Below are 72,089 nucleotides of genomic sequence, written 5' to 3' on the forward strand. Positions count from 1 at the left end.
ACGGCCACTCATTGGCTGCTCTGACAGAACAGAGGAAAGTAGGTCCCCGGAATTTTACGGGCCGTACTATTTATGCCTAAACGGGGTGACAAAAGAAATGAGCGACTGTATTATGTTCTTCCCTTTTCACTCAGACCGATAGCGCCAGTGCAGAGTGGCATAATTGTTTGTTGTTTAACTTTTAAAATATAGTTCAAGTGTGGAAACGTTGAGAAACGTAAGCGCTTAATAAGTCGTACACATTCCTAACCCCTCGCCGGATCAGGCGGTTGGTTTGGCTCAAAATGGCTGTAGAGAAACAGTTTTGAGGATCGACGCTTTTGCCAGGTTTTTAAGAAAAATGAGCCAACCTGTAGTTTGAGGGCACATCCGCCACATAACTGGGGATCCAGGTGAGACAAGTTTAAAGGTTATTCAACATTTGCACCCGACCCGTAGCTTACAGGGGGAAAAAACGAGGCTGAAAACGGCTCGCTTTGCAGTGTTGTCAGGGTGCCTTGTACTTGCAGCGGGAACAATCCCTGGCTTTGGTGTGGATTTATAGTATGGATAGCGGCTTCAAACTGAAATAACAGTCTCCAGAAAGTGTTGAATTTGGTGTTAAAGTACTCATGCATCACACGGTGGGTAGAGGAAATGTAACTACGATGTCACACAGACTGTGTGTAGCTAATGCAGAGCAGGCCTGCGGCTAACCCTGCAGCTGTGCTGTGCACAAATACGTCATCAGGATAGGATTCCCTGCAGTGAGATGTGTACACTGACACAAAGCAGACCTGAGACATGTGGAAGCAGATACTAGGCTGATTCATATTGTTTTGAATGCAACCCAACTTCTGTCCTCAGCCCAGTTTCTGGGCTTTTAACATGTGAGTGGAGTGAGTGGAGGATGGAGCTGGAGCCCCAGTGTGTATAAATTTGATGGATATCAGCCTTGATTGCTGTAGACGTTATAACTAAGGCTGTGCAGATGGGTCCGGGGTTTAGCCAGGATATGCAGTATAATGCCAGCTGACATTTAGGGGCTGGCAGAGATTTTGTCATTTATACAAATATGTGTGTCAAATATCTAAAATAAAGAACACTGCAAGTCATGTTGCCAAGAATTTCTAGGACGTTTTGCAGCACTGCAATGAGACCCAGCCCCAAAACACTTTTTAATTGTAAGAAGTTGTGATTTTATTATAGCATATGTGATTTTCAAAGTAGATAATAATAGACGTACTGTATATTATCCACCTTAGGCCCTTTGCAGATTAAGAGCTGCGGTGTTTATTCAAGAGCTTCCCAAAAGATGATCAGAACGAAAGAACATCTTCAACATGTGCACAATTTGTTTCAGAGTTTTTAATTTTTTAAGTTTTTAATCATGTGAAACTGTGTGCAGTGCTTGACACAGAACTGCCTGTGATTTGTAGTGGAGATTGGAATGTGCACATGTGATGTGATTATACATTCACCCTCTGTGAACACTTATTTTACATATTATCTTCTGAAAAATAACTGATTGTTATCATGGGCGCTCACTGAGTCTGTCATCCTGAAGTTCAACTCTGCGATCTTGGGCAGTGGCACAGGAGATGGTGGTATGGTATTCCTGCTTTGGAATAAAAGCAGATGAAATCAGCAATACTGAGTATTTCTGAAATAGTATTTAGGGGAATCCATTCTCCCCACTCTCTATGCATTGTTTTATGTGCCAGTGGCTGCTGTCCAACCCCCAAAAATGTTTCTACCTCTGTGCTTAACAGCTGACAAGCTGTTCTTTTCATCAAATGCTGCTCATTTTCCCCCCTCCAAACATACCTCTGGTGATAGTCCCAGAAGAGCTCAGTTTACCTGCATGTGTCCAGAGCGCTTGTTTCCAAGTGCAGTCTGGCTTATCCAGATGTTGATTTTTGTGATGAGATGGCAGGTAAGGTTTCCCTCTGATCACTCTTCCAATGTCGGCCCGGTTTGCGCATCCATGCGTCACAGTGGAACCGTCACTCCTGAGTCAGCAAAACCTTCTCGCTGCTCGTTTGTAGAGCCACAGAGGGCTTCTTTCTGTTTTTTTTTCTTTCAGGCATGCTGTTTGATGTGGAAGTCAAGGTTCTGACTTAATTGCCATTGCTTAGTGACATTTTCACACAGTGGAAATCCAAGGCTGGAGGAGGGTTGGCGTCTTTAATAGACCTCCTGTGATTTGCAGGCTTCAGTTTTAGAGCAGCTGTCTGTTTATGGGAGCTGTGGAAGAGTCAGAGAATTTGTAGTATGACAACAACGAGACATGTCCTAGAAACGGAATGAAATCTTTGTTACACCGTTATGTGGTCTTTAGATTTTTGGTTCCAGTTCTAATCTCAGTAAACAGGCTGACGGGCTGCTGTTGATGCCCTTTTCAGTTCTTTCACAGAAGATGGAAAGTGGATATTAAATGCTTTTAAAGATGTTTTAATGACGGATTTTGGATAGGATCGAGGGAGAAAATTCCCCGCCAGTCAGAGCCATCTATTTGGAGCTGGAAATCTGTCTTGCTGTGGTATACATGTTCCAGCCAGTATTCTTGGGCTTTCTTTCTAGACACAGCTATATATTATGGTCACCATCTACAGCAGCCCAGTATTTATTTATTTATACATAATAAAGATGCTGTAACAGTCTATCTTTACTGTGGGAAAGTCTGAAACTTCATTTCAGTGCCTTGCTCAAGAGTTGGCAGTGTTTTAGAGAAGAGCTCTTTTTCTCCTTTTGCTGGTCTGCTTGATTTGATGCCAGTGAGAACTAATTCAGAAGTGCAGAATATCTCTTGTGGTGGCACATTAACAGAAAAAAATGTTTTCACTGGAAAACCCTTTATTCACAGAAATTGCTGTTTCAGCGATATTTGTGCTGATGATGGAAAACAGGTCACGCCACTCAAATCAGAAGATGACTTTCTGCGTTTGGTGGAGGTCTTACACTCATAACAAAACTCCTCCAACACATGCTTCACAAACAGTAACCGCCACCACTCAGTTTCCTACCACCAGCCTCTCCAGTGTGATTGAGCTTGTTGTCATCACTGGAAATCCTGCATTCTGTCTCTGTTCTGATTGGCTGGCTCACAGAAAAAACAATGAAACCAAAAAAAGAAAAGAAAAGCTGAAGAACTGACAGGAAAATCTCTCTCTCTACAAACAGTGTCCTAGCCTGGGGGTCATATCCAGGCATGCAGCTTTAGAGTGTGTGAATGAAAGCATGGAGTAGCCAGGAGGGAGTCATCATGATCATCACCTCTTTTAGCCTGACAAAATAGTACACATTACATAGTATGGAAGTCTGCCATATTTATATATTTGCTCACAATAACAGCATTATTTTAGAAAAAAATAAAAATGGGTATGATCGGTATTACTAGTCCCCCTGAAAAACTGACCAATGCTGTGCATGTGCTTTAACTTTGTAATGCTCAAAGTTTGTAAAATCAAGTTAAAACTGAGAGTGAGCTTCCAGTTTATACACAGCATACAAACTTCAGAAAAGGTTGGAGCTGTCACGGGCAAAAACCAAATAATTATTGTTATTGTTGCTGTGGAAAAATTAAATTTCAAGCAGAATAATCTAAGCATCCAAAATATAACTAGGATTCTTGGAAAAGCTGTGTTAAATTCCTTGCTCTGTTTAACAGCACTTAATAATTTTGTCCTGTCTAGGTGTGTGTGTATAATATAAGACGCGCGCTACCAAGTTATTAATTAATACTTTATAGCAGGTAGTCGTCTGCAGATATTCAAACTATCCAGTAGCTTTTGGCAAATAGATGAACAGAGGAATTTTCTCTCTCATCCCTAAACTGCTGCCTTGCTGAACTTGATGTACTCGATGCCATCAGCTCTCCATCAGATGCAGGTTCTGGTTAGTGTGATCATCCACTTCACAGCTGATCATATTAAAGAGATCTGACGGATCACAGGAATTTATCCACCCGGGTGGCAGCTGAGCTAACTGGCAGTGAAAACATGCAGTGGGCAGGGGCTAGCCAGCTAGCAGCAACAAAAGTTAGGAGGACAGTCCACTGGTAAACTGATAGTATATGCAGTGTTCTCTTGGATTGATGGGGAAAGAAATATGCTAACATTTTAAATTAATCATTCCCTTAATTAAAAGGGATAAATGTGTCCCCAGAATGTCTGACTATATCATAAGAATAAATATTCCATAAACCCTGTCAATCAAACATTTACAGTGCTAATGTGTTTCCTTTGGCCCTGGGTAATAACGTCTTTTATGGAAGGAAAAACTCTGAAAAAGGAAAAATTAAAATAAAAAAAAATATATAAGCACTGCTGGACTTTCAGCTAATTTAAAGTAATAATGAATAAGCTGCACTTGTCATTTTATTTACTCTCTTCTTTAGAATAAAATAAAATGCCCACGGAGACGAGCGCAGCATATTAATTGTGAACTTAAATGAAGCATTAAAGGCAGCAGAGCAGCTGGTTGCCTTTCACTCTTAGTGACCTGAATATTTGTGAAGTCCTTGCTGTGTGCGTCCCTGGCCGTTATTTCTATGGGAAAATCGAAAGATTTCTCTAGAACTGCTTTCTACTGGAGAAGAAATTCCTGACAATTAGTCAGTCGACTAATTGAACATAATGGATACATTACTGAAAGTAGTTTTTATAGCAAAGCTGCCACAGACAGCATAGAGACAGTATATTACATGTTATAGCAAATGTAGTTTTTGGTTTCTTGTGAGCTGAACAGAACATTTGGTGATCTCCTCCACTCTCACTCAGTATTGTAATGAATTTATTTCAATGATTTCTGATGTTGTAAACACAAAGCTATTATCTGATCACCAAAATGGTCAGGATCCTTGATCAAAGCTGCAGGCGCTGTTAACCCAAGCAGTGAGGTGTGATGGCAGCACACTGCCAATATTTGCATAAGAAAATGAGTATTTGCATGCTGTACAAACGATTAAGTGTGAGGAAAAGTGAAAAGAAAGAGGAAAGGTTTCAGTAAAATAAATAAATAAATTTAGAGCAGTACAATATATTTGGTAGGTGTGTTGTGGTTGTAGGGTTTAACTTGTAATTTTTATACATTTGTATACATATATAGAAATAGTCTTGATTCTTGGTCTTACTGGTACAGGGAAAAAAATTAAAATGATAGTACAGTTTAAAATGACTCAAATAAAAGTAAACATAACAACAAAACAACAACAATGATGATAATCCTAAAAAAGGTGGAAAAAGTGGAGTTTGTGTGTGTCACATTTAAAACATGATTTGATTATTGAAGGATATGATTAAGAAATTAAACTTAAATATCGATATAATATTGCTACAGATAATATGAAACCTGATGCAGCAGATTGGAGAAATCTTCTCCTTTTACCCTTCAGCTGTGTAACACCCCGCTGATGGGGCGTGGCGAGTGGCTCGGACACCCACTGTGTGAACACGATAACTCAAGAATGAGTCGACGTAGGATTTCAAACCGAGACCACAGATGGATCTACTAAAATCTTGGACGAGTTTGAATAGAACGTGACATGAAGGTCAAGATCTAGTTACCTAGGATTTTCAAATTGATACCATACACTACCAAAAGTTTTAGAACACCCCATTTTTTCTAGTTTTTTTATTGAAAATGATGCCTTTTATTATGCCTGAGACTTGCTTACTACGACCACTATTAAGCTGTTGTCCTGTAAGCCGCCTGTCAGACGAGCTGTTAACTCTCAGAAGCTTATCCTCTGATTCAGTTGTGGCTTTGGGTCTGCCAGACCTCTTCCTGTCAGAGTTTGCCCCAGTTTCTGAGTGCCTTTAGATGGTGAAGGAAAATGTACTCACTGACACCTTTGCAATTTCTCTGTAGGAAAGGCCTATATTTTTAAGTGTTATGATGCTCTGTCTCTCTCCCATTGTTAATCCCCATTTTTGTAGCCACACAATACTTTCTGCACTACAATATTGTTCAGCTGATGCTCATGAGGGTATGGAACCACAGTGTGTTCCAACACTGCTTTTATGCAGACAGAGGGGGTTATAAGTAATCCAGGAAAGTTGGAGCACCTGTAGGAATTAGTAGCACCAGCTTTCAAGGCTTGATCAACCTTTATTGCCGCAGAACAGCTTTAAATTGTTAACCCATATTGTGTTCCCTGAAAAAGGCCTTTTTGTATCATTCTAAAATCTATGTTATTTTTCAGTTTCGGGTAACCTTAGCGTTTTTGAACCTCTGGCAGTTCACCACTTACCTTTGTACCATTTCAAGCTATTCACTAAACTTGAACGACTTGAATTGCAATGAATAACTAGAAAAACTGGGGTGTTCTAAAACTTTTGACCGGTAGTGTATGTATTAAAAATTCCAATTACGTATGACCTCATATTCAAGGTCAGAGGTCAAGTTTTCTGAAAATCTCTGTAAATGCAGTAACTCAAAAAGGAAGTCACCAGGATTTAGAAATGTATATGATGGCTGCACCTCGTAGCTAGACTAATTTAATTAGGACATTCCCCTAAAGCTTGCTCTGTTGTGTATCTTTCCTGTGGGTAACTGTTGTGGGACTTCCTGAAATATCAGTAAGATGCCACACAGCTTAAACCCCGGGTAGAAGAACCATGGGGCTACGGCATGGGCACCCAGGATCCCCTCGAACAGTAGAATCTGAGCTAATAGACATCAGACCTGCATGGCTAGATAAGTGGCAAAATGTTTTGATTTTACCTAATTCGAGTGAAGTGGCCCTTTTGCGTTGCGCAGAATGGCGCTCTCTGCCTTTAAATGGCTGCTTTATGTTTGCCTTGCAAGGACTGTGTCATGTGACATGAGCGCAGGTCGCTCCAGCTGAGCACAGCAGTGTAAACTGAGTGTGCACTTCATTTAGGCTAGCTGCCAGATTATGTGACATAGCCACTTATAAAGCTAATGACGTACTCATAAATCAGCTTTGATTGTGGCTTCGGTAAATCTGGGAAATGACTTGCATTTACTTTTATTGTTCATTTCACAGAGCAGCTCTCTGCTCACTTGGAAAATTGGTTAGCCTACACATTTTTCTTTTAAAGATTTTTCTTTTTTTTTCACCGACTCAGAGCCACACTCTGGCCTACAGATGACTCAGCATGAGGAACACCCTCTCTGTCTTCCTACACGCACACAGGCACACACACACACACACACACACACACACACACACACACACACACACACACACACACACACACAGCATAGTTTGGCTGCAGCGACCTCCTTTATCACACAACTCACCGTGGGAAACGTCTCACACTTTTAAGGTTCAACGTTTAAAAAAAAAAAAAAAAAAATTGTGCTACATGATAACATCTCCCACCCCCCTGCTCCCAGAATATGAGCGAGGGGCTGGCATGCAAAGGCCAGCATCCAGCGTGTAAACATGTTTGAGCGCCAGCGACCGGAGCATTTAGTTCTAGCCGGCGCGCAGCTTAGCTGTGGTTTCACATGTGGCTAGATGAGGATGGTGGAAGCAGGCAGAGGAAACTTAGATGCTTGTCTAACATTTCCGCTCAATCATAACCAAGATCAGGTTACCATAACGCACAAACACACACACATGCACACACCAGATTTCTGCACTCAGGCATCATTCTGTTTCCAAGCTTTGAAGTAACAGCCTAAGTAGTAGAATAACAAAAAAAGACGAAGAAGAAGCTGAGAGCATTCCCAAAACTTGTTGACATTTTACACGAGGGATATGTTAATACAGCCTAACATTCCGCCCGTCATTCTGCATGGATTAGCTCGCAGGTCGGACTGTGTAGCTGCTAATAATTGTGTTTTTCTGAGCTGAAACTTGCTGGAAGGCTTGGCCTACTTTCTCAGTTATGGTGCGTCTACATTATGGGCCCAATATAGACCCTGCAAAACTGAATTAACATGCAGCTCTTTTCCTAAAAAGATAGAACTCTCCTGTGTGAGTTTTGAAAAGAAAACCTTAAAGTTTCTCATCCCATTTAGCCCCCTTTTTTTTCCCCATTTCTTTTAGTTCTATCTGAATTCTGTGCAGATGATATGCACTGCGTCTGTTAAGTGCTGCCCAAAGAAGTCAAGAGTGGCGGATTGAAGAACAAGGAAAGTGCATCTCTAGCCTGAATAATGAATAGGTGACCATATTGTGGATGGGGGGGAAAAAAAAGGAGGATGTGGTTCAGTAATAGTCTGGTGAGCATTTCTTTCTCGGCTAAATTGTTGGTCTTGCTAGACTCTTGTTTCCAAGAAAAGTTAATGAAAATTACATGTGAAGTCTAATGACTGACTGTTACAGGATTTGTAGGCTGCAGGCAGCTAAGGTATATTATTATATTAGGCTGCCCCTCTGAGTATTAGCATAGTTCCTGGCTGTGTTCCACTTCTAGCAAACCATTTTGGTCAAAAATGCCACCGAGTGCTTTGATGAGAGTAGACTTCAGTATCGACCCTGTACGGTAACGGTTACAGGGTGGTACTTTTTAGATTTGTCAGTGTGATGCGTCACAAGTCAAATCAGGTGCTTTATGATAACGAGTTTCGGTTACAGCTCTTACAGATCTAGTGAGAAAGTGTATATACCTTTTTCTGCAATACCTCTACACTGGGGTGCCCTTGATCAAAGCCCTTAACCCCAAGCTTAACCTCCAACTGAAAACAACTCTTAAAAATGTGTAGCAGGATGTTCTCTCTGTTTGTATATAAAGGTTTTAGGAAAAGGAAGCTGCGTTCTGCCACGATCATGAAGAAGTGGTTTAGTGGCCTAGCCCTGCTATGAGTTGGTGCAGTCATGGGGTTTTCTCATCATTCTCTATTTTTGTGTTGGAGTTTTTAAAATGTGTATAGCAGGGTATTTTTAAAGGTCTAATTTTGCTGTAATGTTTTGCAAATACTGATGGTTGCTAAAGCAGAACAAGAGTATTTTTGAAGTTTAAAGTTATTTAAAAAAAAGTCTCAGTTTCATTAAGTCTTAAGAGGAAATAAATGACATTTAAACTGGTTACTTTGGGCATAAATCCATAAGCATGAATCAAGTAGGTTTCATTTGTTCTGGTTCTTGTTGGCCCCTACAAAAACAAGGCATGGTGCTCCTACTACCCCCCCCCCCCTCCCCAAATCCTCCACTCTGTGTGAACCCTGCTCTGTTTTTCTACACATCTCGCAATAAAGCAGGACCCAAGTCATGACACTTAAAATTATCACTAATGTTGTGTAAGAAGCATTTTTTAGGGACTAGCAGGCAGTTTAATCTTACAGTTTAATAGTTATGAGGAAACTTGTAGAGGCCAGTTATGTCCTGTTAGTTGGTGAAGTTACTGTAAAATGATGCCCGTAACTGACATTTATTTTATGCTAGCCTCTGTAAGTGTTAAAGTGATTCTGTGCTTTCTGCTCCGTAGAGCAGGTTAATTCCCGGTTAAATGTTTTGGCCTATATGAAGAGGGATATATTTATTTATGTCTGCCAGTCTAAGTATCTCACTTAGCTCCAGACATCAGGGAAAATGGAAGTCATTTTGGGCCTACGCGTGTTTATTCTGTTTGAGACGGGTTTGAGAATTTGAAACCCAAACCCACGCCTTGTTGTCCCTCCGAGGCCCCTCCCACCCCGGCGGCGCGCATAGCACTCACATGAAAGTTAGCAGAGAGGCGTTCGCTTTCATCCCCTGTCATTTGGCCATTTCCCAGATGTACCATCTCACCTTCCCTCCCCTCCACTCTCCTTTTGCTGCTCATTTCTCTGCCCGCCCTACCCACTGTCTCCTCAGCCTCTCATCTCTCGGCATATCTTTCCTCCAGACACATTTGTGTGTCTCCCTGCCTCCATCCCACAGCTATGATTTAGGCGTCAGGGCTGCTCCCACTCCTTCCCAGCCCTGGATCAAGTTACCCCGCCATTACTCAGACGTTCCCCCTGCGATGGTGCTCCATGTCAGGGGTGTAGTGGAGCCTGCCTGCCTCTCCAGACCTGCAGACTAGCTCAGTTCAACCACAGACGCCCCTGGTCAGTGGAGTCTCTCCAGCTATGGCACAGACTCCCTGGAAAATGATGCGGCGTGGTGGGCAGAGGGGTTAGTGTAGTTTTACTTTGGTTTCTGTGTGGGACGCTGTCGTAACTCCAGCACTCGGGCTGCTTTCGCCTGGCCCAGAGAGCAAACGGGCTGCGTTGGAGATCTTTTGTTGTTGTCGTTACCCGTTCACCCGCAAACACTAGACTGTGTACCGGCAGTGGGCTGTGAGCCACACAACAAGCCCAGCCCTTCCATGCGTCACAAGTCGACTGGTGATTTGTGGGCCTCATCGTTTTATGGTTATGTAATGTCGGTTCCCTTGACGAGTAAAATGTCTTGTTAAAGCCCACACCGCCCTGTGCCCATAAAAGTGACTGATGCAGGCAGTATGAGGGCCTTGCTATCCCGTTAGGTTTGGTCTCCCATCCTAGACAGCGTGTCACGGGGCCTGGATGAGAGCTGTCCAGCTTGTGTAGCCAAAACATGACGCTGCAGAAATTTCACAGGCTTGGCTTTATCACTTGATTAATGCACACTGAGTAAAACTGCTAAATCCACCGAGGAATTGTGGGATCCTATAGGTCTAATTTATGGCAGTCACTGGGGGAAGGCGTATACCTGTTTCTCTGCCCACGCCCCCTTTCATTGGGTGTAAAGTTTTATAGAGGCTATAGCATCCTACTCCCATTAAGCCTGTTGTTCACTTCAGTGGAGCCATAACTCCCTTTCTGCTATCGCCAAGCTTTTCAGCTCCTCTGTAATTTATTTAACTCTGACATATGGCTGTCCTGCACGAGGCAAGGTAGCATATCACAGCACAGGAAGGCCCGCTCAGGCTAGGCTAATCCTTTCTAATTGAAAGGGAGGCAGCGTTGTGGGCCAGTGGCTTGTACGTCGCTCATCTTTCTGCTTGTTTTACAGTAATGAGACATCTGGGGCTTGAGCGCAGAGCTGTTTGTAGTGGGAGAAGTGGTTCCCGAGCCCGAGGGCCTGCAGGGCTTTCGCAGACAGAACAACATAGCTGACTGCTTGTTTGCTCCTATCTGTATGTGGGCATTTTTATTTTGCCCTAGCCGCCTTGGCATGGTGTCATCAGCCATGCTAATGTTAGATTTGATTTATTTCTTTGGAAAGAATAATACATTTGGGAAATTTAGGACAAGGATGAGGCTATTTAAGGGAAAGGGAGGACGTTTCATTGCCCTGAAGAAAGTCTTCTAATATTAGGCTCGCATTCTCTACATCTCCTGTGTTGGTCTGTAGCCTGTTATTCTGAATATAAAGCTGCCAAGAGGCTGTCATTTAAGGTATAATTTGACTATAGGGGTTTTTTTTAGTATTAGTACAAACTGAAGTTCTGTTTTACTTCAACTGTATTTACTTATTATTTATATTGTGTGTTGGCTTTAGTTTGTGTATTGAAGAATAAAATGGGTTTCTGTTTGTTAGATGCTGAAGAGCAGCAGGCCTAAAACAAAAACCTTGCAGGCGGGGCACTAGGGATGGGTACCGGTGTCCGGTGCCATGATGGGACCGGTTCTGACATAAACGGTAGTAACCAGACCGAAAAGCAGCACACATTTCGGTGCTTTATTTCGGTGCTTTTTTTTTTCCTGAGCCAATTCTTGCCAATCATTTTACGTTTCCGAGGATAGTAGGCGGGGCCAGGTACGTACGTTCTTTTAGAGCAGAGCTACAGATTAAAAATGCCCAAGGCGAAGCGATCAAAAGTCTGGCTGTACCGCAGCAAAGATGCAAACTCAGCAGCCTGCAACAAGTGCTTTAAGCTGATACTGTGATACTGTCAAAGGAGGTAACACCTCAAATCTGATGAAACACCTGGCGACGCATAGCGGGTTTTTTTTAAAGCCGAGGAATGCGCCGTGTTTGATAGCTTGCTGCGAGACCTCACACCGTGCACATCTACTGCGGGTGTGGTGCCTGTTATCGGACCCGAAGTTAGCAACATCCCCCAAAAACCCGAAGAGGAGAGTCCTGGCCCCTAGCCCTGTCAGCGTAGCAGAAATGATGACGGATGATGATGGCAGCAGCAGCCGTTCTCCTCTGCGTGAGTAGCTTCATGTTGTTCGTGTGTAATTAACGTTGAGTACGCTAACCACATTATTACATTAATGCATGTAAGGTGAACTAGCAAACACTGTCGTAGTTACATGCGGCTGTCTTCTTGTTTGATGGCAGATACTCCCTTCACCCTGGCCAAAAAGGCTAAAATGACCAAAGAAAAAGTGGAAAACAGTTAAACATGAGAGGTTTTTGGACAAAGTTTGTGTTTTTTCCATTGTTTAAGCACTGCTTCCAGCCAAGAGTGATACCATATATGCCTTATAGCTGCAGAAAAGGCTAACATTGTTATCTTTTTATAAAAAAACAGCTGAACATGAGAGGTTTTTGGACCAATTTTGTGTTCTCCATTCTTTAAGCACCGGTTTGAGCACCGTTTAAGCACCAGCACCGTTTCAAAAGTACTGGTTTGGCACCGGTATTGGATAAAACCTAAACGATACCCATCCCTACGGGGCACTGTGGGTGTCATAGTGTCACTCAGTCACTTATTGCTCCAGGTTGGCCCTCAGTACAGCCTCACTGTTGATGAGGAGAGTAAGAGAAACCTTTTTCTTCTTTTCAACCACACTGATGTTCCTCGTGAGCTTATAGTTTAGTCCAGATTGATCAACGTTTGACATGTTCTCGGGTTCTGCAGTTTTGACTGCAACTCAACTGATTTTCTCCATGTAGGCTGAATGCACTTAGCAGTTTATACTAGGGCTGCACGATTTTGCATAAAATGAGAATCACGATTTTTTTGCTTAGAATTGAGATCACGATTCTCTCACGATTTTCTTTTCCAGTATAAATATTTATTGCACTTATTAACTGCACATCAACTTCGTAACAGTTGAGACTGAACATAAAAACAATAAATGTCTCACATTTTGTCGTTGCCGCAAAATGTTGTACTGCTTGTAATTCCGTCTCCACCGTTGCTCGACACTGCGTGTATAGAGCAGGTAGTGCAACATTTGAAAAATAGTTGCGGGACGGCACTGTGTAGCGTTTGTCTAGGGTGTTGATCATTTTCCTAAATCCCTCCACAGTGTTGATGGGAGCCATATCTTTAGCCAGGTGATAAGTGATAGCCTCCGTAATTTCTTTGTGCCTGCGGGAGTTCGATGGGTATGGGGAAGCGCTGTATAAGGTTCCTGTTATTGATGTGGTTGACCAGGATGGATTTTCTCCTGTCACTTTCTTGGCCTTTACAGCTTCGTCATCTCTCATGTGCTCTCCGTTGTTTTTTCCCTGCCACCTGGCTTCGGTATTACGTGGTATAAGGCTCCGCCCTTGTCATTTGTTGAGCAGGAAGAGTGAGCGCTTGTTTTCATGCAGATTATGTCCCAGATCAAAATGTGGTACAATCGTCATCTTTTTTTTTTTTTTAAATCGTTGTCATTTGGAAATGAGATCGCACATAAGTATGAATTGAGATCGCGATTTTCTAACGATTAATTGTGCAGCCCTAGTTTATACCATATGTAAGTATATCATTTTATGCCACCCAGCATTTATTATGATTATTTTTCCATTGATTTGAGTAGAGTAGTAGAAGTTTGTCCATAAGCTACAGCTAATATAAGAGCAGGTTGATCCAAACATCAAAAAAAGAGAACTATATGGGTGCTTTTTCTGTTCCCGTATGTAATTTCTTGCTCTACCACCAATCTAATTCAGTGTTTGCATATGGTTTTATTTTTAATTTTCCTTCCATTGTTTGTTGTGAGCTATAACTACTTCTGTCTAGATGTTTTTTAATATTTCCAAGGGAGTCTTGTAACCTTGTAAACTTGAGCTTGTTCCTTCCCTTTTGGTCCATCGATCCTGTTCTCTTCACTTCTTAAACATTGTCTTTAGGGAAAGGAAGAACTTTACCACAGTGACTTCATGTCCATCCTATTCTTCTGGATGTGATGTCTCAGGAACACCAGGAGGAGATCCATTTGGCCTCGAGGATGAACTGATTAGATTTCTCAAGATTTCATTTGGTAATCGTAGCACATCTGGTAGTGATCCAACTGGTTAAAATGATAACGTAATGATAACGACATATTGTTTTGCACACATGCACTTTCTTTCCTAAGACCGTACGTGTGTGTTTTTATTTTTATCATTCTTTTCTCACAACTCGTCTGTGATCAGTTTCCTGGTGGGCAACCCTCCCTGAATCTGAAAGTTCAGTTGTTCTTCTGTTTTTTAAATCTATCGGCTGCTGCAGATGGATGTGGTCCCTAACTCCACTGTCATGGAGTGCAGCTGGCAGCTGTAGTCGTTGGGCTCTGGAGGTCAGCTGTGAGTTGGAGGGCTACGCTCCTCTGTGCTGAGGCAGCAGAGCAGTAACTCTGTGACATTGGAGTTGGAGTTAATTTGCAGCTTACTACTGAGACAAGAGGAGAAACTTGTAAACTAATATTTACAAGTTAGATCTGCTCAATCTAACTCAGTGGCAAACACTGTAATGTTTTCTTTGATGCCATAAGGAGGAAAAAAGGGGCAATTGTGATCACATTTTCCTATTTGGTTCAATAATGAAATGGCAGCTTGAAGCTGTTGTGCCCAACTCTTAAATTCTTTGAAGTCCCCATAATGAGCCTTAACAGACATGGATTTACACTGCAGCATGACTGGTTGGCAGTCATTCTTGCTTTTTTCCCCCCTCCCTCGTTCTACTACCACCTTGTTTATTTGCCCCAAGCTACAAGCAGTCACACTGTCCTTGCATTGCCATTTTCACACAGAAACGGTGACCTGGCAGTGCATTAAGGCAGATCTGCAGCTACACTTCGAATCCTGTTGGACACGCTGAACCCTGCGCGGCTCACCAGAGACCTCTAAATTACTGCTTTTCACGACCAGAAAAGCACCTTGCATGTTTGAGGAGAGCTTTTTTCCCTTCTTTTTTCTTTTTCTTTGTTTGCAGTTATGTTTTTCTGTCTCAGTGGCAACTACACAAACGCACGCACCGAAAACACTTACATCTGATATCTTTCCTTGTGCAATCGGACGCTTTTTTCTGTTAAAAGCAGAAGTTGGATCTCTCTCACTTCGGTGTGGAACACCAGCGTTACTTCATGTTTTATCCTGCTCAGGAAAATATAAGCTCACACTCTAAAAGCCATGAGGCTGACTAACCTCCGCACAGATATTTAAGACGCTTAAGGTTAATACTAAACTGCTGTAAACCAGTTTTTGGTTGGATTCAGAGCAGAGATAGCAGCGGTTCAGCATGTACCTGTCAGTACTAAATGATTGCTTATTTCCTGCCAGAGAAGAGTGGGGGGGGGGGTTGGGATGGAGTAATAGCAAGCAGCTGCCTCAGCTGGACCTTACCTTTCCTTTTCTCAGCCTGCTGCTCTCTGAAAGCTAACCTGCATGCCAGAACGCCCCCCCCAAGTTCTGCCCTGGCTGTCCGAGATACCAAGCGCTGTAGGTGGCACGTAATCCGGATGCAGCATGAGAGGGAAAAGGCTTGATCCACCTTGTTGAGTGAGAACTTCTTGTTGGGGTGTTTGGACAAAACCTTGTCGTTTTGTCCAGAGAGGTTTTTAAAAAAATTTTTTTTATTCATGCTGCTTTTCTCCGATTAACTAAATGCTCCATCGATCTGCCAAGTTGAAGCAGCTGGTGCGAGGGGCCATATTTATCACACAGAGAGAGAGGAGCAATGCCGGGCAGTTGCACCGGCTGTCACTCTTTCATTGGAAAACGATAAACATAAATCTGTGGAATGCATCCCTGTGATCTGAGTCCGTGGTGGATCAGGGAATGACGGGGAGTAGGAGAAGGCCTGATCTGCTTCGCCTTCCTCAGGCAGTAGAATTCGAAGGCTCTCTGGCTCTGTGGGGTTTGCTGACATTTTCTTTTTTGGGGAGGGGGCCCTTCAGCCAAGGCAGACAGTGTCACAAGAGCAAGATTGGTGCTTTAAAAAGTCAGTGAGGATGTGAGAGCTTCTCGGAAGCCCCCTAAGCAATACAGAGGGACTTTGGGTAGGGCAAGGCTTTTCCCCATGAATCACAGCTAATTAACGAAGTAATTAAGATCGGAATCTCGGCTCACAGAATTGTCTATACGTTCAAATAGGCCATCAAATGGAAAATCCCTTCCATTTGTGAAAGGGCTAATTTAAAGCGTTCAGACCTTTTCCTCTCCATTTTTCCCCGCCATGTGTCACACAAGGGACATCTGTTGAAAAGAGCAAGGCAATGTTACGGTGAGTTAATGCGCTCTCCACTCCATCAGAAGCGCTGTTCATAATGCATTCGCTATACACATTTCAACTTGAGTGAATTTATTTCAATAAATAATGTCACTCCAAGGACACACTTCGATCTTTGCACGGCGGCCACGCTCACCGTAAGCCATGCCGTATTGTTATCTCATTCCTCCTTGTGCCAAATGATAGATTAACAAACAGTTTAGAAATGGGGCACTGAGCATGTCTGCACTTTTATCATCTCCGCACACTGCCAAAATAACCTCCTCCTCTTTATGATGGATGTATTTTCCAGTTTTATTCTCCTCCTACAAGCTGGACTGCTATCTTTAGGTATGGCCATAATGTTAGGGCTTACAGGGAATTTCATATAGTGGGCAAGAAGTGGATACGATTTATGGCTGGGATTATGTCCAGTGTGCTTTTTCTGGTAGGTGCTATTTAGGTGGTGCTAGCATGTACTGTTTAGACTTTTCCTGATGCCTGTCTCTTCCCTGAGTTCCTTCTAGAAGTAGAAAGTAGAGATGGCACGATACCACTTTTTTATGTCCGATACCGATACCGATATCATAAATTTGGATATCTGCCGATACCGATATTAATCCGATATAGTGTGTTTTTAATCAATAAAACTGTTTTTTTTAATATCTTGCTGCATTTTGTATAAGTTCATACTCAAGTTTAAATAAACAACAACACTAAAGCTATTCTGTTATACCTGTATGTAAAAAATACACTGCACCCAAAATATTTCATAGTTCAGCAATACTGATCAATCTAATAAACTTAAACCTACTCCATCCTCCCTATTCTGGTATTTTAAAGAGTACTTAGCAGAAATATTAAGCAACCTAACTAATAGGGTTGCAAACTCCCAGCAAAAAAAAAATAGGGAACCACCCCCCACCCTCCACCTCATGATGCTTAATCAACGTAATCAACTTTAATTTGATGCAGTGTGAAAAAAAATGCACAGAATTAAATTATTTTTCAAGAATAATTAAATAGATTCAACATCTTTCTTCTACAGAATTGCAGACTGCACAGACGGTACCTTCCCAAAGGAAAAAGTACTATAGCTTACTAGGGTATATTAGACTTAACAGTTACTATATACAGTAATGGACTTCTATACATTTTACATCAGATTAAAACTTTGGGTGTAAGATTCAGATAATTATTTATTAAAAGCTAGACATTTTAAATGAGAACTAGAAAGCGAAAATTTCAGAAGAAATTTTATGTGTGCCTATGCCGCTGCTAATCACTGTAGTTTGCCATTCATACGGCTACAGAGAGCAAAACTCAGAAGAGCAGCCATTCTCCACCATGAACTATGGTAAAAACAAACACCGCTCACGCTTCACAGATGACAGCTTACAGTTTTGTGTAAAGATGAAGTTACTTTGTACAGCGCCGATTTGCAGACGCTGTGCACACAGGTTCATGAGCAGAAGTCCCATTGTACCACGGCAGACCCGACAATGTTTGCATGAACACACTTTGAAGCATTACATTATAGACCACTTTTCACACATGCATTCACTTTTTGTTTTTGTTATTTTTACACAGTGTTCTGAATTATAAACAATGGTCTACAGCCAATCCTGTGTATTATTATACAAACTTTGCTTGTGAGATTCAGATAACTATTTAATAAAAGCTAAATATTTTATATGAGAGTAAGAAAGAAAAGTATATCTTTGTGTCCACCTTTCTCTGTTAATGCCCTAGCTCCCCCCCTAAAAGCTTTGCTAGATCCGCCCCTGCACAGTTACCAGCTGTCAGCTACACAAAAAGGAGCTTGGTCTTTGTCTCTCAGAAACAACTCATAACTTCCCTTCAACTCATTCATGTCACCTAAAGTGTAAACCTGTTTCTCCATCACCAGTTCAGCTCTGATGATTCAGTAAGGACATCTCCTGATTTCATCTTCATGCTCCAGCAAACATCAGCTGATACTAGAAATTAAAATCAAAAGAATTCTAACAACAGCTGATCAAGCTTAAACGTGCTGCTGTTGTTTAGCGCGATAAATAAGAGCGAACAGCCGATCATTGATCAGTTTCATGATTGACGTTTCAACACGCGAGAGAATGACAGGGGAGGCTTCTTAACGACAGAATAAATCATAATGTTTTCTCTGAATGTGGGACGATTCCGTTTGTATGCGGCACGGCAACTCTATGAACTAACCCTAATGAATAAAATAAAGTCCAACGTCAGTAACTTAGTGCGCACACAGCTGTATATAAACTCCCGTGGCATTACGATTGTAAAAGGTCAACGAAAATAAATTACACCTAAACTCGGTTTATATCTGACCCAAATAGAGAGCGACCGGTGCTGACACGAGTTTCACCCGCCTCAATATAAGCCAAGCCTGGGTGCTTTTTCACGAAGGGTTGCTAGCGGCGCGAGCTAACTATGCTAGCGGGCGCTAGCTAGCTAGCCGGCTATCAGCAACACATAAGAGAACTGCTGCTAAATAAACTACACCTAAACTCGGTTTATATCTGACCCAAATAGAGAGCGACCGGTGCTGACACGAGTTTCACCCGCCTCAATATAAGCCAAGCCTGGGTGCTTTTTCACGAAGGGTTGCTAGCGGCGCTGAGCTAACTATGCTAGCGGCGCTAGCTAGCTAGCCGGCTATCAGCAACACATAAGAGAACTGCTGCTAAATAAACTACACCTAAACTCGGTTTATATCTGACCCAAATAGAGTGCAGTTCATAACTTCTTACCTGAAATTCAGTTCACCTCACGCTCCTGCCTTCGCTTTCCCTGATCCATGATTGACCACCGCGTTAGCAATCGCCTGCCCGGCCTCATATGTCTCGTTGGCGGCATATCCTTTCTGTCACACACGGTGGGTAGCTGCCCTCTGTTGTAGCTCCACCACCAAACAACTCAGTTATTTTTTCCACATCCAGCTGTAACTCCGATTCTATGCGAGCATTTGCGAGAGACCGGGAGGTGAAACGACAGAGAGTCCCTCGCTATCCATTTGCAGCCAAGGCGCGGCAGCTAGCTAGGTAGCCAGCTAGCTGTCAGGCAGGACCGACGTAGTCAGAGCACTGTCACTAAATATGGGATGTCTTGATAAAACAAGCAGATATTTGAAGTTTACACACCTACATTCTCGCCTGAAAATATCTTAAAAGCTTATTTTGTGACCTAGAAACACGAATAAAAGACACATATAAAACGAAGTGGTGGCCGCCATTGTTCACTCTGTAGAGGCGCTATGAATTGTGGGATATTGAGTTTTCCACCAAGCATTACCGTAACTTTTGAATGATTTGCGCAACCTTAAAAATTCCAATGGCTCCTGAAAGCAGCGACGCTGTGCGCACCGCTGAAATTGTCATCATTACGGTAATCCAAATAAGGGTAGACAGGCTGTACCACTCCCGGCATACCACTAGAGAGAGCCAACACACCACAAATGAAGTCTGTTTATTTGGCGCCAAAAGATGAATTGGCCTAAATTTGCACTAAAATATTAATATTTAAAAACTATAAAAGTCATGAACACCAAAAGTCATGACATAATAGTCCAGCTCCAGCCGCACAAAATGATCTAACATATGTAACCCTAATGTCAAAACTGTTCGGCAGAGGAGCGGGAAAATTTTCACTAAAATATTAATATTTAAAAACTATAAAATTCATAAAGACCAAAAGTCATAGCACACCATTCCAGATCCGGCCGCACAAAATGAGGTAACATATATGAAGCTTGTCTCAAAACTGCGGGGCGAGATTCGCTGCAAAATTTCAGGCGGAAACTGGAGAATAATAATAATAATAAATCCGACGAATAGTAATATGTGTGCCTCTTGTCATAGGCACACATAATAAGAAAGAAAAGTATGTCTTTGTGCCCCTTTTTCCCTGTTCATGCCCTATCGGCCCCCCTGGCTACACTTTGCTAGATCCGCCCCTGCACAGTTACCAGCCGTCAGCTACGTAGAAACGGATCCTGGTCTAGAAAGTAATATTAAATAAATTCTAACAACAGCTTGTGAAGCTTAAACGTGCTGCTGTTGTTCAGCCGCTGGTTTCCTCTTTCTGGTGCAAAGTGGGCCAAAAACAAACAAGAGAGACGGACTCGCGACAGAAAAGCCGATCAGCTGATCATTAAGCAGTTTCACGATTGAAGTAGCGGCAGGAGAGGGAGAGAGAGAGGCCGTCGCTCCATATATCGGTTGTTAAGCTTAACGTAGGTACGCTTTACAAACATTCAGAGATGAACTTACACACTTGCTTTACTTCTCTCTGGGATAACTTCCTCGGAGATGAAATGCTGGATTGCTAGCGAGGCTACAAATACACACAGCCCCTCTATCACTGAGCGTACTGCTCCGACGTGCTACGGTTATGAGCCGAGTTACGCCGTGTCGCAAGTTTTGTGAGGTGCTTTTTTGATATTTAATGGATCGGATTACATTTTTTATTTCTCACCGATATCCGATCCAGCAATTTACGTCAGTATCGGACCGATACCGATACCTAATATCGGATCGGTCCATCTCTAGTAGAAAGCTTGTTGGGAATTAAGGGAAGTGTAAAAGAAATCGTGGATTGGTCAGTGGTTGACTGGTTGACTTTTATTGTGAAACTCATTCATGAAAAAAGGGCAGTTTGTAGTATTGTTTCCCTGCAGTGTCTCTAAGGATTTTGAACTCTGCTTTTCGAAAGCCTGTAGTTTAGCTGGAGTTAGTTTAGTTTAGTTGGGGGTTGTTTTTTTTTTTTTTGTTTTTTTTTGAGCAATGGGGGGGTTGGAGTGCTGAATCACCAGCTAAAGCTTGGTTAGCAAGATAGGTCCATAAACTGTACAAGTGGAACACACAGATGAACATATCTGACAAATGAAATACTAAAATTTCATTCGCTAAAGCTGAAGCATGAGCTTCTTGGGCAGGCTGTACCGCACAGCATGCTGTTTTTATTATGAGTTCAATCAAAAAGGCTCAAAGGCATCAGCAGCACAGAGTGTGCACAGTTCAAGATGAGACTTAATGGAGGTGAGTCCAGCAGATGGCTACTGGCTAGATTTTTCCAGTTTTGGGACATTTGTCAATCAAGTTGTGACACTTTAAATACTATTAGGGAAAAATGCAAAAAATACCTCCTGTACAGTGTTGATGAAGGGGGAAATTGGCTATTGAGACCATAACAAATTTTTGTACCTGACCCTAAACATGCTTATTTTGTCACTGATCTTGGTAATTTTAACATGGGAGTCTAAGGCCTCCATTATACTTCACGTGTCTCCCTAGTCTGCTAGAGTCCACTTGGGTCCATTTTTGGGTCCAAGTGTCGTTAATTCTGTCATCAGACAGCGTCAACGAGGATTCATGTGGATGTCCACATCCGTGCCAGTTTGTTTCGAACGCAGACGCTCATCCACAGACACTTTACATTACAATGAACCAACTGCGCATGTACCCCAGGCGGTGGACTTCAAAAAGACTTCAAAGAAGCGAAACAGGAACGACTTTCAGTCCATCGGGCTTCCAACTCCCCAAAACCCATTGATTCACATTTGAAGACACCCTCAAGTGGGTATTTAATTAACTACACTTCAGTATTGGCTTTATTTTCCTGTTCGGGAAGTTACTGCTTGGTACTCTGCTATGCACGGTTTTTCTCCTTCAGACTATTTGTTTCCCGGTCCTGAGGTTTTCCTACTTGAACTGGGACAGAATTGCATATATGTGTTATGTTTCAAAATGTTAAATCTTTGTTACTTTGAGAATGTCTTTACTTTTTTCTTGCACCATCAGCAAGTCTGTGATTCCAAGAAGAATATCTCGAGATCTACTGAATACTGTGAATATACTGTATGTGTATATTCTTTTTTTCAGCAACTGAAAAAAATGGCTAATTTAATAATAATACCCAATAATTACTGGTGATGGTATTATTAATGAGAGGCTTTGATGAGAGTACAGCCATTTTTCAGTATGTCCTGACATTTTATGGACACAACAAATGATTGATTCATCTTTAGAAGTAATCAATAACGTTGCCGCCTTGGGCAGATTTCTAGTCTGACCATTATTTGAAATCGCAGCTTGTTAACTGTGTAAATCAAACAAGACAGTGATTGCTTGAAAAACACATTTCTGCTCATAAAGGCATTTAGCTCTCCTCATCCTCACTTTAAGCCCATAAGTCTCAAACTGTGGGTCAACAAAAATTCAGCTTGGATGGTTTTTTAGTATTAATAATTCATAAAAATTGGAAAGTGGGGCATGTCAGATTGTTTGCAGCTTTTGTTTGCAGCTTGCAAACAAAAGGTTTAAAGGAACAAGTGGGTGGAGCTCTAGTATGGGTACGTCTGGTTGAGGTGACCATCCATGAGATCTTTAATTCCCAGCAGAGCTTCGATTGCAATCTGAGGGAGTCCAAAATCATTAGTGCCTGTTGTGGTAGTAAACCCAGATCCAGGTGATGAACACCAGAAGGGATCTGTCAGGCTGAAGGAGGGGTCTTATTGGACTTGGTTAGCCTGTGGGACCCTAGAGGTAGCTGACAGATGCTGAGAGAGGTACTGGGTCAGATACCGGAAGGCCCACTCCCCTGGGATTAGTTTAAGACCATGGATCAATACTTTTAGTCACCCTCAAAACAATTCTTGCAAATTGTCAGATGGGGAAGCAGTGCTCTACTTACACACGATACAGTGGGAATGCTGCTGACCTCAACTAATGATACGGTCAAGCGATGGAAGGAACACTTTAAAGATCTCCTCAATCCCACTGTCATGCTTTCCATAATGAAAACAGAGTCTGGGGGTGAGGTCACTGATATAGTTAATAGGGTTGTCACGATACTAGAATTTCAAAGTTGATACAGAGACCCAAGAAAATATTCTATACTGCTGGGAGGATTTTGACCGCGTCCTGCAAGAACAGGGGTTTAAAAAAAAAATTACGTGTTGATTTTCAACTTATTTTCCCAATTCTAAGTTAAATTTAACAAAAAAATTCTCTCTATCATGTGTTTCCTGAGTTCCTATGGACACTTGGTCTTGTTTGATGCCACTTGTGGGTCAGAGGACGGTGCAGGAATAGATCTCTTACTGCAGGTTTTATTGGATGATAAATGCTCTCTGCTCAGGGCACAAAGCAAACCTCTGTTTCCTGAGCTGTCTTGTACAATTTGTGCTGAGCTCAGTGTAGTGCCAGAACATTTCCACTTATGTTTCACCTCGGTCTACACAAGTATACTGTGCTGAAAGATACACCAGGTCAAGCCAGTGATCGGGAAGTTGAAGCAGAGCCTATGTTGAGCTTTTTTTTTTTTATTTTTCCAGTGCTTTTCTTATATCATGTTTGAGCCTCTCATCAGCCTTGTGATCACTGATGTAGGCATTAGAGATCTGGCTAAGATGGCACAAGTGAAACTTTTCAGTCTTTCTGTGAAATGGCTTCATTTAGATCGGCGGAAATGAAGTTTACACTTTCAGGTAACAGTATGAATTTGCCACCAAACCTAAATCACTTCCTCTTCTCCTTCCTCTCAGTCTGGAAGGGGTTACTCTCCATGTTTCCTGTCTTAATTCCCAGAGCTCCGGCTACGTTCTGATTGCTTTCTTGATGTTAAACATTCCCAGGCTCTTATAACCCTCTAGCTTGCCTCCTCCATCCAAGAGCCGTCCCAGGTGAACGAGTGGGCGAACCTCCTGTTTTTAAGGATAAAATCTCCCCCTTTTCTTCTTCTTTCTTTTTTTTCTTCACTCGGGGTTAGAGATACTAGAGGGGACTGGCGGGGCAGGGAGCTGTGCGATGGGAAAGAATTCCTTCCCTGCATACCGTTTAGCTGCTGTAAGGCTGTGGGAAAGCATGTTTTCCCAACCATGCTTCATTTGAGGCAGCTTCTTACGAAATAAGTCCAAAAGGTTTCGATTGTACAGCTCATAGAGTCGACTGGTATTTTCTGAACATCACGGTTAACATGTGCTTTTCTTTTAAACTTCATCTCTTTATTCTTCCTTACGTGATTCCTTCCCACTCCCTTTCCCCTGGAGACACCTGATCGACGGCTGAGTTATGTTATCTGGCCTGAGTCAGCGCGGCCTTCGCATCAGTCATAAAACAAAACGGGATCCAGATTGCGCTAACATGCCTGCGTAGAGGCTGCAGTGTAGATGTGACCCAGGAGCAGCGCCGGGCCAAGCTGGACTATATTTAGCTTGGCGATGCTCCGGCTAATTGCCCTCCCAGGCCTAATCATTTCCAGGCTCTGCAGCTCACAAATGACTGGAGGGGAGGCCAAACACCCACTAACCTCATGTTAAAGGGATGTCGACATCAATGGGGGATGTCGGAGCGCTCCACAGACAAGACAAATTAGCACAATATTCTTCCTTCTCATGCGCTATTAAGACGTTCTCTAAGCGGATTGGATTGAAGAGTCCAGCATTACTGTCTGCTGCAGTGTATTAATTGAATCTGTTTTCCTGCCTCTGTATCAGTAATGTGATGACTCTTGGCAGCATCCTCTGAAGGCGACACTGCGAGCCTGTCTTCATTTCATCCTCGCTATTGAGGCCCGCTAAATCCCTCCGCTGCCGCCTCCTACAGCCAGCTTAGCTGCTTCCCCAAATGAGGAATGTGCCGGTGCCCCCGCCCCGCTTGCCTCTCCTCTGCTGCGATATGGTGTTGGTGGAAAAGTTTACTTTTCTGTGATTTGTTCTCACCACCAGCCCTCTCCCCCCCGCGCGAGTTCCCGTCCTTGTCGAGTTGCGCTGCTTCCTGTGCGGTTCCTATCCCAGAGACGTGCCCCGGTGAAACGCCGGGCACACGATGGCCTGGGTCAGGGGGGTGAGGGCTCTGTGCTGAGGGAATGGGAAGATGACACAGTTTGGGTTGCCTCTCAGCCTGGTAATCGGCTCTAAGCTTCCTTCCTGGTCCAATTCCCAACGGCATGCTGGGAGATGGTGGTTTTCCAGGGCTGCCTCCATTATACACACCTGGAGGTAGACCAGGTAGCGTGCCAGTAATGAAAATGTCACATAATTCAGTGAGCTGTTGATGGAAAGGAGAGGTCACTGGCAGCACAGGAGTTGGATGATGTGACCTCGCTGAGCAACTCAGCGATTTTAGAGTGTATATTTCACAGTGATGGTGGTCATCCTCACAGTTTTACAGCTACAACAATGCAAATCATATGAAGCTTACAGTACCTCAGTGTCTTATCTAAGGTGGCCTTCTTTATTTTCTGACATACACTGTTACAGTGGTGAATTCAGAGTTTTAGACAGCTTCTCTGTTCTTATCTCTGCCAACGAGGTTTTTTGGTAGTTTTTGCTGTCATTCTATTTGCAACCAAGTAGCTGGAAAAGTTTCAGATATACAGTGATCAAATTTTGTAGGGGTGTCGAGTGGGGTCATGTTAACAATCCAGTAAAGTCAGGCTTACATCCACCAAGGCCTTGAAGGTCAACTCAGTGATTTGTTGGTTGAAAATGGACTAAAAGCCTAGAATTCTATATGTATAAGAATGCTAAAACTAAAATTGTGTCCTAGACACACAGGGACAAGACCTAAAACAGCTGGATTAACTAAGGCCCAGCATGAGATAAATATTAATTACTTTGAACTTTTGTGCAAAGCTGCTCTTTTAAAGACCAAGAGTAAAATTAGTGAGCATGACTTGCTAAAAGCGAGACGTTCTTTGTTGCTGCTGTGCAGTTTAGTTTTATTATGTTGTCTCCTGGATGCTGTCACAGCTTCCTGGCAGCACAGGACTATCATCACCTTCGATGAAAGATTTTGGCACGGGAGTCGTCATTGTCCTCCTCCTTATTTTCATCTGCAATAAGAGGTGAACCGCACGCGTTCGGTTATGCCATCTTTAGTATTTCATCTGCCTCTAAATCAAACACACTCACTTCCCTCTGTAGGAGGCGAACGCTGAAATGAGCAGCGTGAAATCTGTAAACAAAGCGGCTCATGCCAAAGAGATTTAATGTAGTGATAGTGACAGCTCTGCTAGGATTATCTGGCTGGATGATATTTTTGAAAAACAAAGTACAGAGTGTGGATTAACCAAGCTTTCAATGCTATTTGTTCCCCACAAAGTCAAACCCACAGAAAATAAAATGATGGAGTATTTCCTTAAAACAAAAAGCAGCAGTGTGATACTCTTTCAGGTGACTGCAGCAATGGCGTTGTTAGATTAAAACAACACAACTGTTTTAGTTTTCCATTTAGCTGGAAGAGGGTGAAATCCGAGCTTCACGCCTCAATGAAAGCTCATATGTGGCCGACCGTAGGCTGGTCTGTCCGAGGTGAGCTCGGAGACAGAAGCAGCGAAGGATGGAGAGAGAGTGAGTGAGTGAACTGAGTTTGTCAGCTTTTTAAACCTTGAAATTGATTCTTCTTCTGGGTTCTTTTATTCTAATGACAGGCTAATCCCCCTCTGCTGTTTCCTTCTGTTATAAATAGAGCCTCTTATTTCCCTGCTCCGCCGTGCGCCGCTTCTGAAAATTAGCACTCATGATGAGTCTGCGCTCTCAGCAATCAATTTGCCACAGTAAGTCCTTCCAAAAAGGTTACCTGTGGCAACTGAGCCCCAGTCACGTTACTGGGGCTCAGTTGAATTTGCCGCTCCTGCCAATTTTGATTCGGCTAATTAAATAAATGGCTCCGTCTGGAGAGTCAGCTGAATGAAATGTCAAAATATTGATGTTGAACGCTGACGTGATTTCAGGGTGCTTGTCGTAAGGAGAGGAGGAGTGTGTGTGTGGGGGGGGTCAGCTTCAGGGCTACTGTAATCATATTAGTAGAGATCTGCTTATTTATGAGGCTGTAAGTTATTCTTGCTCAGCGTGGGCTATCCATCACAGTTTGGCTGTCTTATTGTGGCCTGCTACAGTCACACAGCTAAGAAGTGCAATAGCAGAGTATGTGATTATCAGATGGAGCTCTGTTATCTAGTCACTCACGTCATGACGCTGGGGTAAACTGCTCAGAGTTAGCCCGCCAGAGCCTCTTTCTGGCCGAGTCATGTGACGCTAAAGGAATGTTTCTTTTTCTCTGCTCACGTTTCCTCCGCCTGCTTCCTTCTGACTTCACCTCTCACCTGCCACCTCCTGCTCCTGCTAACAGGCTCAGAATGCCTAAAATTAAGTACTTCATGCTTCATACTTTGTGTCTGACCATGTCTAAAGGCAAAAGTGTTTATAGCTGTTCTAAATGTCCAAAGTTGAAGGCGGTGCAGAGAGCGTGCCATCATCCTCCACTGCCTCCTAAGTCTCTTTCCAAGAGCTCCTGTCTTTTTGTGTGCTTGATGCAGTGAGTCACAGAGATGAAAATGAAGGAGCCGGTGTACTCTTCAAAAAACAGAAGGCTGTCGGCAGGTCGGACGGCATCTGAACCTTCCTTCCTCCACACCTCTCGCTACACTGCGTCCGAACATTTCTGCAGCTTTCTGCAGCACTCTCAGCTCGCAGCACTGCACATGGCTGTTCAGTTTTCATGTTTACAACCACGTGCATCACCACAAGTGGCTTCCGTGCGAAGCCGTGTGAAAACGTGTGTCATTATCCCCACAGTTACACAATTATCCCGTATCGCCCCTCCATGACAGCCGCAATGCCACCCCGCCTTCGAGTGCCACCATTTGAGAAAAAAAGGTGCAAAATGTTTCCGTCTGACGGTCAGAGGCACGTCATATAAACTAGTTGTTTTCAAGCACACTTTGAGCCCGAGGGTTCACACTCGTATGCAGCTGTTGCTGGAGTAGAGGCAAAGAGTGAGTATAGTGCACAGCAGTGCCATCCAGACCCTACTGTGCTTGCCAATCAAATACATAAAGTTTATATTTAATTGAAAAGGTTTATGAAGTGAAATACTTGGTATGCAGTGAGTCCACATATAACATTAACTGCACACACAAAAAAAGAAGCTAATTATGATAGAGTAATTTCTTTGTATATTATTGGATAGAAGTTTACAGCCTTCAAACTCATGGCTCTGTCACTGCAATTGAAATCTTTTTCAGACACCCCCAGTTTTTACCAGGATGACCCTGCAGGAAACATACGCGTCACAGGACTTCCATAACATGTTGACGCTATAAACTGGCGCTTTGGGTGACTGTTTCTGTTATTTATTCTCATTTTGTGTCATGTTTAAGGCACAAATGGGGGAAAAACCTGTAAGCACAGTCTAGGATCTGAATTTAACCTATAAACCTAACTATGTATTTCAGTTATTTGGCTACATTTTCTTGCTTTGTAACCAGGTATGCTTTATTTCATACACATTCTCTAATGAAGACAAAGAGCTTCCTGTGGACGTTTCAGAACCTATGGAGTCTAACTTGTGAAAAATGAGATTGGCAGATGATTATTTTCTTTGTTTTTTCTGTCACTTTGACAAGATGCATGCATTTGCTGTTGAATTTTCCGCTTTTAAAAACGGGGACCCCCAGCTGATAATAACTTTTCTATTCTACTATGAACTACATCCAGTGGATCTGGGAAGGAAATGCAAATTCACAGCACCTTATTGTGCACATTTGGGTGTTTGTGTTGGCGACTCGGGCAGGTCTGTGGTGAGTCTGGCACGCTGTGGGGTCTCTGGGTTGCTCTGATAGCGCGTGTTTCTTTGAGGCCCCAGCATGCTGTGGATAACGACACCGGCCTCATCCAGAGTCTGATCTCAGGCCAGCTCGGAAGGAGCCAATGTTTCGGGCTGCCAGGACCCGAGCATAATAAAGATACACCCGCGGTTGATTGGTTGAGCACATGATCAGACGTGTAACATGGGTTTAGATAACTGATAGTGCTGGTCCTCACTGCTCTGGTTCTTCGCTGGCACACGACTGCGCCGCCTGGATGCACCTTCAGAGGATGAGCCCACCCTTCTCGTCTCCCCTTGATCTCCTCTCGCTGTGCCTCTCTGTTCTTTCTGTGCCGCTCTCTCCCCCCCCGAAACAGTCTTTCTTCTCAGCCTTCTCCCCTCCCAGTCTCTCGTCAGATCCACAGGGCCAGATTTTTATCGCTTTTCTGTGAGTCCTGCGAGGGGAACCTTGAGGGTCTCAGTGGGATCAATTTAAAAGGGAAGCACTTGTCTCTCCTCCTCTCCTTGGTCCTCTCGGCTGATTGGGTCCGCTCGCCAGGAACTTGCAGGCTTTTGATCTCAACCACCCCCGTCATCACCCCCACCGCTGCTCAAAGTTTTTGTCAGAGCTTGGCTCTATGGGAGAGGGGGGGGAAAAAAAAATTGTTCTACTTTCTGAGAAATGCTGGCCCCATCCTCTTTCTCTGCACCTGTGAGAGACCGAGTAACATTTTGTAAACCCACGGGGTGGTACTAACAATCTATGGTTTGACTGACTTCTCTTTGAAGATGTGAGAGCGATCCATCTCTTCAGGTGGAGGTACACCTAAGAGGACCTGTAGTCCTCAAGCAGCTCGCTCAAACAACCTGTGAGAAGATGCTGGGAGCTGCGATGCATTATTCACAGGGTGTTACAAAGAGAAGGGTACAAGGCGATGCCCGCGAGCGATCCCATGCTGAGCTCCACTGAAGTCGCTCCCCTCTTTGTAGGACATGAAGGAACAGTGACCCCGCAGCATGGGGACTACCTTAGATTACAATAAACATCCAGGGAGCACTGTTTTTGATAAAAGGGAATTACTTTATTAGAGCCTGGGTCTTACTTTTAGAATTTCTTATTGTTTTTCTCAAATTTTATTCGATTTAATTAATGGCGAGGGAGCAAAAAGCAAAAAAGGTCAGGTTTGGTTACTATACCACTTATTACAGGTTAGGTTCTAATTAGGATTTACATTTGATCAATTCCAGATATGGCTTTTCAGTTCTTTAAGGAAACTTTGTCTTACTGCCCGTTAAAAGTAAAAAAATTGTATCCAAAAAGCTCATTCCAAAACATATGAGTATAAAGGCCAGTGTCAGTCATATTAACAGAAGTAATGCTGAGATATGTGACAGCAATAATGAAATGTAGTATGATTGTGATATGGTGCCGTTACAGCTGGGTTTTTGTAGTCCTCCATATGATTATGTAAGTTTGTTGTGTAATGTAAGTGGTTTGCTGAGAGAAGGGCAGCATGAACTCTCAGTGTGTCGGTTTTTTTGGATAGAAGCCAGGCCTCGTCACCCTCCTCCTCATCCACCTCCTCCTCTGTCTCCTGCCAGGTCACCGAGGGTCAAACCAGAGTTTTTCTTGTCCTACCTCGCTGAACTCTCTCTCCTCTTGGGAAACCTCCATTTACATCTCAGGATTAAAATTCCTGGTAAATTCAGCCAAACCAAGCCACAAGCCTCTTTTGCACGTTTGTTTTTCCAGGCCGTATCACACGAGCGTCACCTTACAGTTGTCGTCTGCTGAACGTGTGGTCCTAGGCCGTATCACACGAGCGTCACCTTATTCCTCGCCAAACTGAGCTGAGTTGCTCAGCGGCTGAGAAGAAGGGCCCGAAAGTTCGAAGCGCCATGGTTTGTGAGCGTATCTCACTGTTCAGCGCCCCTTCTTTCCAGGGCTCTCTGGTCCCTGGGTGATGACATCATCGGCGTACTTGTGCACTAATTGAGGTTTAATGCTAGAGTAAAGCGAGTAGGGCTGTAATTTTCCCGCCCTGGCCTGGAATAGAGACGAAAGCTTTTCATGTGGTCGGGGCTAATTCGGGCTGCAGTGCTGCAGCTGTGGGACACCTCACACTTTTGTCCTCCTCTTTCTGCCTAGAGATTAGAAAAATATGGAAAGTAATACGACGGACTCGGCAATGTCCATTTAGGTGTAGGTGAGTTGGGGCACACTCATGTCTAAAAATTGGACTTTTAAATGAAAGTTAAGATAGTAGGTTTTCCATAACTTTTTAAAATTAGGCTGGGAAGAAACACTGCATCGATGAACTACAGTAACCCCTAATGATAAACAACACAACACCGCATGTTTTATACAGGCTGTCATTACAGTTGTATGTACACAAAACCTAGGTGTAATGGTGTTCATCCTCCCATCTAGGCAAACACACAAATACACATGCACGCTGACACAAACACAGAGCTCAACCTGCTCTTTATCCTATCCACCATATCAGGGTCTGTATAAACATCAGGTCTGTTTGAAGTAGAAGGCCTTAATCAAGTGTAATCACCGGCATCGCTTGCTGGTTACTGGGCTGCGAGGGGAGGGGCAGAGAACGAGGGCAAGACCTGCAGAGACACCTGAAAGCAGCAGGATAGACCAGAGCCAGTGTAATGATCCATATGACAGCAACAGATAACTGCTAACACCAAAACAACTATCATGTAAATCTCTTTGCTTCTATGTTGTAAGTTGTAATGTCTGTGGACATAAATGAGAAATGTTTAAACCTTGACTTGTGCTCCATGTCTTTCCTCTAGGTGGCGCACGTTGGTGGCATGTATAGAACTGGTTGGATAATCCCCCCCTTCTGCAACCTGCAAATTTAAGCGTGCAAGAAAATTTGTAAGTTCCAAAAGACTTTCATCACATGGAGCAAACCACTCCTTAACATATTGTTTCATGGGTGACAGCTGTCGACTCACAGTAAGAAGCTTCTGCATTTTTATTTTAAGGAAAAGTTGTTCAAACTTATTACATATTTGAACTGGTACTTCGACACAGACACAGAAATTTCTTCCATTTCTAAATGATCGCAATAGTTTTCGCCTTCTCATCAAGGTTCCTGCCGATGGTCTTGTCATGTCATGTCACGTCCTTTGTCAGCTCTTTGGTCTTGCACATGGTGGCTTGACTGGAATTATTTTCTGTGGACAGGTGTGGTTTAATACCCAGTAATTTCAGATCAGATCTATTTGTAAGTGGTTAATTGGTTGATTGACTGTATAGACTGAGTACCTTCATAGTGTAGTGGTTTATACATTTGTCTAATGAGCAAGAAATCCATGGTTCAATTCCCGATGCTACTCCTCGAGGGGCGGTGACTCCCATCAGAGATCAGTCGCTGCTGAAGTAGCTCTACTAAAGCATGTGGACTGGAACGAACCAGAGACCGACCCACTAACCTACCCACCTGCTGAACAACAGTCACCACAGTAGGCCGTACACCCAGACAGACAAAGTTTATTGCATGGTTTTGTCGGCATGTTTTCTGATATATCGGTATCGGTAGCTTATCCAAGCAGAGTCGGGCAAATGAGTAATCTGTGACTTGTTATGACAAGATTATTTTTAAACTGCAGCGTCATTTTATCTTAATTTCAAGATTAGTCGAAATGTGAAGATTACAGTTGTCGTCTGCTGAACGTGGTCCTAATACTCCTCCACAGACTATTTAGATTTTAAAACAACTTTGTTTAACTTCTTGTCTCCTTGATAAGAGAGCAAAAGCATCTCGTTTTCATTCAGTCATCCAAACACTCGAGTGAGAACTTCTCTACGATAAATCAGAAATGATGCACAGCAGTGCACCAACACTTCAACAGAAGCTTTTTGGCATGCGGATGCTGAGCGATCAGCCCTCGTATGGAGCACTTTTCTCAAGCGAGAATGGAAATAAGCAGTAGATGTCATTGCACATAGCATATCGGTGCCTCTGTAATGTACAGTGGCCCCGAGGTGCGATTTAGAAATGAAAGAATGTTTTGTGATTAACTCTCGGCACAGGCACGCACACATGCACACACTGATTCCATTGTACCAGTCGGGTCTAACTGGCCTACGCCTGCGCCAAAGCCTGTTAACTCCAGTCCAGAGCGTAGAGGCTGGTAATGAGCACTGTCAGAGCTGACATAACAACCTCCCGCTCTGGGCCTGAACGCTGGAGTCAGAGAGAGAGAAAGAGTGAGTGTGTCAGTCTGCGCCGGGCTGATCCTGATTGGGCTGCAGACTGACCGTCAGAACTCACCAGTCTAGTGTAATGTGTGCTAATAAAGAAAAAGCCCGTCTCCTTTAAATTCAGACTTTCTTTTCTACAAACTGTGACACATGGTGTGAGGTTAGACTTAAATGGCGTTAAACTCAGACTTAAAGTATGAAAGACTTTACTTTTAATTCCCCCATACCTGGAAAGAATTACTCTGCTTTGAAGCTTATTACTTAAGCTTTTAGACCACCTAGTCAGGAGGAATTAACTGTTCTTTGAGTGCAGCTGACTTTGAGTTGAAAATAAAGGATCACTGAGATATTTATATTCCAAAATATATATGAAGAAAATGCTAAAGATTCTTATTGTGCGCTTTAATCCAGCTTGCATAAATGTTTTCTCAGACGTGCCATGAGTGCACTCTTGATATGAGGTGTTCTGTACTGTCGCGTATTTGTCCTTAAGGTTAGAATCTACGACGGTGGTTTTGTTGAAGTTAAGCATTTTTCTATCTGTCCCCATCCCGGCTCATTAGAATCAGCTTGTTTAGAGCGGATGACTCGCTGTGTTGTCTTACTCGAATTGAGGCAGCAAGAAAACAAATGCAGCCCTCACGTTCCACCATCGCGTGTCCCGGCCTCCCATTTCTCAATAATTTATCCAGACAACTAGAATGATTATTATATGAATATGCACTAAAAATTCCATTCTTGTGCTCTTTCAATCCAAGTTTGTGCATGTCAGTGTGTGCAGAGAGTGTATGCGTGCGCGCGAACGCGGAGCTGTGTGTATGCAGCACTTTTCCGCCTGAAACAAAGGAGGTGTCAGAGCGAATTAGCCCCCCTACAACTGAACGCCCAGAGAGCTTAGAGATGCACCACAGGTTCTGCTGAGTCGCACATGAGCCGCGGTGTCGGCTCCCCCTCCTCCTCCTTTTGCCCCACCCCTGCCACACTCCCCCCCCCCCCCCGACTCCTGAGTTGCTCTAACAAGGTTGTTGGAGGAGGATAAGGCGTGTTAAATGAATAATTTACACAGAAGAGCGCTCCTTATTTATTTAATACGGGTGGATCTGACTGAGTGGGCAGCCTGCGTCCCCAACTGCTGAGACACTGTTGGCTAAACGAGCACTCGCTCAGCTTAATGGAGGGTCGAAGCGACAGGCATTTAGAGAGAGCGAGGGGTTGCAAGAGAGAATTTGTTGATATAGTGTGTGTGCGCGCAAACTTCTGAAACAGGCCATGCAGAGCTATGCTAGTGTGTAAACCTTGTCACTCCTGTATAATCTGTTATCACACCAGTTTGCTCTTTAAATTTCTGATCAACTACCTCAACATTTCACCAGATAATTAATGGAATATATATATTCTTTTTCAACATTAAATTAAATCAGTGGGATTTTAAATATTTAATGCATTTGTTTTGGTAGTTAAAATAAGTTAAAGTAATTAAAATAATTGCAAGTTATAGATTAGTTTTACTCAAGGTATTGTCACTAATTATTTTTATTGTCTCTAGATATAATAACTTTATTTTTTTACACCATAATCACAGAGAGATTAGCTATCTGCTAAGATAGGTTCTTTATTTTTGATGCAGAGTAATAATACAGTTTCGACCTTGCTAGTTAGCTTGCCAGTTAGCATATTCAGAACTACTCTGTTGTTAGGTGGGGTAATTATTATTATTAATTGTTGATTGGCTTATTTTTCTGATTTTATTTTTTTAAATTATTCTTTAAACTATGTCTTTATTTCCTGTTATTTTTATTATTTTTATCCCACATTATAATTTTGAACCCTTTGGGACTTCATAATCCACCACATCTGTGTCAGCGTTTTTCAAAATTTTGTGATTGCTTTGATTTTGTCTATTTGGAAAGAAAAAAAATGAGTGAAAGGGTTAATGTTTGTCTTCACAGGAGGAGTGTGGAGACTGGGGGGGAGGGGACCACAAGCTGGGCACCAACCACAAAGAGAGCAGCTGAAAAGGAAGGAAAGATCATCCAGTCGGTAAACACCTCAGGTCTATGTCAGTTGTTTTAAGATAAACTTTATTGACCCCATGCAGAGACATTGAAGTGCTACACCAGCACACAGCAAAACATTGTGCCTGCTGCTTTCAGGTGTTAAATAAAAAAAACTAAGAAGTTAAGGAAAGTTTGAATTAAAAAGTGGACTAGAGAATGAAATTATGTGATGGCTGTAGAGAGCAGGGTTTTCTGTCATTATGTTAGGATTTTAAAACATTTTAGAGATATCAGAAAATGTAAGTTGTGTTCCATAATTAAAGATCGGCTCTCATTCTAGTAGCAGAGATGGACTAATCAGGGTATGCCAAAAATCCCTGAAAGACCTGGGTAGCTCTGGGTTTCCTCCTCCTCATCTTCCTGTGGACAGAGACGGTCTCACTCAGCAGAAGCATCGCAGCACCACAGTTCTTCTGTGTGTGTGTGTGTGTGTGTGTGTGTGTGTGTGTGTGTCCATCCCAGGGGAATGAAATCCCCCAGCTCACACTGACCTCATTATAAAAATAGCTCGTCCATCCAGCCATCACATATCCCACATTTCCCCTCTCTTCCTCGGCCTCTTAGATACGTGGCAGTCCTCCCTACCTTCCTCTTTCTCATCTCTTCATCAGTGTTTGAGCTGGACTTTACGTGAGATTAAAAGCTTATGCAAGTCCGTGTAACACCAAGGTTTCCTTCCCCTGTCATTAGTGATGCGTCCCTAATCTGGGGATGTCTTTTAATCATGAAACATCTCAGAGCAACATTGAAGATTGCGTATTACATAATCAGTTAACGCCGCTTCTTGGTAGGGTAGAGACTGCAAGCTGTTTCAACGTTTTTCCACAGACTTCCTGTCTTTTCTTTTACCTGGTCCACCGCCTGCTCTGCCAGAAGAGAGGAATCCCTCCCACTGGAGTGAGCAGCGTCTGGTTAATTTAACAGCAGCATCAGTGATTATTACAGTCCGAGTTCGCCTTTGATCCTGCCAGACAGCATTTGTCTTAGTTGGGTTTTATAATCCAACAGAGACTCCTTAGCAGATGCTCGATTTATGGACTGTGAACAAAGACTGAGATAGAGAGACAATTTCTGAAGACTTTCATATATGCAGATAAGGGCGATTTGACCATTCCTGCTGATGTTTAGTAAAGCTCACAGTTAAACACAGTCACCCATGGGAGATGTTTGTTCGAGCACAGCACTGTCAGCCACTGAGCCACTCTGCTGGAGCAGCTTAGGCTACTGCAGGAATAATAATTAGAGTGCAAATGATTACAAATCACTTTGTTCTACAGTTTGTTAGTTTTTTTTAGAAACACAGTTATAGTGTACTTAAACAGGGCAAAATTACTGTCTCTCAGGAAACTAATTTCTGGTGCATTCAACACTTAAAGAGTGTGTGTAATAAAGAAATCAAACAGTTTAACCAACTTAGGACAAAGTCTGTCACTTTGAATCTGAACGCTGAGCTTTAAAACACACAATCATAGGCCGAAGAATGAAATCTGAGCTGATGTTCGAGTGCAGTAGCTTTTTACAGACAGAAATCAGATGCTTTAAGGAGAAAGATCTTTTCTCCTCGTGGATCTCTGCCTGCTTTGAGTTTCGAGTAGTGTTGATTAAATAATGATTTTTCTTTTGAATTTTTAAAAATGTCTCATTCTGAGTATTTGAAATCATTTCAGGTTTCAATTTTACATCAACTGTACGCCCATACATTCACGCTTTCTACACGCACACACACATTATCCACACAGTCTGAGTAGAGAGGAGGAAATGGTTTATCTCAGAGGATGGAAAATGCAAAACCTCTACAAGTTCATGAAATGTCCATAAGAAAGTCTAAAACAATTTTTATATCCCAGTTTTTTTTATTCTATGCTATCAGAAATTCTGGAATAGTGTCTCCACAGAACATGATCTATAATGTTCTTGCAGGGGAGGGTGCTGCTGCCGATGATTGTGATTGATTAAGCAAACACGCTGTCATTTCATAACAAAAGCACCCACAGCAAACACAAAGCCCGGTGTCTGGCACAAGCGCTGATAGAACACAAACAATTATCACAAGGCATGCAGCGGAGCAATCTGAAAAATGACTGTGTGGGTTGCTGTATGCAGTTATGTGCCAACATAACAAGCATTAGGCTGATTAGACTCCTGACATCAAACTTCCTATAGAGTAAAGTTCCCTCAGTTTTTTTTCCCCTGCCTGTGTAGAAATGGACTGCAAAGGCTGCATTGGCTTCTCAGTCTGTTGGCCATCAAATCTTGGGCACCTCCCTCATGATTCCTGTTAGCAAAATCATGAACCTTTCTGTAAGCAGGAACTTTCAGTGGGAGTAAAGCTACTGACCAGAATTCAAGTTAGACCTAGGTTCCTCTCTGTGAAAGTAAAAGTAGGGGAACTGACCTTCAAAGTTTCCAGCTCTCCTGCAGAACTAGTTACTGTGGTACAGATGCACCCATTGATCTGTCTCACCTCGGATTAGACGGTTTCATACAAAACGACACAGTAAATATGTCCCCTTTCCATAATGTGTAAATGCAGGTTATAGTTTGTGAAGTTGTCCAAACTGAGTCCCACAAGTCGGCAATGCATATACTGTGTATTAAAGGTCACTTGGAGATTTATTTAAGATCAGGTCCTTTTATAAATGGTTCCATTTGGTTTCTGTTATATACTAGTAGTTACTGTATGGGTGCTCGGGGTACAGGGCACAAAAATAATATAATAGAAGTTTAAATTTCATAGGATGACTTGCAGGTCAAATTTGTTAGCTTTAATGTGGATAAAAAATGTTATTATCAGCCAAACAAAGAGGATAAACTGGAATTATTACTCAGCAGATGGAAATTATTAGCATAAAGTGTGTTTGGCTAGCTAAAAGTATAAATGGTTACATTTGCCAGCTAAGCATCAAACAGTGGACCTGGCTAACAAGATGAATGGATGAATAAATTGTTACAACTTCTGGCTGCAAATGATGCAAAGGTGTGCTGCAAATTGTCCCTACGACAAAGATTACCTGTTATATGTAGCAGTAACTAAAAGACAGTTTCTTTATTTATACCTAATTTGTAACTGTAAATGGAAAGCGGACAGTAGACTGGATCCAGTTTATTATGAACACATTTGAAAGTCACAGTTGTTGTTAATAACGGCGTTCCTGAGCCCATATGACGTGTTTGTTGAATCCCAAAGGTTGGGATGCAATGTTTTAAGTGATGAATGTAGAGGTACATTCATTACTTGTGTGAGTGTACTTGTTTGCGTTCACCTCTCCTTTGTAAAATTACCTCCATACCTACACATCGTGCAGCTTACCCCCGAAAGACAATTCAACATTAAATATGGAAAAGCTGCCTCACATTGACCTGTTTTTGTTTTAACTGTTGGAGTCATCTGCATTTCTTTTGATCTCACACCGGGTCTCTAGGAGCAGCCGTCATTAACAAAGTTCACACAACATTTTTTCTTCTTCTCAACATGGCCAAAGCCTCCAGTGTGTGAACACTTCTCTGGCAGTGCCCTTCACTCCCCTGCAGCCCCTTAAAGTCCTCTGCTTTGCTACACTCCCTTTGCTTTAGTGCCGCCAGACAAAACCATTCTTGTCTGTCCTTCACCGCTAATCTGACGTGTTCGTGTGTTGCGTTGCCCTTGGGGTGGGTTACCTCCACCTCCACCCCCTCCATCTCATCTCTTCTCCTCCCCACCTTGCTGTTTATCCATCTCTGGGCTTGTCGCGTCCCTGAACCTGCTCTAATTAGCATCCCACACAACACTGTTTATTTACTCAGGTACTGGCAGAAGGGGAGGGAGGTGCGAATGAAAGGGAGAGTTGGAAAAAGGAAGGATGAGGCAGAGAAAGCTGGGAAGTGAGGGAGGGAAAGAGAGGGCTAGGAAACAGGAAGAGAGGGAGAAATGATTCAGAGAATCAAAGAGCTCTGAAACTCTCTCATACCGGATGCATGGAGTAATGATGGTTAGAGAGACGCGATGCAGAAAGTCAAAAGTGAGAGACAGAAATCTTTCCCGCCTCTCCACGCCTCCTCTCTGCCATTTCCAGTGTTTCATCTGAGATGCAGAGTGCCTAAAATTAGCAAGCTGGCAGCTTCCTTCCTTCCTCCCTTCCAGGGCCCCATTAAAGTTCTCCCATTGCGTCGAGTGATCATTAAGGTGGGTCTTGGAGCGCAGGTGTTTTCTTAGCACCCCAGTCAAGGCTGCAGTGGCATCACTTTTCTTCATCGGGGCCAGCATGAGCAAAAACTCTGTGCAGTCTTCATTTGCGGGAGTATTTGTGGATCTCAGCTTTCTCATTGTGAGTAATGAATATCGCTCAGTCTGTCAGCAAGGATGGAGGAGCATATTAATAAACGATGGACAAAGGACCAGCAGAGAATAGATAGAACTGGACAGGCCTTGTTGTTTGAACATCTATGTGTTTGACAATCAGGCGGTTGTACAAATCTTGCGCTCACTGTCTTGTTCTGTGGTCATGTTGCCCTACCTCTCAATGCTCTGTGTCGTGCACAGTTATCCATCTGACAGTGAATATCTGTGAGACGTCAGGGCTCAGATTGCTGCTTTAAATGGACTGGATTGTACATAATCTCACAAGATGGGTAGTCTTTCCTTTTAAAAAGAATTAAAGAAAAAAAGAAAGCTCAAAGTTGAAAGCCTTCATGCTTTAACAAGTCTTTGCAGTCTGCCAGGCACTGGGTATGATTGTGAAAAGGTGTTGCGAGGTCACCAGGTGAAGGCTAAATGATTTGACACCCACTTCGCTGGACGTCTGTTTTTGCTTGTGCCCAATTCACTGTAAACCTACTTGACTCGGCAGCTTAGCGATTTTGAAATTTCAAACACTGCTGTCTCAGTTGCACCAGTTCCAGCTGGCTCTTTGTTGCATGACTAAAGCCGCTTTCACGCTACATCCCTGAACTTTTATTGGACTTACCCAACAGAGGTGCATGCGGCAACACAAATGTTCCACTGGACACTAAACAGTCTTTAACCAGCCGTCTCCTTAGTACAAAGGCTGTGTGAGAATAGTCCAGCTTTGTGCGCACTTACCTGAGGATGCATTCAATGTATAGAGGGGTTTTGTTTTGTTTTTTTGAGCGCTTTTCAAATCTTTTTTTCTTAAACGTTGCAGGTCAAATTTCTGGTGTCACAGAACAACAGTTTATGTAAATTCTTTTTCAAACTAGACGACTCAGAGTAAGCGAGAGAGAGATGCCACAGCAGCCACCTAGGTGGCCTTCTAGTATACTTGTTGGAGATTGGTGTCCACAGTGGGGCTTGCCAAATCCTGGTTTGCTTCCTTACTGGTTAAGGCAGCTTCTGCTGTTGTACATCTACGAGTATCAATACTTTTATGTGTTTAACCTACTGTGCCTGTACCTACTACCAGGTAAACAAAGCTAAGAGATCTCATCAATGCCGGTTCTTCTTTGTGGATTTCAGTGCAAATAGTGTAGTTATGTACAGTCTTGGATGGCAGTTTCTTAACTAAAATGGTCGCAAGTTGCCGTCCTGTAACACGTCTTGTCATCTCTGACAGCTCTCATCCCTCTCTTCTTTCCTTTTCTCCTGCAGCTCCCCTCTGCTTTTCCACCACTGTTTAGTGCTGTTTGACCTGCTCAGAAGGGCCCAAATGTCACAGCAGAGGGAAAGGTCAGGTAAAGGTTTTAGTGCTGAGCAAAGTCTGGATGGCTAACACAGCGCTGGATGCCCGAGGGCGTCGAGGCGGGGGAGGAGGGCCACGTTAACACTTCAGACCTTGAATACACACACACCTACTTCTACACGATTACATGCACTTTGACACACTGCTGTCACCTCGCCTCTGTGTCGACATCACTCAGCTCAGAGCCGGGAGCCACATCAGCTGCGTGCACGTGGCCGCGCCTGTTTATGTGTGCTCGTACGCTCATTTGGGTCATCTGCAAGCACGGATGATTGAGGACGTTACAGCTTCCCAGGGAATGACGCATGGCCTCGCTGTGGACATCGGGTCACAGGTCACTGGCTGTCGGGGTTTTACAGGATCCTGCTTTTAAAGGGCAGGACCTCCATTTTTTTACTGACCACTTTGGAATCCTTTGAATAGAAAATTATTTGGATTCATATAAAAAAGACGAGTGCATGCACTTCCTTATTTTGCAAGTGAATGAAAGCAAAACACCCAGAGTCTGAGTTCAGTGTGTTCTGTATGGTGAATGGCAGATCAGTGGTGGGATTTCTTTATTGATTAATCTACATCCACATGCAGGGCAGAGCAGCCAGATCCTAATTGGAATGGATTTCTCTCTTGCATTGATTTGCTCAGGTGACTGTGTGTGTGTGTGTGTGTGTGTGTGTGTGTGTGTGTGTGTGTGTGTGTGTGCATGCGTGCTCTGAATACCATATGGTGTTCTGATGTTCTGTCTTACAACACCTTTCGCTGTTTGTTGTTCGGTGAAGAGGTGGAAAGGAGCAGCTGTATGTTAGCAGCGTGTGCGCCTCTTCTTTGGCTCTCTTATTCAGCAGCACTCTGAGATAAAGCAAGGACCTCTGTAAGAACACTGACTTCATTACCCCATGACTGCTTTCATTCTCCCCCACACACACGTGCATATACAAGCTGGTGCGCAAAAATGAGTAGTTGGCATGCATGCAGGCAGAAGCAATGGAGCACAGATAACTTTACACAGTAGGGAATGATGTCATTTCCTCTTGGATGCATTTTTGGTTTTTGATGTTTTTGCATCTTAAGAAAGGCAAGAAAGGTTTATCTTTTTAACTAACTCTCTCACATTTACTTATCCCACACGTAATGTGTGTGTGTGCGCAAGAGAGAGGGGGCTGCTGAGAGATGGCCGCTGGACATTGCTTCTCACAGCTGGCTGGCCCCGACCCCCCATGATCTGCTCTCTTATCTAGTCCAGATCCTGGCCTTTCATCTGGGCTAAAACCTGGGGGAGCTTGGCCTCTGCTGTTTTTTAAGTCTTCTCACACACACACACACACACACACACACACACACACACACACACACACACACACACACACACACAGTCTCATTCCAGACCCCCTCCATCTCCAGACTCTATCTGTGAGTCCCAGATGAGCATTGCTCTCACCTACAAGGAAGATAACAAACCTCACACTCCTCTGCTCTCCTTTCCCCAAAACACTTCAGATTTGATTTCTTCAAAACTCACTGTGAGGGGGGAAAAAAAGAAATTACCTCCCCTTTCTCCCTTTCTTATTGTCTGTGAGAATGGGGTTTTTTTTAATGTTTTTTTTTTCTTTTTTCGAGCTGTAGTTGTTATGTTTGGGTCCTTGCCACCGCCTTCATAGATAGGAAGCAAAATGCTGCACTCTGCAGTTTAAACAGTAGTTGTTTGGCTAAAAGTGAGACAAAGCAGAATCACAGAACGCATCGGGGATGCTCCCCAAACACGGTGCTCTTCATGTTTTGACACTGAACAAAGTGGCGCTTTCAGCTCTCACTAAATTGCATTACTGCCTAACAATAGGTGGGTTGTTTTGGCTGCTCGACCAGTCGGTCTTGGCTGGACCAGATCTTCATGTGACCAGCGTTCAGCTTTGAGAGCGTGAGCTGACGTTTTTGTGTGTGTGAGTAGCGTCTGCAGTTCATACCATGTCATTCCATTCCAGGTGGATGGCTGGCCCGTCCCCACTCTGCCCTGCTGCTCAACCCTGACCTGTTTCCAGCATAAACAGCAGATCCTCACCTCTCACCCCTCTGGCTTTACCTGATAATCTGTCTCTATGGAGCAACCCCCCTCTTTCTCACACACACGCTATCGTTTTTCTCTTTTCTTCCTCAGTTTCTTACATTCTCTCCAGAAACCAGATTTTTGCATCACCCTAGCAGTGACTTCTGACCCCAGTCAGATCAGAGCAGTTGGCGTTTTGAATCCAGCAGCAGTCTGAGTAGCATCTATGACCCGCTTGCACATTTGTCTCTTAGCCTTGTTGTGTTATGCCCCCTCAAGTCAGAGCTGCGGAACAGTTAAAGTGAATGGGGTTCACATTCGAAGACATTTTTCTTTACGGGAGCATGTCGGCCATTGGTGTGTGGATGAGTTATTTTGGAAAGTGTTCACAGGCCCTTCACTTTTTATGAATTAAATGCACTTCTTGCTTATTTTTCTGCACACAATAAATCACATTTAAGAAGCAAAGACTTCTTTGTAATTACTGTGAATTTTATTTAATGAGCAATCTTTGTCACGGCACACTAATCTGAGCTTTACTGAGGTGAGTCTGGATTACATTGATGTTAGCTTAGATCACACGATTAGCAGGCGAACATGGCGCAAAGGTGAAATGGAGCGACCGATCCAAAGCCCTCTGCTGTGCGTCTTCTTCGACTTTCCTGTCCACTCTCCACTCTCTATAAAAATGAAAGGCCCAAAAAATAACATATTAAAAAATATTATCTTTCCAATTTACATATGGCATCATCACCCAACCCCTCCTTTTTCTTTCCTTTTCTTTTGGAGGACTGCACATAAGTACATTTCTGTAGCCTGTGCTTTGTTGGAGTTTATCCCTTCTCTATACGTAGACAAAAAGGTATGCGAGTGGGCACGCAGCAGGACCGTCCTTGAATTAAGATCCATCTTTCAGTTAGGATTTTTCTAATCATCCCTCAAAGATCCAAGCCAGATGGCCAACCAAAGTGATGTAACCAGACTGAAAAAAGGCTTTCACCAATAAAATGGTCAAAAAACACCATGTTCATTTGTTGCAGAGCTCCACTAGTCTGGAGAAACTGTAAGCAGAGCAGCCATCTCAAAAACTCGTAGCTGATCGGACCTAGAGTGGATAGACAAAATCTGGCAGGATCCAGGTACTGCTCATCACTGGGCCTAATGGGATATTAGGCCCAGTGATAGTTGATTAAGTATGCTGGCACCAGCATACTTGATTAAGTATGCTGGTGCCAGCATCATCCTATCATGCTGTGTAAAATAACAACTAAAGGTATCTGAAAGCTTTGGCTATCATTTGTGTGTCTACTGAAAATGACAGACTTCTCCTTGCATCCTGTTGTCTTCTTTGATTAGATGTTGAGCCTTGAAATGCTTTGACCTGTGAAACAGAAAATAACAACAAAACTATTAAAAATTCTAGTTACACTAGCTGGATATTATTATAGCTTGTGCTTGATTGTAACTGGGCATTGCAAAGGGCTGCAGGTCTAGCTTTTAAACAACCGTTGCTCTTGATTTCTGTTCATTTGGTGTCTTTTTGTGTTTGAACACCAAAATAACCTTCTTGGGAGAATAGAGAATGATGACAGGGCAAGTTGACCGCTGCTGTTACATCAACAAGAAATCAAACCCTTGCCTGCTCCTTCCTTTTTCTCATTCCTATTTTTGTCTCTTCCCTCTTCCATGTGCCTGAGGTGGAAGAAGAGAGTTTTTAAAATGCAGGTTATGTAGATAAGATAGAGGCACATACTGAGATGAGCATCCCGAAACCTGAATCAAATTATGAGCAGGAACACACAGAGGGGAATTGACAAACTGTAGAAGGGTTACAAAAATAGCTGGAAGTTTAAAAGTAGCACTTGGATATATATCTGTATTGCCTTCTGTGCAACAGTAAAGGGGTCTGTGTTGTGTCATTGACCCATTCAGTGAAGTGAATTAGCAGATGTGGCCCGAAAGTGTTTTTTAAAGTGTTGGCTTTAGGGCCTCTTAAAATGAGAACAAGTCTTAATTGTGATAACAGTACATTCAGTTCAATTTAATATGATTTTATCATGGCCTCCAGATGTTTTATATTGTAAGTTAAAGACACTATAATAATACGGAGAAAACTTCAACAATTAGATCATCCCATACGAGCAAGCAAATGGTGACAGTGGGGAGTAAAAACTCCCCTTTTAACAGGAAGAAACCTCCAGCAGAACAAGACTCAGGGAGGGACAGCCGTTTTGCCATGATGTGGAGAGGGAGTCTGCACAAAAGAAACAGACAGAGATTAAATCCTGAAATGAGCTAAAATGAGTCCCACAAATGAGTGAAAGTTAGCATGCTAAGTGACAATGGCAGCTCTGGAAAACATTAATATATACCTACCTAACGATCAGATAGCTGATCTTTAGGTATTCAGTTTTCAGTTTTTGGATAGGTAATTTTTAGAGTGTAAATTTATACTGTTTCAGCTTATGAACCTAAACGGTGGTCATCAACTTTCAGCTCGTCTCACTGGGGCCATCTTACACCAGGACAGTTTTCATAACCCTCCTGATCTCCCACCGCTGGCGCTTCTCTGTTTGCCTAGTGACTGTGCAGTTGTGCTTCAGCTGCCTACATAGGTTGAGCCTTCTCCTTTCTTTGTGTACAAAGTTGCCCAAGGATAAATTCCCTGAACAAAAATCATCAGGAAGTTTCCCTGAACAGAAAGCTTTCTTTCTGTTCCTACTTCTTCCTCCTGCAGTGAATATAGTCTTATAAAGCACAGCAACGCAATAACACCACAGATAGAAACTTAATTAATGTACACATTGCAGAATTAATCAACAGGCATTGCCTCAAGTCCACTCTCTCACTTTTTATACCTACATAAAGCACCCAGAGGAACGCACATCCCACAGTTTTATTCCACTCTGTGTTCTGCCAAAGTCACAGTCAAATTGGAATCAACTATCCACACAGAGGAGGAATATCTCCAGCTTTATGGAGTCGTAATGCGGTAGGGGTACTGTATAAATAATCTGTGCACAGAAACACTTCCAGCTGTTAAACAATATGCCCTTTGCCGTTTTTCTTTTCCTCTCCTCCTTTTGAGTATGTAGGGCTCTGAGCGTGAAAACAGGCGGGGGGGGGGTGGGGTTGTATGGAGAAATGATTTTGTTTAAATATTTGCCTTTTGTAACACCTCCAGATTGTTGCACTTTATGCTGTTTGGTATTACAGAGTGGAGCTGGAACATTGCCTGTATCAAACGGTGCTATTAAGGTTCAGGTCATAATGTGAAATTGAAATCCCAGAGTCTGTTTACAGTTAGGCCTTTTGAAGCATTCCAGTGTAATCTGTCCCTGCTTTTGATATAAAGATAGAGTATTGATATAAATGAAGAGAATTTTGCCTTTGTTTTTAAAACCATACCTGTGGCTTTTGATTGATAGATGGGAACGCTATGGTAGATTGAGATAATAAAGACTTGCTTAAAACCTCACTCTGAGGTTATAGTTTCCCCCACTGTATCAACATAGTCAAAAAGGTGAAACACGGAGTGCAAAGCCTCATCCCCACTGGGCTACCATGAAATGTTATTTGTGAACAAGGGATGATAAAATAAACCCAGGGCTTTTTTTTCAGGGACATCCTCATTGCCTTTGGCCAGGTTGAGTAGTGAGCAGCTTTTACGCTCCATTGACTGATCCTTACAGGAAGTGAGGAGGGGGGGTATAAGGAGCCCCTTCACCACAGATCCTCAGCATGTACCTTGACTACATGCTGAGCACATATCAAAGGGGGCACTCTGTCCTTAGCCTGGGGGAGAGAGAGTCTGCTGTTTGGGTCTAAAGAGACATGGGTAATAGGACAGCTTGTCACACTTGTGCATATGCCTGCATTTTACACACTGCACGTTGCTGCTGTCTTGCTTGGGTTGCAAAGTAACGACACCACAAACAAAACAAAGAAAGAAAAAGAGACCGTATGCAGAGGGGTTGCATTTATATTAAGGTCTGAACCATCAACCACAATGACATGAACTCAAACTCTAACCAGTTCTCACTAACTCAGTGCAGTGAGAATACTTAAGTTTTGGCTTCTGAAAATTGTTCTTGCATCAAGAGTAAAAAAATGCATCAAAAATGTATCTCCCGCCCATTCTGACCACATGTTGTTGCCGTCTGTAGATCAAACCAGTTTAAGCCTGCGCACGTGCTCAGTGTTGCAGTGTTGACTTTCATTTTTTATGTGGAAAAATCTCACCTCGTTCATAGGCAAAATCTGCATCCACGGGGCAACATTTTACATACTTGTTTCCATAGTTCAAGTTCTAGTCACCAGCAATGCACATTTTGGCAGCATGCTGGTAAGTATCTCACGTAGAAGTAGGAAAACGATGTAGTTTTTATGATTGATGATTATTTATTTATTTATGATTTTTAAAGCATATCTGCATTTGTAAATACGAAGCAGGACGTCTTGGCCTTGATGTTCGTTATTGGCTGTTCCTGTCAGAGCCTCAGCATGCAAGCTATCTGATGGGTTGCCATGTTTGGGGTCTAAGGGGGATTTAAGACTGGAAAAGCTGAAGACCCTCAGTGCATGAACTTATATACATGTTTTTTATTCTTGTGTTTCAGTTGGTAGTGACTGCAGACCATCAGATGAAGAGCCTTCAGTTTCGGAGTATTGCCCCCAAGGCCCCGGCTGTGGTGCCCTCTCCTTCCCCTGCGGTCCAGTCCTGTCAGCCCTCATCTGCTCTGCCTGAGGCTACCACTGCCTCAAGCCCCAAGTCCATCATTGTTCCCACCCAAAACTATGCACTCATGCAAATAGCAGGTCAAGATGGCACATTCTCCCTGGTGGCGCTCCCACCTTCTGTTTCTTCTCAGACGCCGCAGCATCAGAAGAACCTTAAGCTACCCATTCCCAGATACCAGCCAATGAGGAGCAAGGGGACCACAGATAAGGTCAAATCTCCTCCACTACCTGCCAGGGTGAAAACAGCCTCCAGAGTTTCTGACTCAGCACAGACCAAATCAGTGGGTTGTGGAGCATCAACAGCTATTAAGAAGAATCTACAAGAGACCAAGCACACAAAGGAAACCCTAGTGCCCAAAGAAGAGCCTTCAGAGCAGCTAATTCTAATAGACCCAGCCTCCTCTGACATCTCTGTGACTGCTCTTCTACCAGATAATGCTGTCTTTTATCCAGGTTCTCAGTTGGAGCGAGTACCAGATGGCTCAGAACGACCTACCACCACTGGTCTCATTCAGAACCTGCAGTACCCCCCTGCTTCCATCAAAAGCTCCCAAAGCAAATCACCGGAGGACAATAAGACTACAGTGAGAGTGTGCCAATCTAAGCTGGCTGCAGCCCAGACGCAGGGCAGTATCACTGTCCTTTCTCCAGCTATCTTCAGTAAAGCAGTCCAGATTATCCCATCCCCACCTAAGGGGAAATTACCCATTTTGCCCTACTCTAAAATGAAGAGCACTCTCATCCCAGCTGCCAAGCTCAATAATTTATCTCCAGAAAAGAAAAGTTTACCTGGCCTGAAAGGACTCACCAGCCCTTTAGATTCTACATCCAAAACCCATGAGACAGCTGAAACCTTGAGTCACAACCGGGTGCCTAACTCCAGTCTAGAGCCTCAGGCCCAGCCCACACTAATGCCTGTTGTAGGAACACTCCAGAAGCCACCTGGCAAAAAGAGAGGAAGGAAGAGAAAAACAATGGAAGACATCTTAGCTTTTGAAGCCCGCAAGAAAAGGTCTTTATCCTTCTTCCGTAGAAGGGTCCCGGAGAAACAGCCGGCAGTTGTTCCAGGATCCAAACAAAAGGAAGTTGATATTTCAAAAAAATACCGCAGCATTCGACCCAAGCCCATGTTGGTGATGGAGACAGTTCCCCAGTTGGTTAGTCTGCCTGCTATTACGCCAGATGGCCAAGAACAGGAGCTCATACTTGGTCATCAGCTCCCCACCTCTACCACAACAAAAGCATTGGACTGTCCACCTCAGCCAACCCCAGTAACCCTCCACCTCAGAGGGGGCTCCCATCCTAGAGTGTTCATAGGAAGCCGACCGCCCCACCGCTGTCCCACCTGCAGCCGCTGCTTCAAATTCAAGCATCACCTTCAGAGCCACATGAACAGTCACGCCAACAATCGGCCGCACATCTGCCCCGTCTGCCGCAAGACATACGCTCACTCAAGCAGCCTGAGCACTCACAAGAAGCTTCATCACTCTGAGGTACGGCCACGTCGTTCTCTATCCTGCGAGTTCTGCGAGAAGGCCTTTGGATATGTTGGGGTATACTTCAGTCATCTGAGAGAGGTCCATAAGGTGGTGCTAACTGTGGAGCCGTCAGTCAGTCATCATGAGGAAGACGTGCTTGTAGAGGGGTAAGATTATTAGCGACTGAGATAACTAATGAATATATGCTGCAACCTCATTTTGATCTTTACCTTCTAGCAAGGTGAATTAAACAGCCAAAGATACTGACTGACTGCACCTTTTTCCTTTTATTTCTCTGCAGGGCCAGTTTGCCGGAACCATCAGATGAACAGGATTGTGAAGATCCTGTGGAGCTGCAGATCAAATGTGGCCGCTGTCAGGCAATCACTCCCACCTTTGCAGACATGAAGATGCATTTGCGATATGTACACGGGGAGGAGGTCCACATTCAACTCTGTGAGGGCCAACCCCCAAGGGGAGGCCGTGAGGCCGAGAACGAACTGGTAAAGCACGCTGCCCACTACTGGCGACAGTTAAATGAGAAGCGCAATCTGGTCAAGTGTGGAAGCTGCGACGAAGAATTCTTTTCTTTCTCCAAGCTCAAGAAGCACATCATGTCCCACCATCGAGGAAGGGAAGGAGATGACAGCGGGGTCCTCCCATCACCAGAAAGCAGCGGAGGCCTCGGCGTCCTTGCCGCAGGTGCAGTTTTTAACTGTGTGCTTTGCAGTGAGGTGCTAGACACTAAAGAGCTGGTCATGGAGCACTGGAGGTGTCACCACCACTGTGAGCGTCCGAGCCTGCTGTGGGACGCCCTGAGCTCATACTCTGGCCAGGAAGAGGGCGAGGCAGACAGGGATCTGGAAACTCCCGCTCCAAGCCCGCGTTAGCCAACTGGCCCTTTGGCTTGGTGTGGGCTCCTCCTAATACACTCAGTTCTAACAATCAGCAGCACAGTGATAGAGATGTTCTCTTATGTCTTTTAGCACTAGTTTAATCTTTCACCACTGGAGAAATCTCACCTTGTGCAAAAGAGGAAAAACAGTAAAAATAAAATCAAGCCTGTGCTGAAAAGTGATCTTTGTGTTACGATTTGCAAGAGATGCTCTCGCTAGGTCAGAGAATCCAGTTTTATACACAATCATTTTTCATGTTACTTTGATTGCACTGTTCTGTTTTTGGACTTTATTTTGTTTGGAAGTATGTATTTAATATCTCGTTGGAAATGCAAATGATTATTTTTTATCTATTGTTTATTTAAAAGTTATTAGAGGTCATCCATGACCCAACTGAAATAGTCGAGGGTTCATTTCACCCTTTAATATAACTAGCCATGCAGATCAGATCAGATTTTCTTGTCTTTTTCTTTTTTTTTTTCAACGTGCCGAACCCAAACGAAAAGTGACACCGCACGAGATCAAATGTTTAAAAGCGAAACATTTTTTTGTAGCCAGATCATCCTTTCCATGTAACACCAGGCACATTTTTTTCAGAGGACAAAGGTTTAGCAGTCAACTGCTGTAGCTCCAAGTTTGTTGTTCATAAGTCATAATAGGTCCTGCAGCTTCCTACTCTTTATTTCCCATGCATTTTGCTATTTTTATGAGCAAAACATTACTGCGGGTATGTAAAATGTGAGCACAGACTAATTCTAGTCACCTCCATTTATCAGGATAGAGTCAGAAATCTTAAAGATGACTCAAGCTACCAGGTCTGCATGGCTAGATACCACGACGGAGCGTTGAGGAGATCATTTTATTCGGGGACGGCTGAATTAAAAGTAGTTCATTGCGTACCATCGCAGTGGCTGACAATTTAACCACCAGCCTTTGCGTCATAACAGTTTAAAAGTGTTCTGTAACTGTACAATCCTCAGTGTAGTATTGCTCGTGTAACAGAGTCCGATTAAGGGCAGTATTGGGGTCCATTATCCACCTGGATCCATGAAGGAACACTTTTCTTAACCAGCACCCAAGTGACATCCTTGTGGCCTTCTGAGAAAAAAAAAAAAAAAAGGACAAAAATGTTGGTGTTCATGCGTAACGTGACTTATCATCGGTATGGTCCTCAGTAGGCCGAGTTCTATCTTCTTGACTTGTCGATTAATGCCTATATGTGTATTCTGTGATATGCCAAGGGTCTATTCACACTTGTGATTGTAGAAGTGAGGTTTGCATTGAAGCTTTTCCAACCACTGACAGAATACCATTGGTTTAGTAAATACGCAAAGGAAAACCATTGAATTGCCTACCTGTTGTTGCCAGCTCATGTACGCACCTGTGGAATTGTGTGCACCTAGACTCTGAATTGAGTTAATATAAACTGTTGTCAAGTCCAGAAAATATGCTATTTTATACTATATAGATTATTAAAGAGGTCTCTTAGAATATTTATGCTTGTTATTGGTCCTTAAAGAACCAGCACTGAGACATTTGTTGTGTTTGCTTCTTCTAATTTTTGGGGGGATGCTTAAATGTCTTGCTTCTTGGTTGGGGGCAGAGTAGCTCTGTTAACGTCTGTCTGTATGTATCTTTCATATGAAGAAGAAAAGAAAAAAATCACAGGGTCAAGTGAATGTACCTGAATGTTTTAAAAGACCTACCAAAAGTATATATATGTTACATAGACTTATTCTATAGATAGAATATATAATGAGAATAAATATATATATATATATATATATTTACATAGAGTAACTAGTGAATCAGCTGCTTTGTTCTGTCAGTGAAGGAGGGAAACAAGATGCATATATCATTGCCAGCACTGGCAACAAAAAGCCATGTAGAGCTGTCCTTGCGTGTCTGACACAAACACGGGACTGAATGAAGGCCAAAGCACTGAGAGATTACTCTGATGTGTCTGGGTGTTCATCAGTGACTTGTTCTTCGCTTTCAAGCCCTCAACGCAAACCAGGAAGTGGCAGGCTTAAGGGTCAGTCTCTTCTCTCCTCAGATACGTGCGTGTATGACTGTCAGCACAAGTCAGAAAGTGAAAAATCTCACATTAGGCGATGTAATGTGTTTGGCTCACATGATATGTTGGCTGTCAGAAACAAACAAAAAAATAACAAAAGACTGAAAGTGTTCGTGCTTGTGGCTGTTTATGTACCTGAAGAACCTGATGTTTATGAGAATAAAGATATGCTTTGTTCAGGACACTGTGTGTGTGTGTTTGTACGTTTTTTTTTCTTCTTCTTTTTTTCACTAAAGAGTCACTAACTCAGGAAAAGTTAAAGTTCAGAATGCTAAACTTGTAGGAAGCATAGACTGTATTTGAAAAAAAATGGACAGAGCCACCATGATGCCACCCACTGTGTATTTGAAGGTTTAACATTAGCTCTTTACGATAATACAGAGAAACCCCAACAATCATATGATGACCAAACGCTTTGTTTGGTGACAGTGAGAAGAAAAAAACCCTTTTAACAGGAAAAACTCATTTTTGGAGCCAGTTTGAAGTCATTTCAAATAATGAATCACAGGATAATGGATGTCTCTTCAGTCCCAGTGTTTGTCAATATATTATATACTATAATATAATACTGGATATAATATGCTATATGTTGCTTATTGGAGCAGTTAAGGAGTGTTTTAAGTATTCTAACAACTCCACAGAGAGATTTCTCTCCCACTCTTTAAAGAGAATGGGCTCTGTAGCTCTTCATATATTTCACATCTGTATGGTTGTGTGTTGGGGTTTTTTCTATGAATTGAGAGATTTTCAATATAATGGGTGTTCCACAGAGAATGCTGCAATATGTGCTGTTTGTAGCATTAATGTTGCAAAGCTCTGAAGTTCACCAGCCCTGGCTTTCACATGATGAGTAAAAAGTAGTTCACGGGGGGTGGGGGGTGGGTCATGTGTCTTTGTCTTTCAGTGTGTCACTAGTGGATGAGGGAGAGTGAGTGGTCTGTGTGTGCATGTGTGCACATGGCTGGAGCTGGGGCTGGGGCTTGCTGGTTCTTGGTTAAGGTAGGACATGGTCACTGCTCCCGTCTGGGCGCTTCTGCCCCTTTCTGGGATTCGGGTTGTTATTGGTTCTGAGGTGCGTGGTTGGATGTTCTAGTGGGGTCATTGGCCCGCTTCCCTGGTGGCTTGGGTTGGCCACTAGGGGAGTGTTGGGTCCTGGTGTTCCTGGGTTTCCTGAGGCCTTGGGATCCTCCTCTCGACTTGTACCAGGGTGGCTATCCTCTAGCAGCGTCATTTTGTTTTTTTCTTACAGGTGCAGTAGTTGGCGATACATTTCTATTTGTTCCTATCAACCATTTCTAGCGTTTTTCTCTTGCCTGTCTTGCCTTAGACATCTTCATACTATTCCACTTACAATGTAATATCAAAATGAACACAAAAAGAAATAAATAAACAGATAAAAGATTCACATGAACAAGAGGAGCCTATAGAGATCCTATGCGGCTGTTCTTGCAAAAGCAAAATGTGTTCGGCACCAAAATGCATTCAAATCACAGTTCTGATTGCAAAAGCTGCCACACAGGACAGGATTTATTAAAAAAAAGTTTGCATTACTTCATTTATGTCATGACGCTATTTATATCATCTGATCATTTGGGTTTTCCCTGTATTATTGTAGGGTCTTTACCTCACAATGTATAAATAAAACTGTATTGAATTGAAAAGCTCTAAACTCTGACATGATTACCAGGGTTATCATTGAAAACCGAACCCAAAATCTCAGCTTTAGAAAGGTCATGATTGATTGTGTTTGCAACCACTTGTTTGGAAAAGACATTGTTCATTTTGCTAAGCTCCTACCTCTGGCAGCTCACCAGCAGCCAGCTGCACATGAAAGACATCGGCACTGGTGACAAGATAGTCATGCATGACACGGGCTCAGTGCTCAGAACTGCCATCGATACGCTAATGTGCTGTTTTGCATGCATGTTTACTATTGTCACTATCTTACATGTGTTGACATGCTAATATTTGCTAATTAGCACTAATCCCAAACTAAAACTGACACTGATGGGAATGTCAAAAGTTTTGCAAAGATGATCACATAAATAATGAAACTGATTTTAATTGCCTGAAACCATTCTGCAGGAATGCACTGGAGCAAAAACAGCAGGATACTCAGCAGAAGAGATTTAGACAATGACATTAATTGATATTTCTCTTTGGAAACGTGCACGTATGTGTGGATATAAAGGTCAAGTAAAGTGGGTTACCCAAAGGGTGTTTGTGAGCCTGCATATGCCTTACCTCAGTGCTCCTCCCCTCCCAGCAGACCCTCCATCTGTCTACTTTAGAGTCTTGATGTATTCTACAGATACATGTGTGCAAACGCTTCTAGCTTTTGGACTTCCAGTCATGAGTATTGATCTCCACCTTTTACCCCTTTGCCTGCTTTGTTAGACGACAAATTCACACACAACACAGAGATGCTGACTTTATAGCAGTTTTCATGCTGTCAGGCTCAAACTGTCTCTGATGTGTCCTGGGACCTAGCCACGCTACCCATTGCCACACCGGTGTGGAATGCAGGTCCTGGGCTCTAATTGATTCGGCCGCTACGAACTCAAACAAACAACACAAAACAACGACAGCCTCTGTCAGGTTTTGTATCGGCGCCTCAACTTCTCCAAACTGCTTTACAAGCACTTGACTTCAGGTGGATTTCAGCTCCGGTGGAAACACAGATAGAGCTGCGACATTGCTACATTATCGTCACCATCGCACCACATCGCAGGCGCAGATAAAAAGGAAAGCGCTGTACGCTGATGCATATTTCCCTTTAATCAAACGCACACCACAGCCATCACGCCGCACTCCCACCTCACTGTGGCTCTCAGGGGGACAGGGGAGATCAAAGCCACCTCCTCCCCCACGACCCCCCGCCTCCCACAACACACACACACACACACACACACACACACCCCAACCTTGCTTGTATATGATCAGTGGGAAAGGAGGAAAGCTAGGGGCTGCCTCTTTCTTTCTTGCTTTCTTTCTTTCTTTCTTCGGGCCTTTGAGCAAAACCTCCGTTAAAAATCCTGGAAGTGTTGAGGTTGAGCAGCTTCTAAACAGTGCTTTTTCAATCCTCTTCATACTGGACACGTTGATCCACTTATGCACTTAGCTGGTGTGTGTACCTGTTTCTCTTCCATCTGACCCTGATGTGCACGCCTGGCTGGGTGGAAACAAGAGCACAAAACAACAGGCAGGGAGACTTGGAATAACAACTGGCGTCACCGGGAGAAAGCCGAGGGAGATTTATAGGACAGTAAAAATGTGACCCACGCTGACCACAGATGTTCTCGTGAACAGCTAAGGTGGGGTGTAATGAGAGGGCAACATGTAATCTTTCTGGCCGGCTCCGGCTCCACTCCCACTTTCTCAGTTTTCAATGTCGACGCACGCTCTGTTGCCACTCTGTCTCAATAAGCCAACACCCGTGAAGCTTCTGTCAGCACGTGTGCCGTGTTGGTGATCCATGTGCACGTTCATCAAAGTGATTCTATGGTTTCATCAAAGATTTATAAACTCTCCTGGATGTCAGGACTTAGGCGAACAAATTGGTAATCCCACATCTATGAACTCTCGCTCCATCTCTCTCCTCTCGATGTGGAGATGTGACCCACCCTTCCCTTCCTTCCCTGCTGCCTCTTGGTCTCAGGTTTCAAAGCACCTCATCTCTCTTCACTCCTCCCAGATTAGTCATCTAATGAGCAGCAGTGCTGATCAGGTGAATAATTGATGACGGGCGGCTGGAGAAAGGGATCGATCCGAGCTGGGCTGTGGCTCTAAATGGAGCAGGGAAGGAGACACCTCAGGAGGATAAGCAGGCGCAGGTACACCACTGCAACACTCTGTGCTCAGTTGATTAGGATGTAGATTCAGTATTCTTGCCTGATTCACAAATAGGAAAAGGATAAAGAGCCACTTCTGGAAAACAAAGTTTTTAGGAAGACCAACTTGATAAATCTTGACAAAACCTCTGAATGTGAATTTGTGATAATACTGAGGTAAAGCCTTTGATTACAATAAAACCTCTGCGGAAGTTTATAATCTCATTGTTGCACTAGGCTTTAATTTATTTAATCATTAGCATTGCAATAGATCTGTTCATGCTAGTGAAACACAAAGAACTCTGATTTAAAAAGATTGTAAAGTGCCAAAAAGTGCATTACCTCTAATGGCCGCTTGAGGCTGGCATCCAAAGCGAGCCAATCTGAGTAAAGTAGCAAGTTAAAATGTCCAATGTAGTTTACAGCCCGGTACAAGAAAAACTTTTGGTCTCTGTACCAAATTTTTTCAACCATGGTGACAGTACAGAGGGTGAATTATTTTTATAACTTACCCATTAAAATTATATTGGGGGGGGGGGTTCCATTACAACCTTAACAGTTACTAAATTCCACCTCGCAGCAGTGCAGATAATAACCGTTGTAAGAGACGTACTTGAATACCAGTTGCCACAGTATGTCTTCACTGTTAGTGGGCTCATGCATTATCAGGGAGGGGAGGGGGTTAAACTAAGTTCAATGAAAATGACTTATAGAGGAAAATAAAACAAAAAGGATTTGCTGATGCTATTGCACTGACCTTTATTACATTAAAACTCAGCATAGATCATTTTTTATTGTTAATGACTGATAAAAAATGTTGGGTGAGGTCATGTCATGAAAACTCAGAGGAACATTGCTGGGACAGAAGGTGACTGAAGTCCAATTCATCATTTTCTCCTTCCTCTTCCTGAGCTAACAACAAGGCAAATGGAGGTATGGCAAGAGGTCAAAATTTCTTTATAGCAACCACCAAACTTGTTTTGGGGGGGGGGGGCACCCTGAGCCACTCAACCTCCAGTCTGATCTTGTTGTGGAGTGTTGTTCTTAGAACCGCCACCCCTGTGTGTGCAAAGGACTAAAGTGTGCAAGCAGCTCCTTGAGCTTTGAGCTTACAGTTGCTTTGATGGCTGCTATTCTTCCTTATAAACTAAAGACTAAAGGCCTTTACACACCAGAATATACAAAATTCATGCAAATATGTTGTGTGTTAAAAATATTTTTTGGACCCACCTGTTCTTTATGCAGCTGTTCATACCTACCGTGTCATTTCTCAGGACAGATTTATTTTCTAGGATCATCCTCAGTTTTTTCAATTTTCCTGATTTGTCACATCTGAATAAACTGATCTTGTAAGAGTAGCCTTGTAGAGCATTTTTTGAAGACAGATTTTTTACAAAATTACAAAAACTGCAATGCAATTAATAATATTACACAACAAATTTGCATCTGACAAATTTGAAATTTCATGACGTGTTCTTGCTTAGTGTAAAAAAAAGACCTTTAATTACTATTAGGAGTTATTACATCAGGTTCTACAGGCAGTTTCAGATTTGCTAAACTACCCAACAGACATACATAACTCAAAGTTTAACTTGCCTATATATTTCTTTTTTGTCTTGCTTTACTAAGGAACTGAATGATAGCATTTGATTTTGACCTTTACTCTGACAACAACCCCCCCAACAACAGTGACTGCTCTTTCTTGAGCTATCCAGTGTAACTAGACCAAACTAAGTAGGGCTAAAAACCTTTATATTGTGACACAAGCAGCTGCAGCATTATCGGATCCCCTTTCATTTCTGGAGGAGTTTGTTCCCAGTCTGCTTTTCTTCTGCACTGTTCATGTACTCAGTTATAACATAGATTTGAATCTTTAATCGCTCAGGATGCAAACCACAGATGTATTGGATAAGTACAGTATAGAGCAACTCTGCTTAAAGGCTTTAGTTTTCTTTAGGAACATGGGTTCTGATGCTAAAAGTAAAAATGTGTGACATGCATCCAGATTTGTATAACTACTGATGTTCCCTGCGTCCAGTAACATGTTGCTCCGACACAAAGTTTCATGATATGGAAGCAACCCTCTTGTATATTTCCCAACTTATGAGTCAGTGAGTGGTATTCCTAAGACTTATACATGCTTCAGTCCTCATAGCTGACCATCAGTCACTGCCTATGGTTATTTTACTTGTCATTTCTACGTGTTACCAAATATCTCTGGAATTCCATGGTGTCTGGTCAATACTGCTAGTCTTTTCCTTTGTGTACTTCCCTCTTAGCTCGTTGATCTGATGTATGAGTGATTCAGGGGTATCACTTTCCTTCTAGTGGAGTTAGCCACCTTAAGACCCATTAATGCTGCAATCTTCTTCTGAAATCCGATTTTTTTTTCCTGCTCAGAGTTCAGTAACTAAATGTAGAACTTGCCCAACTCTCCTATTCCATTACCAGTCTGGATCCAATAGTCTCATACTCTTCAGCAGGAGAGATGACTGCATAGCGTATCAAGCCAAACCAAAAATATGCTTTTGATTTGTAGAAGAGACATTATTTCTGCCAGAGAGGCAGGGTTAGCCAACCTTTCTGACTGCATGCAGTTTGGTCCAGAAACTGTCTACACGAAGGATGGACAGCTCATAAAGTTTTAAGAAATCTCTAACCTCCTTGTACATTCCCTTCTTTAGAAATACTGGACCTTTCCCTCCATGATTTACGTACACGCTACCTGGACTTCAAGACAGGCTTCTTTTCGGGATAACAAATGCATTTTACTGCAACTTTCAACTCAGCAGGCATTTCATTAATGTCTGCAGAGGAACCGCAACACACTACTCAGTGCTATATCCCTACACAGCGGGTCTATCTGGTCACTAACTTCCAAATGTGGGACACTTAATCCAACATGGAGCTGATTGGAAACCATATTGGTGACATTGCTCCAAGTGAGTCCGCCTCCACTTTTCGATGTCGCTTCGATGGGGAATCCGCTAGGGGGATTCTACTCATTGCCTCTTGGTCCAGATGGTCAAGAGCTCCCAGTGTTCAGCAGGGTAGGCGGCATTTGCCCAGGGGGACTTGTGCCATCTGTTCTGATCCTCCCCTATCTTCTCATATAACTCCAACTCTCTAGGCCTCAACGCAGTGAAAGACTCAGATAAAGGATAAAGGTCGGATTCTGTCCCATCTAGTATTTTTCCATGGTTGTCTTTATACTGTAACAATATGCCTTTTTTACCTGTGTCTTATCCGAATTTCTCACCCTCACATCAGCTTCTATTTCTGCTATGCGAGTGTGTGGCAGAGTTAAGTGTGTGATTCCGAAAGGATTCAAACAAGACGTAGAGCATCTTTCCGGAGTCATCTTAGCTCCAGGGAATGTGGCGAAACAACCGGATGCTAATGCTGCTCTTTGCCTTTGGGGAATTATGTTTGCCTGAGCTGTAACCTACATTTACTGAGCATTCTTACACATAAGGTTAAATGAATCAGGGCTTTATATGAGCACACACACACAGATACAACAATCATCAATACAAACATTCCAGACGCACACACTCAAACAAGGAGGACTCTGTTTGCTGGAGCGCAAAAGCTAACAAGGTTAGCGAGTAAGCAGGCATCTGAATCTGTAATGAATTTATTTAGTCTGGCTCCAAGGCGCCGTGGGCGTGGGCTAATAAGAGGAAGGGGGTTCTTCTGCAGAGTGTCGTGCATGTGAGGAAAAGAATAGGGAGCCTACAGTTAAGCCTGCCTACAGTTAAGATAAGGTAAGAACAAGAAATGGGGAAATCTGTATTACTGATCTGATAGGTTGATTAGCCCAAGCGTATTTAATGTAATATGCACTTGGGTCGATTAAAGAAGAAGGCATTAAGGGGAAAGCAAGTGTTGTATTGTAGGTGAAGTGACTTCTAAACCAACAATATGTGTAGAAAACACACACCTCCACCTCCTCTCCAGCTCATCCCCTCGTCCCCAGCTCCACAGTGAAGACTATGTCTGGGATCTGCTCACTGTCTCCCCCTTGGGGTGGAGCGCCGTCTGACTCGGGTCGTCAGAATCAATTATCCTCAGCTCTCTTTTTCCTCCTCAGCAGCGTTTACATGACTCACATTTTTCAGGCCCCATCTAGAGCATCTACTTCCATTCTTTCTTAACAGCATCCACCCCCATCCACCACCCTGAGGCCCCCCCATCCTGTCAGGGCCGAGGAATAATTCCCCTGCTTTTCCAACGCTTTTGGGAGGAAAACGGCACAAGGTGATAAATCTGCGATGATGTACTGTAGAAAAAAATTAAATGAAGGAGAAGAGAAAGGAAGCCGGGAGGCTCTGCGCTACTGCCTGCCTGCTCAGCACAATGGGGGGAAAAAGCACAGGCTTTCGCAGAAGGATGGAGATGGGGAGCAGGATGGGGGGTGGAGGTGGTTAGGTGTGGCAGAGTGAAACAGGACAGTAAAAGAGAGTTACTCACCTTGGACACTGGATGCACGATCCTAAAGGCAGCTGAGTTTGCTCACAGGGTATCATACAGCTGGAAGCCCTCAGCACGCCCCTTGAGCAAGAACTATAAAAACATCTTTCAACATCAATGCAAAGCAGCATCACCTTAGACATGCTAAGCTCTGCTGCTGAAATAAATACTCAGGTATTACAGGTCTTGTAGAGAAGAAAACAACAGAAATGTGACCTGGGGCTGATATGTGGGAGGGTTTGTGTCCATCAAGATAATCAATACCATGTTATTCTCTAGAGCAGAGCCAAGAAGAGGTTCTGGTGCTCCCTACATTTCTCATATTTAATGCCTGGCTGATTTTAATAGCTTACACTCCTCGTGGGCAGGGGGGGAGGGAGGAGGGGTCCGATATCAGCTGGCATCTGTCGACACCTAAAATACCTCAGAAGCAAACCTGGAGTGTTTACCTGCCCCAATGAGTAACATAAAATACAAACAATGCAAGGTGTAATTGGCACTGATGTGCTTTAAAAGCCCTCCTCCTCCTCCTGCTCTCCAAACACCTGCAGCCCATGAAGCTGGGCGGCCCCCTGGGAAATCACACATTAGCATTTAGCCGTTTCATCTGCTGCACTAATCAGAGCCAAACGTTTCAATAATACAACACAAGAGCTGTTACGCAACCCAAAGAAAGGGTTGAGAGGGAGAGAAGGAGCACTCAGTGAGAAGGTATTTCCAGAGGTTGCGAAGCATTTGGCGCCCGAGTTAAGTAGCTGGATAGATCTGGGTGGGGTTTAGAGTTAGCAAGTGACCTAAACTGACTCTCAGAGTTGTTTTTCATGGAATAACAGTGTGTTGTAATCTATGAATTTAACAATTTGCTCAACCGCTCCAAAAGCGACAGCAGGACGTTAACTGCTTCCAACCAATCCCAGGTCAAGCAAGACCATTGTGGCTCTGTAAGGCTGTGATGTAACGCAGTGACATCTTTTCTGTTAGCATGTTAAAGAGCTGATTAACATGTATTATTTATTACCAAGTTTAGCTTCTTGTGACTGATAGAGGGGCTAAAGGAGGGCTGCCACAATACCCTACTTACCCTACCATTATAACAGCCAAAATAATACACAATAACTATACTGTTCTGTGATTCATAGAAAACCTTTAAAATAAGAACATTGTTTATTGTCCATTTTGTGTCTCAATGTGGAGGTAACTTTTTTCTTTGATAGCAGTAGCTAGCTATCCGCCTTTTTCTTCTTTCTCTGTTTTACAGTCAACCATATAATGTTAAAAGCTGGATGACACCCAGTCATTTTTAAACACCTCAAACTTCATGGTCATTGCCTTCTTGATTTTCTGGAGCCAGAGGGCTGCCATATTTTGCTGAGAAGGTTTAGCGCTAATTTAGCAGCTAATGCTAGCAAGCTGTATCCATAAACTGCAATGCACATTAATGTTAAATAGCAGACTTATAAAAAGTTAGTCTGTTACTTAACTTAGTCTGTTTCAACAGTTTCACTCTCCAGTCCAGAGTCCATGTGGACTGACTAACTATTCAAGCCAGCCTCATGAAGACTTTGGAGGAAATGTAGTTTTCCAGCAAAGATTTCACTAGTGACCAACCACCAGCTAACAGTCTTTTCTTGACATACCATCTTGATTCAAATAAATGTAGTGTCAGCATAAAAAATATAATTTATAAGTTATATTTATAAGTTTTGTATTTGTTGGACAGCCATCTTTTACACTGCCAGGATGTCTTTTTAGTGAGAGAAATTTTGATTTCAGTAACAATTTTATCAATCAAAACAAAATATAACAAACAAAGCATTTTTGCTTGTGAGAAGAATGAAAAACTTGTGTTGCAGTGGAAGACAATCCACTGCAAAGGAATTTCTATTTGTTACCCATGGCAACTTAGCAAATGTATTTAAATGTTTTATTTTATTAAATATTCACACCCATTCATGCCCATTTTTGTAAGTTTAAGTGCTTTCTATCTAATAACCCTAAGTTGTTCTTCAGTGGATGCATCAGAAGACATTTGAAATGCTGACTGGAGCAGCCAGGGATCTAACCTCCAACCTTCAGATCTCCTGAGCTACAGCCACTCCAATAACATAAAAAATGCACATGTATTGAATTTCTTATTTTTATTTTTTTAAATAGGCATTAATAACATGAAGATCGGCACATTTTTTAAAACGCATTGTCAAATACTGTACAATTGTGAAACACCCAATTACAAGCCTATCGTGAATATCTGAACAAACTTCATGCTCATGTATCCAACAGAAAACTGCAAATATTAGGGGAACTTTTGCTTGCGGGTGGCACAAGAAGATGAGGTCACCTAAGTCATTAGGTGTTATACTCATTGTACTTTGTTTGATCTCACACCACTTTATAAGTTGGAGTTGTTGAGACATTTTACCCTGGGCTGCCCCCCACAAAAGAAAGAAAAAAACACTACTGGCAGTTAAGTTTTGGACACATGTTTCTATTCAAGTCATACCTGAACTACACTCGGGCTGTTCTTACTCACAGTAACTGGCAGGTTAGTTCTGCTTGCACCTACTCTGGAACCACCTACCTAACAATTCATCAACTTCATACATTTCCCCCCCTTTAGACGCCAACCTCTCTTGCAGTCTGTGCTCCCTTCCTGGAGCTTGGCAGCCTCTGATCAGCCTCTCTGGCCTGCAGCGAGCAGGAAATGACCTATTGTTCTGAGATAATGTGAAATATAATGTTCCCCTGCACTCTTGGAAGGCATTCTGCCCTGACAGCCTCATTGCTGTGGGCAACAGTAGGCGCCAAGTATATGAGCACCTGCCAAACAGAGACGTCCATCAGCGGTGCGGTGATGCTGGTTTACAGCAGAGAGATGAGAGGGGAATCCCCTGGAGACTTGAGGGAAAACAAGCACTTCTCACACAGCCGTTTCACGAAAACTCACCTCCGCCCACTCGATACAACCTGGGAGATTTTCTATCATCTTTTCGAAGCACATGTAAAAAAAAAAAAAACACCTCTGAGTGCATATGAGGCGATGCAGAAAGTGAGGGTGAAACTAACATGATGAGTGAAAGCTTCTTCATCGCTCCCGCTGGAAAGAACCCGAGTCAAACACTTACATCACTGAAGCATCTCGGCTTTGCGGATTCATTCCCTTAAAATCAGTTCATCAATCCCTAAGATAAAAGCTGCAGCAGGCAAGCCAGCAAGAATCACAGTTTGTCAATTCACACCCTGGTAGACACATGTAAGAAATCAGAGGGTTTCCAAACACGACCACATGAGCCGTGTTTTGGAGGGGCCTCGCAGCCCAGCTCCTACATGACGAGGCCTTGGGTTTGGTCAGAAACCCTCATTGATCATTACAGTATGCTGTCAAGCTGCACTTTCCCTGCTGTGGAAACAGTGAGGGAGTTTGTTTATTTGAATGCATCACCGGCCAAAAACTCATAAATATCCTTGGCAACGGTGCAGATTAACAAATCAGTCCGCAGAACAAGAACAGCAGAGACAGAGAGAAGGACGACCCGTGTTGTGTAATGGAAATGCAAGATCTAAACACCCGCACGAAGCGGTCCACGAACACAATTTGTCACTCTCTCATATTCCTTATGCAGGTTATTACTGTCATCTTCCCAAAGTCACAATATTAGCTCAGCTGAAGGATGCTATAATTATAGGTCTTGCATTTCACTTCCTTGTGAAATAATAACTGTATCCAGGAAACTTTATTTAGGACTGCGCTTCAGCAGCCTTCATGACCGAAAGTTCAAAGTCTGTTTCACCTTTCTTCTTCAGAGCCTATTCAGCTGTTGTCTGAGATAACACGTTCTCAGAAACCATGAAGAAATGCTCCTACAACTTAAACATTCTCAAACAGGATTCTCCATGAGGTGAAAGATGTAGAGGGCGTCATATTCAGGTAATAAAAGGGTGTAAATCTGTCAGATTAGTGACAAAAATGAGAGTGTGTGGGATTAAGGTAAAGCACGGATGCGGCTTCTTTTTGCTTTATTACTCATCTCACATTCAAGGCATCTTTTTTGGAGGAGGTACGCACCTAAATGGATTAAAGTCACAATTCAGTCCTTGTATAAACAGACATTTAGGCATATATCCTCTTCACTGTATCTTTGTGACTGGATGCTTTGATCTTCAACCAGCCGCCCACTGTGACTTTCTTCCAGCTGCTGAATTGTCTGTTCAGCATAGCTTAGGCTCAGACGTTTGGAGGTGCCTAAGACTGCCACCTATTGTTCTTCCTCTAAAGGCTCCGTGCTTCTGCAGAACTGTTGGTAGTGCATTGTTTTCACAGATGAAAAGAGGCTGTCCACGAGGCCTCACAGCTCAGGGTATATGTTTTGTAAAAGTGCTTTTGTTTGACACGACACCTCGTATGGGTCTCAGAGTTTTTCTTTTCTTTCTTTTTCCAGGGAGTTTAGGATTTTATGAGTTTCTTATTATATTTTTTTTTTATTTTGCATACACTACAGGCTCTTGTAAATGTCAATTTATCTCCAAAATGCAACGTTTGAAAGAAACATTTTTATAAAGATGTAGTTTTCATTTCCAGTAGATCGTCAAAGTGATTTCAATTCTCTTTTCCAGTAGCACCTACTCGGCTCAATTCAACTCTACTCAATTTCAGTCATTTTCTATTACAACTGAATACCACCTGAAGTGGGTAACTTTCCTACTTTTTTAAGCCTGCATCGACAGCTCGGTGGCGCAGTGGTTAGCACTGTTACCTCACAGCAAGATGGTCCTGGGTTCAAATCTATAACAATGCTACGTTTACAGTGGGTTCTTTCTGGGTGCTCTGGTTTCCTCCCACAGTTAAAAGTCATGCATTTATTAGGTGGTTAACTGGTGTTTCTAAATTACCTGTGAGTGCAAATGGTTGTCTGTTTCTCTGTTAGTCCTGCAATAGATTGGCAAACTGTCCAGGGTGTATCATGTCTGGGATAGGCCCCAGCCTCCCTGTAACCATGGTAAGGGTATTTTTATGTTAACCAGACTCTACAGTTTGTTGAACCCTTCAAAAAACAACTCTTTAAATGAACTTAATGGAAAGGATTTCCACATTAATAAATGGCTTTCTATTAGCATTATTTATTTTTTTTAGGACTAATGTAATTTGCATGGGTTGGATCAACTCAGTTAAATTAAGTTGGACTCAACTGGAGTAAATAAGTTGATTCATCATTAATTAATTAAGTTGGTCTAACTAAAGTACATTAAGTTGGAATAACAGAAGCAATTTAATCACTTGGAAATTCCTTCCATGATTTTTTTTATGTTCATTCAAAGAGTTATTTTTTGAGTGCAGGCTGAGTAGGTATTAAAAAAGTACCTGGTACCAGGTACTACCACCAAATGGAAATGACTAAAAACATTGACACATTGAGTCGAGTTAAGCCAAGTAGGTGCTAGTGGAAAAGGGGCATAATAGTAAACAAATAAGTTACTGCTTATTTATTTCTTTTAATGTAGGGACATTTTATTAAGAGATAAGTAATCATTAAATAAATTTAGAAAGGTCAATGACAAAATTTGTGTTCTTTTAGCTCCATAGCATTCTGATCGCTCTGAATTTGGTTTACCGCATCTTTTTCAGTCCAGCGACAAACTAATTTAGCCTCCTTTTTAGCTAGCTTTCAGTCCATCAGAATGAATACTCAAATGGCTCCTTTAGCCACTTAGTTGTGGGAAAAGAACAGGTAATAAAGATTCTGGACCACATTTAAGACTATAAACTTGACAGAACGGCCTTTTAAAGTATTTACTTACATGTAGACTATATCCATGACAGCATCAACTCTCTGCTAACCTTGTTCATGTATGTTAAAGATTATTTAGTCTACTGTAACCTGCAATAAGGGGAAACAAGTGAACAGTTACAAACTGAACAGATAAAAAAAGTATGAAGTTATTACATTTGACTGGTTTAATCTTTTTTGCTTAGTTCTCATAGCAGTTTCATAAACAGCTAATGGCAACATTAAGCTAATGAGATACGCTAGCTTACCTAGCTATTCTAGTATCTAGCATTTGAAAAGAAGAAAAAATTCAGGGTGTCATTTGTTTAAATTCATAAAATTGTATTATTTAAACATATTATGGATTAAATTTTTACTCATTGTGCTTCTGTTCCCTGACTTCACTAATAATAGCGCTTTTGACTTCAAAACGCTTCCACACATATTCCACACACACATATATGTATTCTTTCCTTGTCTGATGTCGTAATTTTCTTTTCAGCCAAAAACAAAGTAACTTTCAGGTTATGATATAGTTCAATGTGCATATTTAAATACAAAAGAGGTATTTCACAAATCAACTTTTGGGGTGAAATAAAAATTCAGTACAATTCAGTTCAGGGTCACAGTTTCTGCACGACAGTATAAACAGTAACGGACAAGTTACTGTTCTTGTTCATTAAAATATACAGAATCTCATCTTTTCCTAACATTAACACAGCGCTTACACCCTCTTATTCCTTGGAAGGCATACAGTTACTCCTACAAGAATGAATGTAAAAAGGGCCACATGTCTGCACAGTGGAGCGAATGAAAGCAGAAACAGGCCTATAAAATGGTAAGCAGGCATAAACAACAAAGCTCTGCCTGTCGCTGAGCCTCTCTCAGCCTCACACTGTTAACTCGACTATAATTACTGCACCGTGCAGCAGGCTATCTGAGATTACAGAAGTGAGTTACACCTGATGCCAATGGAAAGTACTCCATACTTTAAATATTTAATCAGCCCCTTCACCGTGAAGCAAATGAGGCGAGGTAAAAGTTGCCGAGTGGTTGGAGAAGAGGAGGGATGGAGGGGGGCTGCCCCGGCTGCATTTTGTGCACATGTGAAATATGAGTGAGTTCACACGTGAATGTGCCAGCACACACACTCACACAGACACACACATAGCTGCACACAGGGGAGTTAAGTATGTCATTACCTTGTGATTTTTCTGTTGATAGATCTTTTGCCAGTCTCTTATTTCAGGGCAACTTGAGCACCTCTAAAGTGAATACGTACAGCATGTGTGCGTGTGTAGTAGGTGTGTGAATAAGTGTCTGACTGTGGAGGGGAGAGGGTTGGGTTGGGGGTGCGGGGGGCAGCCTATACACCTGTCCAGGGTCAGAGTTGAGCCTCAGTGGGTCTCAGCTACATTGAGCCGTCAGGCGTGAGGAGACAAAGGAGAAATTATCCTCCATGTTAAGCCGTCTAGAGCTCAACCTGCTTCAGTTGAGCAACACGGGAAGTGACACAATCGGGCGCTAAACCCTGCATGCCTTGTATGTTCAAGTGACCATGAAATGAACCATCCGCAGAGGTATATTTAAAGCGACACCTAATATACTCAACGAGAGAGCCCATCCACGAGATGCACCCTGATATTAGCAGTAACTACAAACCAAAGGTATCTGCTCCGTTTATTGGCACAAAAGCCATATTTAATTTATTTTACCCATTGTGAAAGGTGCTGGTTTATGTAGTTGGTACTGGGATAGCCTTCCAAAAGAGCTACTGTCATGCTAAATGTGTGATTTGGATAAATGTGTGTAAATTAATTAAACAGTATATTTTTTGGTCTAATTTAGAAGGAGACTGGTTACTGAGACTGTCCACAGCCAGAAAATGAACAGACAGTTTGTATGTGCAAGCAGCTGTTACAACAAACTATAGTTTCATTCTAAAGTTAAGGGATCTCCAACACTCGCATGTAATATGCACTGTCATCACCTTTAGGTGGGGTGGAACCCAGGAAAGCTGGAGGGTGGTGCTTTTTAACCATGTCAACATTGTAAAAGAATGTACTTTAACCCAAAACATAATCTTTTCTTAACCTTGTCCAAGTCGTCTTTGTGCCTAAAGCACAAGTAAACAGTGATTGAAAGTGAAAGTTAAAGTGAAACCACATGTGACAGACTGCAGTTTCCCACCCAAAAAGAGGGTGTTTTTTCTTCATAATCTCTCTGTAAGACTGTATAGTATCGATCCAGTTATGTCCTGGATGACATAAAGGAGGTCTGATTTAAGTTTAGAATGAAAATGGGCATTGTGTATGACAGCTGATTGTTTTATCTCCCATAGTTTATCCTAATGAACATCTGGAACACCTAATGTTTGATGGGTGTGTCTTCAACAATATGAGCACTGGACCAGCTGTTGAAAAACTGGTGAAGGGCCATATATTGGATCACTAACTCACCCCAACCAGAGCCTCATTCTGCTGGAGGTTTCTTCCTGTTAAAAGGGAGTTTTTCCTTCCCACTGTTGCCAAGTGCTTGCTCATAAGAGATTGTTGGGATTTTCTCTCTGTTATTGTAGAATATTGTACAATATAAAGCGCCTTGAAGATTGTTGTTGTGATTTTTGTGATTTAGGGATGTGAATGTAAATAAAACTGAATTGAACTGAAGTGAAAATAAAAAGGTTACAATGGAACGAGATCATGGCTACAAGTGGCAGAAATGGGTGTCCTCCGAAGGGTGGCTGGCCTCTCCCTTAGAGATAGGTCGAGGAGTTCATCCATCTGGGAGGGGCTGAGAGTAGAGCTGCTTCTCCTCCACATTGAAAGGAGCCACTTGAGGTGGTTCGGGCATCTAATAAGGATGCCCCCTGGGCACCTCCTGGGTGAGGTGTTCCGGGCATGTCCCACCGGGAGGAGGCCCTAGGGCAGACCCAGGACACGCTGGAGAGATTATATCTCTCGGCTGGCCTGGGAACACCTTGGACAAGCTGGAGGAGGTGACTGGGGAGAGGCAGGTCTGGGTTTCTCTGCTTAGGCTGCTGCCTCCATGACCTGGCCCCAGATAAGCGGACGATGGATGGACGGATGGATGGATTGAAATATTAATAACAACCTTTGCACTATGTTCCAGTGCAAAGGTTAGTGATCAAACACATTGCATTGGAATCAAGTTAAATATAAGTTCAGCCTCATTGCAGTCATTTATCTAGTTATTTCTTGGTACAATTTGGGTGTGTGTGTAGGGGTGAAGGTGGGGGTCTTTTTACGACTGCACAACCACTTAAACAGGTGGGTGTGAAGATATTTACATCATGTGTTTCCAAGGTTTACTCCATTTTTCTGTGACGTTCCACAGCGCTCAGTCATGCCAGGGCCGTGCCCACATCATGATTTCATCACACGCTGACATCAACCTTGCACCTCTGTCATCCGAGAGTGATGCGTCCGAGATCTGACGCCATCTCTGCTGTGTTTACTGGACTGCGCTGTCTGTCAGGATGACATCAGCACAGCTTTGCCTCCCTGAAAATGGTGAGTCAGCCGCTCCTGTCCACTTGACAGAGAGGAGGGAGAGGAAAAGCAGAAGATGAAGAAGAGGAGGAACAACTAAGATGCAAATATGTGTGCCCTTTAGAAATGCTTTCAAGCACGGTGAGATTGAGCAATGGATGTTTTTTGCTGCACCCTCACTTTGAATTCAGGAATATTTTAATAATTTAAATAAAGTTGATCAGAATTGAAAATGTGTACAATTAGTCCTTTCCCTCATTCTCTTTCTGGCAAGATAAAGATTACTGTGGCTGATCAAACTAAAGGTAGAAGATCAAAGAGACTGAGCCCAGAAAAAGGAGCTCGGCAGGGGACCTCGCCAGCATAGAGGAAAAGGTGATTCCACTTGTTTTTTTATCTTAATCAAAGCCCTTTAAGGGAAAGACAGCATTTAGGCAGTTTGTCAGACTGTGTGGTCACATAGAATCATCTATGAAGGGCTTGTCATTTGGTGGTTTGTAATCCTTACTGGGCTTTACTTCTCCTGGCCCTTCCCCAGAGAGAGTAAGTAGAGATGGCTGGGGGAGAGTGATGCTCTTTAGACGATGGATCTTTTAGAAAGCTGAGCAGGCAGAGCCTGTGATAGATGCTGCTCCCTGGAATAGCAGTGGAACCGATCTTTAGGGAGCGGAGGGAAAAGAAAGAATAGGAGGTGAAGAAAAAGAAAAAACAGCCATCTAAAGAGTTTCCTCTCCTGAGATTTTCCTCCGCTGCTTTCAGAAGTGGCTCTGGGTGACGTTGCACTCTTTATTAATGCGTGGCAATTTACTGGGGGGAGTGAAGTTGCAGGCAACATGATGTCAGGTACAGTATGATCAAAGAAAAAGTCAGTGAGTGTGAACTCGGAAAGGCAGGCTTTTTCTCTCATGCCTTTGCCTCTTTTTCCTTTGTTTTCCTTAACGTTCTTATTTGTGCCAGTGTGTGTGTGTGTGTGTGTGTGTGTGTCAGGAGGAAGAAAGGGTTTGTTTCCGTACAGAAACTCTGTATGATTCATGTTTCCTTTGCTTTGATCTGTGAGCTGTGCACAGCCCCAGGATAAACCATTTCAGGTTGTCTAAACAATTTCCAATCACTGTTTCCATATTTAGGTTCTTATAAGGAGGAGAGAAGAGAGGGTCTTGCATGCTAACATACTCCTTTCGAGCAGTGGAGAGGAGAACCTTGTTCTAGCCATTTAGAATGAGGCCAGATGGAACAAACATACATATGGACACACACACACATCTGCAGAGCCATATGCCCTGTGAGGTCAGCTTACTGGTACCCACCTCAATAGTTCATCTCTTTTTCCAAACACACATCTGCCCCCCATCTCTGTGAAATCAACCCAGGCCCACCCTCGCTTACTTTGCTCACCTTTCCAATTGCCCAACATCCCACTCTGCAAACCAGAACCCTTCAAATCCGAATCCAGCGCTTGATTTAACAAGAAAAAAAAAATGCTTGTGCATGACATCATTCAGCTGTTCCTCTGGGCAGGACTTCATCCAACTAAATAATCCAGGCCAGCTCCATAAAGCAGGGAGTGCCGCCACATTACCCCAGCCATGAAATATCATGTGGTATTAAGTCACCGTAACTGTCAGCCTTCTTCCTTCCTTTCCCCTGCACTCACACATTAGCGTGCACACTTCATTTACTTCAATTCAACTGCCATTTGCTGCATACAAACTGTAAAGAAATCCAGCAGCACACGCAATTTTTTTCCCTCGTCTTTCTCCGTTTGCAGGACAGTATCAGATGTGCACAAGTACTTGCAGCAGGTGGCTCCACATTAACCCTCGCCCCGTAGTCTGAGGAGCACAGCAAAAGCACAGTGCAAGGATCTGGTTTCATCCCCCCCTCACCTCACCTCACCTCACCTCACTCTTCCCTCCATCCCTCTATTCCTGCATCCCTGTGGACTCCCATTATACATGACATCAGAGCCTCTTGACAGCCGCGCACAGCTGTGGCCAGAGTGGAGCTGAGCAACACCCAGGATCCACCCCACCCATGCTGTCCCCAAACATCGGTGGAGCCGATTTAAACCCTTGTTTTCTGACTTTCGTGTAATCAAAGCAGTTCTTTAACATGTTTTGAAAAACAAAAATGCATTTCAGGTAAATGCTGGCTTTTAAAAGAGTGAGTAAATGGTTGCATTCTGCTTGGCTGAAAACTGCAAATTAGCTAATCCTGCTGTTTTTGGCTGAAGGAAACTGTCCAGTCTCAAAAGATCAAATTTAACAGTGCAAGCCAATCAGGAACCTTTTTTAGTGACCAAAGCAAACTCAGTTGTAACAGGTTTCAAGAGGTTTAGAAAAAAATTCTCATAACAACTTTTCTTTAATTGGATTTGTGGAATGTCACTTCCCGTGTGAAGCATTTGTATTTCATCGCAGTGTCTTTTTTCATAACTGCTGAGGAATGCTAACAGG

General features: G+C 42.9%; 1 protein-coding gene across 4 annotated transcripts; it reads left to right on the forward strand.

The window, feature by feature from the left end:
• The first annotated feature begins 273 nt into the window (after positions 1-273).
• znf438 (zinc finger protein 438) lies at positions 274-52,238 on the forward strand. Of its 4 annotated transcripts, none has more exons than XM_031754809.2 (5): positions 274-392; positions 31,679-31,763; positions 35,045-35,148; positions 47,485-49,250; positions 49,385-52,238. In XM_031754809.2, the coding sequence occupies exons 4-5, from the start codon at positions 47,509-47,511 to the stop codon at positions 49,971-49,973; spliced, it is 2,331 nt and encodes a 776-aa protein (XP_031610669.1). In that variant the 5' UTR covers positions 274-392; positions 31,679-31,763; positions 35,045-35,148; positions 47,485-47,508; the 3' UTR covers positions 49,974-52,238. The 4 variants fall into 4 exon arrangements, with proteins under 4 accessions (XP_031610669.1, XP_031610677.1, XP_039473372.1 ...); XM_031754817.2 differs by having other exon boundaries at positions 35,045-35,135; XM_039617437.1 differs by lacking the exon at positions 274-392 and adding an exon at positions 21,133-21,310 and having other exon boundaries at positions 35,045-35,135.
• Positions 52,239-72,089: the final 19,851 nt, after the last annotated feature.

Source organism: Oreochromis aureus, linkage group 9 (assembly GCF_013358895.1).
Source record: "Oreochromis aureus strain Israel breed Guangdong linkage group 9, ZZ_aureus, whole genome shotgun sequence".
Taxonomy (NCBI): domain Eukaryota; kingdom Metazoa; phylum Chordata; class Actinopteri; order Cichliformes; family Cichlidae; genus Oreochromis; species Oreochromis aureus.

What these genes read in the sequence shown, in the direction of transcription:
- znf438 (XM_031754809.2), top strand. Translation starts at nt 47,509, where the DNA reads ATGAAGAGCCTTCAGTTTCGGAGTATTGCCCCCAAGGCCCCGGCTGTG. An exon ending in GAAGACGTGCTTGTAGAGGG is followed by an intron (nt 49,251 to 49,384) that starts GTAAGATTATTA and finishes ATTTCTCTGCAG; the next exon opens with GGCCAGTTTGCCGGAACCAT.